The 60,948-nt window shown below is 33.9% G+C and overlaps 6 protein-coding genes across 7 annotated transcripts; 2 read left to right on the forward strand and 4 right to left on the reverse strand.

Moving 5' to 3' along the window:
• Positions 1-8,898: 8,898 nt before the first annotated feature.
• Positions 8,899-17,292, forward strand: LOC131854061 (protein ARV1). The gene is made up of 7 exons (XM_059205183.1): positions 8,899-9,319; positions 9,692-9,811; positions 11,245-11,381; positions 12,925-13,052; positions 14,964-15,035; positions 15,247-15,402; positions 16,768-17,292. Exons 1-7 carry the CDS (start codon positions 9,221-9,223, stop codon positions 16,878-16,880), a joined length of 825 nt encoding a protein of 274 aa, XP_059061166.1. The 5' UTR covers positions 8,899-9,220; the 3' UTR covers positions 16,881-17,292.
• A 7,053-nt stretch (positions 17,293-24,345) lies between these two features.
• Positions 24,346-25,059, reverse strand: LOC131854089 (uncharacterized). Its single transcript, XM_059205213.1, has 2 exons — positions 24,856-25,059; positions 24,346-24,782 (listed from the first exon to the last, which is right to left on the reverse strand). Exons 1-2 carry the CDS (start codon positions 24,917-24,919, stop codon positions 24,445-24,447), a joined length of 402 nt encoding a protein of 133 aa, XP_059061196.1. The 5' UTR covers positions 24,920-25,059; the 3' UTR covers positions 24,346-24,444.
• A 561-nt stretch (positions 25,060-25,620) lies between these two features.
• On the reverse strand, positions 25,621-28,453 carry LOC131854090 (uncharacterized). Its single transcript, XM_059205214.1, has 5 exons — positions 28,368-28,453; positions 27,581-27,732; positions 26,857-27,067; positions 26,364-26,463; positions 25,621-25,732 (listed from the first exon to the last, which is right to left on the reverse strand). Exons 1-5 carry the CDS (start codon positions 28,369-28,371, stop codon positions 25,621-25,623), a joined length of 579 nt encoding a protein of 192 aa, XP_059061197.1. The 5' UTR covers positions 28,372-28,453.
• Positions 28,454-30,075: 1,622 nt separating this feature from the next.
• Positions 30,076-35,450, reverse strand: LOC131854064 (uncharacterized). The gene is made up of 5 exons (XM_059205188.1): positions 35,167-35,450; positions 34,003-34,180; positions 32,593-32,813; positions 31,984-32,114; positions 30,076-31,023 (listed from the first exon to the last, which is right to left on the reverse strand). The coding sequence occupies exons 1-5, from the start codon at positions 35,299-35,301 to the stop codon at positions 30,774-30,776; spliced, it is 915 nt and encodes a 304-aa protein (XP_059061171.1). The 5' UTR covers positions 35,302-35,450; the 3' UTR covers positions 30,076-30,773.
• Positions 35,451-36,813: 1,363 nt separating this feature from the next.
• LOC131854065 (uncharacterized) lies at positions 36,814-41,630 on the forward strand. The gene is made up of 5 exons (XM_059205189.1): positions 36,814-37,062; positions 38,300-38,471; positions 39,245-39,465; positions 40,273-40,403; positions 41,358-41,630. Exons 1-5 carry the CDS (start codon positions 36,928-36,930, stop codon positions 41,536-41,538), a joined length of 840 nt encoding a protein of 279 aa, XP_059061172.1. The 5' UTR covers positions 36,814-36,927; the 3' UTR covers positions 41,539-41,630.
• A 2,990-nt stretch (positions 41,631-44,620) lies between these two features.
• Positions 44,621-55,503, reverse strand: LOC131854063 (histidine-rich glycoprotein-like). Of its 2 annotated transcripts, none has more exons than XM_059205187.1 (4): positions 54,711-55,503; positions 50,552-50,771; positions 47,319-47,511; positions 44,621-44,926 (listed from the first exon to the last, which is right to left on the reverse strand). In XM_059205187.1, the coding sequence occupies exons 1-4, from the start codon at positions 55,107-55,109 to the stop codon at positions 44,785-44,787; spliced, it is 954 nt and encodes a 317-aa protein (XP_059061170.1). In that variant the 5' UTR covers positions 55,110-55,503; the 3' UTR covers positions 44,621-44,784. The 2 variants fall into 2 exon arrangements, with proteins under 2 accessions (XP_059061170.1, XP_059061169.1); XM_059205186.1 differs by having other exon boundaries at positions 54,354-55,503.
• Positions 55,504-60,948: the final 5,445 nt, after the last annotated feature.

Below are 60,948 nucleotides of genomic sequence, written 5' to 3' on the forward strand. Positions count from 1 at the left end.
CCGCCACAAGTTTGAACTTTATAGCGAGCATGACTGTTTCAAGTTACTCCACTACGTCATTTATATTATTTACAGCATAAACTGCACCAATCACAGTTTTCACCCATTACAATATTTAATTTACATTATTTAAATTACAATATGTCATTACTAAATTTAGAATAAATTTCTTTAGTATTTATTACATTATCTATGTCAATGAGAAAGTTATATACCTCATATAATATTTATATACAGTGGTTGGCAATGAATGGCTGACATTCAGCATTTGCCATGACAGCTAACTGTCATGGCGCTGGTATTCTGTGCCCGCCATTTGTGATTGTGACAGTTTATTGTTATTTTACTGTAAGAATATTTGGGGTTATTACTCCTGTCGGCCCCAATATAAAATAGACACGTGTATGTAACCAATATGGTGAAATATAGGATTTTCGAGCGTCACCTGTGGCACTCGAAAGAAATTGCTTTTTAATACAATAAGTGGGATCTTCTTCAACAAGTTTCTATATTCAAAGTTCATATTTTATGGAGCAACTTCGGGTTTTATTAAAATTTCTGGGTACTCGAATCCTGTACATAAAAGTGCCATTTTATGTAAGGTACCCGCTCAAGTCTTTCACTGCTTCACAAAATTTACATTTATATTGGGTATGGTTTTTTTATATTTTCATGTCAACATGAATTAAGGCCATATTACACTATCATTATATAGGACAGGCGTAATAACTTTTTAAAAATCAAAATCAAATGTAAAAAAGTATTCTTGAGTATGGTTTGTGTGTTCGTTTGTTTTGTACTCCTTAACGACTTAATCACTTTAAAATTTGACAGATAGAAATATATATATAGTAGAAATAGAAATAATCTTTATTCCAAGTAAAATAAATATTACTTCTGTTAGATATACGAACTCTATGTACTAGTAAAAGTATGTATTATAATAAAATAACGACTATATAACATTAATTTAACTATGTCTCTAACACAATTCACTTTAGCAATTCAAATACAACCAGCACATCCTGTGCTCAAAGACCGAATGCCGCGGCTTACAAAAACCCTCCCTTTTATACAGAGAAGATATGAGTGGGGGTTATATGCAACTAGTTTAACGATACCGAGTAATAATGAAACTACCTTTTTTTAATATAAAATATCAGATTTTTCGAAATTATCCATGCGAACCCTAACAATCGACCATCCTGACAATGTGTGCGTCCTCGCACACGATGCCTGGTGCAACCCTAACAATCGGAGTTTTGTGAGCCACGACATTCTTACAACAAAATAAACAATAGAGATAGAAGAAAAGAAAAAAAAATTGCCTTAATATATAAGTACAAAACACTTAAATACATAATTCATAAACCAATTAAGTAACACTTTATATATAAACGAATCAGAACTAATAGACTAAATTATATAACTATAAGTAGTAAAATATGTTAACACATCTAATGCAATGCGACAATAATCTTATGAATATAATGAGATGTATATAATCGTAATACATAAGAACGAAGATAGAGTACTAGATAAACTTCAATACTATTAAATATTCACAAATCGAAAATTTCTTCAAATAACGCATTAAACAATTGATTACAAAAATAATAATATTCATAATCCGAACGATCGATTAATCGGAAAATTAACACTGGCAGGCATAACTGGACCGATCGATTATCCAGCGTAACCTATAACTGGACCGATCGAATATCCAGCGCAGCTATTACTGGACCGATCGATTATCCAGGCAAGCTGTCCCATAAACCGATCGATTTGTTTATGAGATTTCATTAGACATCGACTAATATAGAATACTCTATTCTATATCTTCTTATACCATTCGAAGCAAATATGGTCAACAGCTTCAACGCTCGATGCTCTCGTAAAAACGGAACACCAATCAGACAATCCAATAATTACAGACAGTCGATCTGAAACAAAATACATAAGAACGAAGATAGAGTACTAGATAAACTTCAATACTATTAAATATTCATAAATCGAAAATTTCTTCAAACAACGCATTAAACAATTGATTACAAAAATAATATTCATAATCCGAACGATCGATTAATCGGAAAATTAACACTGGCAGGCATAACTGGACCGATCGATTATCCAGCGTAACCTATAACTGGACCGATCGAATATCCAGCGCAGCTATTACTGGACCGATCGATTATCCAGGCAAGCTGTCCCATAAACCGATCGATTTGTTTATGAGATTTCATCAAAACATCGGCTAATATAGAATACTCTATTCTATATCTTCTTATACCATTCGAAGCAAATATGGTCAACAGCTTCAACGCTCGATTCTCTCGTAAAAACGGAACACCAATCAGACAATCCAATAATTACAGACAGTCAATCTGAAACAATAATTACAGGTGTAGTTAATATCAGTATTACTAAATTTCAAGAACATTCTCGGCGATCATAAAAACTATGTATCCTAATTCATCACTCCCACTAGTAGTATCATTGTTCACTTTTAGAGCAATATTGTGAATACACGTCAGCATCTGATCTGCGGCAACAGTCGGCTCTTACTTTTGGGCTTGCTAAAACAACTTAGAACATGTGGTACTACTTATTTACATTCTATATGCTATTATAAAGTAGTTTATTATCCATGCTTATAAACCAGCTCGTCCACACTGACTACGAATATCTACTATCGTCAAAACTGGATACCATAGATTACATCCGCAAAAGAATCCTTGATAGTTTTAACTTCACAACTCAACACGTTCTAAGTGCAATAATAGCTACCATGTCACATGTTCGTATTAAGGGAATGTTGTGCCCTTCCTTATCATATAAGTAACAATTGTATACATATATCTATCATTCTTTTACTATCACTGGGTTCTTGGCTTATTCATTTTTCTTTTCATTGTGTGACGTCATACACTCCCATCGGTCACAATTATACCATTTATATGTTAAATAGGTCCTTCCATGTATTATTTACACCCGTAAATATGAATCTTCAATTCGACAATCTTTTCAATCATTGCTATTTATATAAATTTCCTTTTCTTCCTATATATTAAACATTGCGCTTGTGAATCACTGTTCACCCCAGGACATACGGACATGTCATTTTCAATCCTAGTTACATGTGCAATGATTAACTGGCATTAATAACATTACATAGGTATTCCTGACACATCTATACGAAGTCGCCATGCATCTTTACAGTACAGTAGATTCATAGAATATAATCGGAAGCTCCGCAAAAGCAAAGAAGTGCTATCTTCATAATACCAACTTACTCCGGCCTTATCCCAGCTATTTAGCGGTTGTATTTGGTGGGAAACAATTTCTATACACCGGAAAACTGATGTAGCCTATTAATAGTCACATTGCCAAGGTCATCATAAAATTTTCCAGAATATTCAAATCTCTTTCATAATAATCATTTTTGTCTGTGTATCATAATTGTGCCTCAATAACAATTTCAAAGCTTATGTACTTTGTCTTCCACAGAATCTATTTAATAATAAACTAATTTATATACCGAAACTTTATTAGTAAAATCATAAAATATATTACATTCCTGAAACAAACTGTTGCGTACGAATATATAAATAGTAAGCTACATCAACCTGTTAACAATAGGTACCATCCGATTTATCTTTTCTCCTCTAATTTCACGATATCACAGTTTACATGTCTTCGCTTAATTCTCTCCCGGCTGTCCGTACCTACATACATCAAAAAGCACTAAGCACTCGTTTCTTTCCAATATCCCATAATAATATCTGAAATATAAATTCTACTATCCAAATACGAGTATCACAATTCTCGACCGCACTGTTTGATATAAGTCAAGACGAGTTCATTATTCACTCATGAGCACTTTAAATCAGTAATCGTCATCTTGTATATATTTATGTATTGTATAATTGTAAATTTATTGTAATTCGATAATATATTTCTCCCTTATTTTTTTTTTAATTATTTTTGCACACCTAATTGCAGAAGACAGTGAAACATGTTATTCTTCAAAGATTTTTGTTACCTGTACTTCACAAGTAAATAATTGAATTTGAATATTTTGTTAAAATAGGGTAGATGTAATAATAGTGTTATACTTTTTGTATTAAGATCGAATGTTGTTGGCTAATAAATTCTAATTTAATAAGTACTGTCGACTACAAAATATAAAACAACAACCTTTACCTATAATAAACTACTGGCAATTTTCTTTTTATTACATTATATTACAATGTTAAAAATTGGATTGATTACTGTTTAATAACTGACAGCTGTTTTAAATGCATTTAAAGAGTTAACTGTAGGAAATCAGACGTTCAGAATTTTTAAACGTGTTTAGCGAAATTTGTAGTGGTGAAATGCAAAATGAAGCTTTGAACAAGTTTAAATGTTTTAATGGCGTTCAGTTCGAACTAAACGTGATCAGTTTCTTTGGTGAAATCCGACCTTAATTACTACACAATTATAACGAGGTAAATAGTGCGTTACTGCATCTCTTGCACTAGTTTACGACTAACAAACATGGGTCAAACTTTGAGAAAACAAAACGTGTTCTCCTTGGTTCTCATTTCCATACCAATACAAATTTACCAACGAATCTCTAGACTTTATAGAGTCTACTGTTATTCCAGAAACGATATGGGACAAAGTTATCTAGATACATCAAAATAATAATTGCATTTAACAATGTCTAGTAAGACAAATTCAATATTGTGTACTAAGCACTGCTGTGTCTAAACTGTGTCACCCCACCTTACATTTTCCTATTGTCATTTAGTATATAAGATCAATATTTTTATGTACACATTGTCAGTCTATTATCATCTGTAGTATACATCATCTCCATAGACAACACCGTATTATTACCCCGCAACACAAGTCATTAGCTTATACAGTACACAAGGTTAGATAATATATCAATTCTAAGATATAGTCTATATTCGTTACTACCACAATCGATTGTCTTACGGAATATTATTATTGGAGAAAAGCAGCCGATTTCACTGTTACTTCTCAATATAATATATACCCACACATTCTGTGTATACGTAAAAGTATTAACTTATTTTGAAAAACTTTCATAAAGCGACTCAATAATTCTCTACATAATCTTATATATGTATTACGATCGAAAAGGTCTGCAGTCAATGGATCTGTCAACATTAGACTACTGCCTCACTTCAACAATGGATCTGTCAACATTGTTGCTGCAATAGTAATACATACTTCGCTACATAATCTAATACATTACGATTGCAAAGGTCTGTAGTCAATGGATCTGTCAACATTAGACTACTGCCTCACTTCAACAATGGATCTGTCAACATTGTTGCTGCAATAGTAATACATACTTCGCTACATAATCTAATACATTACGATTGCAAAGGTCTGTAGTCAATGGATCTGTCAACATTAGACTACTGCCTCACTTCAACAATGGATCTGTCAACATTGTTGCTGCAATAGTAATACATACTTCGCTACATAATCTAATACATTACGATTGCAAAGGTCTGTAGTCAATGGATCTGTCAACATTAGACTACTGCCTCACTTCAACAATGGATCTGTCAACATTGTTGCTGCAATAGTAATACATACTTCGCTACATAATCTAATACATTACGATTGCAAAGGTCTGTAGTCAATGGATCTGTCAACATTAGACTACTGCCTCACTTCAACAATGGATCTGTCAACATTGTTGCTGCAATAGTAATACATACTTCGCTACATAATCTAATACATTACGATTGCAAAGGTCTGTAGTCAATGGATCTGTCAACATTAGACTACTGCCTCACTTCAACAATGGATCTGTCAACATTGTTGCTGCAATAGTAATACATACTTCGCTACATAATCTAATACATTACGATTGCAAAGGTCTGTAGTCAATGGATCTGTCAACATTAGACTACTGCCTCACTTCAACAATGGATCTGTCAACATTGTTGCTGCAATAGTAATACATACTTCGCTACATAATCTAATACATTACGATTGCAAAGGTCTGTAGTCAATGGATCTGTCAACATTAGACTACTGCCTCACTTCAACAATGGATCTGTCAACATTGTTGCTGCAATAGTAATACATACTTCGCTACATAATCTAATACATTACGATTGCAAAGGTCTGTAGTCAATGGATCTGTCAACATTAGACTACTGCCTCACTTCAACAATGGATCTGTCAACATTGTTGCTGCAATAGTAATACATACTTCGCTACATAATCTAATACATTACGATTGCAAAGGTCTGTAGTCAATGGATCTGTCAACATTAGACTACTGCCTCACTTCAACAATGGATCTGTCAACATTGTTGCTGCAATAGTAATACATACTTCGCTACATAATCTAATACATTACGATTGCAAAGGTCTGTAGTCAATGGATCTGTCAACATTAGACTACTGCCTCACTTCAACAATGGATCTGTCAACATTGTTGCTGCAATAGTAATACATACTTCGCTACATAATCTAATACATTACGATTGCAAAGGTCTGTAGTCAATGGATCTGTCAACATTAGACTACTGCCTCACTTCTCTTCAGTATTACACTGATTAAGGTTAATTTTTCATAATAATATAAATCGATGGGGTTAAAACTGCTTTTCCTTTTAAACATATCTTCCACTTATTATTTTTTTTTTTTTTTACTGATTGATAGAAGGTACTAAATTTATGCAACTTTTGTGTATTTTGAGAATACGTTTGTGATGTAAAACCACATTCGAAGGACTTCTAATTACTACCAACTGTTTTAATCTTATTGTGTATATAATATTTTGACTAACAATTTAGAGCTGGCTGGTAATTTGCATTCACACATTTAAACTTAAAAATGCAAAGTCACAACGATTATTTAAAAGAGCAAGTCTCTTGCTCGTTCTTTCCACGATAAGGCAACCGAAAGAGCGGTAAAAAAAATAGACATAACTATTCAAAAGTACATACCAAACCAAGCCCATTTAAACAAAGGGTTTTCTATTCTATTCTTCACAAATTCTAATAGTATTTATATAGATAAAGAAAGACTACGTGACCTTAAGTATGCTCCCGCGTTGTCCCGTCGCTCAGCATGTCGTTCTGGCACCGATTTGCACCACTTCTGCACCTACAGCTTCGATTACGGCATCTTCGGTGACACGTGATCTGGACGTGCGATGACTCATTCGATGTTTCGAAATTATAAGTTTTTTAGGTTCTTCACACTTCTGATATGTTAGATATACGAACTCTATGTACTAGTAAAAGTATGTATTATAATAAAATAATGACTATATAACATTAATTTAACTATGTCTCTAACACAATTCACTTTAGCAATTCAAATACAACCAGCACATCCTGTGCTCAAAGACCGAATGCCGCGGCTTACAAAAACCCTCCCTTTTATACAGAGAAGATATGAGTGGGGGTTATATGCAACTAGTTTAACGATACCGAGTAATAATGAAACTACCTTTTTTTAATATAAAATATCAGATTTTTCGAAATTATCCATGCGAACCCTAACACTTCTAAAAAAAAAAAGTAGTCGAAGTCACTCCTTACAACATTAGCAAACTCCTAGTGCAGGTCCTTCAAAATCGGTCCAATCGTTTGAATGATTAGCTAGAACAAACATGCAGACAGACATTTTTTTGTAAGTACCTACCGTTTATATACACTTTCATATGCATTTAGTTAAAACCTGTTAATTTTAAATTACAAATACGACGAAGACAAAGTCGCGTGCATCAGCTAGTCTATGATAAAGTAATGTAGTAATTATAAATTAAAGCAGCAGTGCTGACGTTGGTCTAGTTGAGATTTGAAGGTATGACCTCAATTGTACGAAGTCTAATACTGGCACTGTATAATTTCTATATAAATGTAACTGGCAGCCTACAAATATGTGCGTTGCCATATTTGTAAAAACATAATAAAAAAAGAATAAAATTCAAAATTAACAGAGATATTAACGCAACATTGCATTTTTATTTCATAAAATAATTAAATATAACCAACCCTCAAATCCTCGATCAGGTTTAAACAGGCACTTCATGTGAAGACAGATATGATATTACTCCGGGGTATGGGATTGTTAGTAACGTGGACTAATAACTCCATTGTCAGTAATACCATGTCAGGTTGACCTAAACTCGGTTCCCACTGGAAGCAGCTTGATAATATTCGTGGTGAAATTGCCATGATGAACTACCTAATCTGACCTCGTGTGATAGACAAATATTTTTAGAGTATGCAACAGCAGTCTTCAAAACCATAAGTAATAAGAATAAGTAAGTGTAAATATTTATGTTTAATTAGGTTATTACGCGTACATACAATAAGTAGTATAAGGATATTAATAAAAAAAACAACAATGGAATGTACGTGTACCGGATAATTAAAAAAAAAAAAATTAGGCCAAAACGATATCGCCACAAAGGAAGCGGCAGATATTACTATAAATAATAAAAAAAATCTCGTGCCCACCTTAATATTCCCTACTGGTGTGCCGCCAGCGTAAACGGACCATTCCATTATCATGTATTAAAAAAATTACAAATATTAACGATGACGCTGACACACTGGTCATCTGCAAGTATCGGTATCAACTCCTGAAGCAATAACCCTCGGGTAGCTTGTTTTAAGTCTCTTAGGACTGGGGCGGGTTACTTAAAAAACTAAAAGAAATACAATTAAAGTAGACTTAACGTAACTTGAGAAGCAGTACAATGTTATTTTTTTAACGTATAAAAGCCACACGAAGAAACTAAACGTTTCAAACATCATGCACCAGTCTTAAAAATTAGACATGAGAATGACACACAACTTGACGTTTAGGAAACTGACATGAAGTTGACAGTTTATTTACCTGCATCGAAATTTAGGTTATCTTATTATTATTAAGTAATAATTTTGAATTTCTGACAAAAGTACTCAAGGAGGAAAACGGAAAAGAAAACTATAATTTCTCTATTACATTGAATGTATTTTAAATATTATGAATAATAAGCATAAGTCTATGCACTGATCTAACAGTGACTCATGCAAGTGTTAAAATTTTGTCAATTGTTTATATTCGAATTTTACCGAAATGCAAGTAAATATACTCTGAAAATGCACTAGACTGAACTGAAATGTTATTATATTATATTAATTTAATGTTTAAATGTTAGGTAGTACAATTTATTACTATATTAATGTGTGACATTAAGAAATATAGGTGTGTGAACTGTGGGAAGGGCCATAGCGCTCTATACAAAACTTATGGACCCTCGGTCCTCAAACTTACTAAATGTGTGAGTATCCATTCTGTGTATACTTCTACTAGTATAATAAAAGATGCATGTAGATAAATAATGTTGAAAACATATATGTACATTTTGTTATCTGTAAGCAAATTCTTATTCCATGTATTTTTTTTTTATTTAAAAATAGAAGCAAAGGTAACACATGAGAAAAGCCGCTTAAGTATGTACTTTTAATATGCTATGTATTAGCATATTTATATTTAATTAGTGATATAAAAATATGGATCAAATAGAATATAGTTATAAACTGAGAATTATATCATCCATTTTATGTTCACATACTTAATTTAAGCTGTATACCTTAAGAATGTATTTTTTTTATACTTTGTTTTTAAATTTGATGCATTTAAACATTTTCAGGATAAATGCAAGGGTATTGTGGACAAATATATCGAGTATGACCCAGTTATTGTGATGATTGATCTTGTACTGATGTCAAAAGAGGCCCAAAGGCATGTTTTATATAATACAGAGTTTGAGGTGAGTTTATTTATTTATTTATCTATTTATTTCAGATTACATCCATATTATGTTAGTCAACAACATATAAATGTTGTTAGTAAATCATAATAAATAGAGAAGGGGGCATAGGAATTGTTAGTAATGTGAACTCCACAACTAATGGTAAAATACATAAGTCAGGTTGACATCCACACGTTTCCCCCTGGAATCGTGAATTTGTCACGATGGACCAACTGACCTGACCACATGTTCATCTCATCAGCCTCCATTGATGCTCCGCCAGCATAAACTGTTAGTGTAGGCGGGTGCACCATTTCATTATCTAAAAAATTTGTATATAGAGATATTCTCTAAGTTCATATATCTATGTCCACATCCAGATGTACTGGGTATGCGATGGTGCAATGATATCCAGTGCCTCTGGAGTATTTGCTATAGCAGTTAGGGGGTTGTTTGTTCCCTTAAATTCTATACATCAGTGATGCAGTTAGCCTGACAATCTATCAACTTATTATTAGCAATATACTATCATCCCTGAAAAAAAATCATAGTTGGTAAACAAGTGTATGACTAATCTATGGAAGGTTCCAACATTGTTGTGGTGAGGTTCGAAATACACTCACAAAAACTGCAACAGCACTGCAAAGTCACAATAAATCAAGATGGTTGAATATTTTTAAGTTCTTATAATTCATAGAGCCTTTTTCCCAAGGTTGGGGTACAATATGTGGTTCATATCCCAAAACTTCGTGTTTCTTTTGACATAGGCCTTTTTCACACCTCTCCATTGAGCTCGGTCTTCCGTCTCTATTCTAGAGAGATCCCAGAGTCAGGTTTTAACTTCTTTAGTGTATTATAAAATATTATTCGTATTACCCCAATGCCCACCATTTCAATCAGTAATGATTAACTAAATGAACAGCACATTTAACATAATTGTATTGCTATTTACATGACTAAGATTCTGGTCAAGATATTTGATTTAGGCGATGGATGTGAGAAGCGCAGGACCGATTGTATTGGAGTTCTTTGGAGGAGGCTTTTGTCCAGCAGTGGACGTCTTTCAGGCTGAGATAATGATGATGATGACAAAGATGTTATGCTCCTTATACATATAATTAGTAAATTCTTAATCTTATCCTGTAATTTTACTGCCTAATCACACTAAAACACAGTTTACATAAGGGCTTCTAAAATAGGTTAAACTTAGTAGAAATTGGTAAAACGTATTTAAAAATAGGTCAAACTTAGTTAAGAATAGTTGAAACATAGTTTAAAATAGATGAAACATAGTTTAAAATAGATGAAACATAGTTAAAAATAAGTGAAACTTAGTTAACACCTGAGATGCCTCGGACAATATCATAAATCTCTTGTTAATTGCCTGGGGCCATGTGACATTAATTTAACTCCAGAAATAGTTATTATTTGTCTTATTCTAACTTTTCCAGTCATATTGGAAACTGTTTATAATCCTGGTGATGCTGGAGACGTATGGCGTGTGGCACAGTGATAGCTTATTCAACCTGGCAGTGGACACAGTCTGTGATATATCTAACAATACAGATTATAAAACAAATACAAATTTGTAAGTATATGTACTAAGTTAGCTATTAGTTACTTCATAAACACTCTTTTTCATTTAATTCATGAAATCATAAAAAAATGTGACTATTGTAATGTGCTTATATTAAGTTTTTTATATGAAGATTATTTATTTCTTGTTAGAATGGCAAACAAGTTTATTTAAGCTTTATTTTCCATATAATTACAATTTTAGTTAATATTTTAAGTTAGACTAATTTGATTTCTTTATATATATGGTCCCATGTAGGCAAAAATGTTAGTGAGACATTATTTATATTGTTAACCTTCTCAGCACGAACAATTTTATAGCAAACTAGCTTTTGCCCGCGGCTTCGCTCGCGTTAATTTATCCCCTTAGGGGTGGAATTTATCAAAATCCTTTCTATGGGGATGCCTATGTCATATTAGTATTTTGCATGCATAACATGCAAAATCTCAGCCCAATCCGTTTAAAATTGACAAAGTTTCATACAAATTTTCATCCCCTATTCTATCTCCTTGGGAGTAGAATTAATCAAAATCCTTTCTTAGCGGATGCCTACGTCATAACATCTACCTGCATGCCAAATTTCAGCCCGATCCGTCAAGTGGTTTGGGCTGTGCGTTGATAGATCACTATGTCAGTCACCTTTGAGTTATATATATATTTAGATAAAAGTATTTACCTCTCTTGACGTTTCGACTAGGTTATACTACCCGTGGTCACGAGCTGACTGAAAGTTTAATACGAAGCGTATGTACATGAACAGTGCTACGTACATAATGTTATCATGTAACACCTGTGATACCACTCATGCGTTACTATTCTAGAGGACTAAAATGTCATGCCTCTTATACTGTAATTTTACGTCCTAATCACACCCCAGATGGATATGAAGTAAGATAAGGATGGTTTATAAAGTAAGAGGCTTAGCAGCTGAAATGTACCTATTTCAGATTACTATAAGACTGAGGTACGTTTGCAAACATCTTGTTGCAGTTTACCTCTGGTTGTTTTATAGACTTTGACTTTTCACTTGAAGAGTTACACTCTTGTCGGTGGAGCTCTTGCCACTTTCCGCGATCTTCCATCATGCTCTTTAATTCTTGATACGTCACGACTCCCATTTTCTACTTAATTTCTTTGACGTAGCTGTGCCCTGGTCTTCCCCTGCCCCTCTTTCCTTATATTTTTCCCTCAATAATAATTTTCATGAACTCATCGTGCCGTATCAAGTATGCCAGCATTTTTCCTCGTCTATTTTCTATTGTGTTCAATATTTGCCTTTTTTCTTTTACCCTGTGTAGTACTTCGTTTCTTACTTTATCCTTCAAGCTAATTGTTTCCATCCTTCTCCAACACCACATATCAGAAGCCTCCAGTTTGTCCCTTTCTTTTTGATTTAATTCCACGTCTCACACGTTTACTTTATGTTTAATTTATTTTTACAGTACAGTTAGCCTATTACTTTAAGACTGAGGTACCTTTGCATACATCTTTTTGCAGTCTACCTCTGGTTGTTCTATATTAGACTTATTTAATGTGTTTACATATATTTTTCCAGTACAATAAGAATAGCAGAGTATTGGAAATCCAAATGTTGGGAGTACAAGCAGGATCATAGAGGGGATAATAACGATCTGTTTATATGGGAGAAAGATTTTTATATCCAGTTCTTAGCTACATTTAGTGGTATGTTTTACACTCCTTTTATAATTTAAACTATTTTTTAAACTAGTATGGCACATAACCTAACAGGCCATCTGATCAAATTTAAAAATGTTATGTCACACTAGGGGCTCACTAATTGTGACTAACTGTGACGGACATGGCCAAGGGGGCCCATGTCCCTGTCATAGTTAGTCACATTAGTAGTTACATAAATGTTGTTATATTTTACTTTACCCATCGTTGAAGCCCATCTGTATATTGTCACAAGTTATAGATTGATCAACAAAGTGTATTTTTTATTGTATTACATTATTAGTAAAGCCAATAATAGATACCTCATGAATTTATCGAGATATGTGAGCAGGGTGACATTGTCAGTTACATTAAACTTTACAATATAAAATATAACAATGTTATGTGCAACAAAAATGTTAAAAACAAGTTTATAATTTCATCACACAGTCAATGCAGTTACAAAGCTAGAGACAGGAGAACATAATATTGTGTGACAAGGGGGTGGAAGTTGCTCCTAAATTAATAATAATAATAAAGTGACGTCACAATTTAAAATCTAATATATCTAAGTATTAAAGCACGAAGTTTCGATTATTGAAGAAAATAATTTAAATACTACATATGTCACACTAGGGGTCTCACAAATGTGACTCAAATGTGTCGGAGAGGTCATCATCATCATCATCATCATCATCGCAGCCCGGAAGACGTCCACTGCTGGACATAGGCCTCCCCCAAAGATCTCCACGACGATCGGTCCTGCGCTGCTCGCATCCAATGCCTTCCCGCGATCTTGACCAGATCGTCGGTCCACCTTGCTGGAGGCCTTCCCACGCTGCGTCTTCCGGTCCGTGGTCGCCACTCGAGGACTTTACTGCCCCAACGGCCATCTGTCCTACGAGCTATGTGCCCTGCCCATTGCCACTTCAAAGTCGCAATTCTTCGAGCTATGTCGGTCACTCTGGTTCTTCTGCGGATCTCCTCATTTCTGATTCGATCACGCAGAGAAACTCCGAGCATAGCCCTCGGAGAGGTCAACTCACGATATTTATTTGACTTAAATTACGGTTTGATCTTTAATTATAAAGATTACTACCATCATCCATCATAGTGCCCGGCCAGCAGTAAGCACGTGAACTGTCCCATTGTTAAAAATGACACCGACAGTCATGAATTGATTTATGCGTATATAATAAGACTAGCTAATCGCCCCGGCTTCGCCCGGGTGTACATGTATTATACATATAAACCTTCTTCTAGAATCACTATATCTATTAAAAGTAACCGCTTCAAAATCCGTTACGTAGTTTCAAAGATTTAAGCATATATAGGGACGGACAGAGAGCGACAGCGACTTTGTTTTATACTATGTAATAATGTTAATGATAGTATAGTCATTATTAGTATCTGTATCAATTCGGTAGAACCAATGACACTTTGGGAGACCCATCTTATTTAAGACGATCACACACGTCAGTCTTTGTGGAAAGATATAGACCAAGCACTACTTACATATAGCCGGATCGTCGTATATTCCCCTGAAAGAGCCGGGGATCGATTCTCCTTGTTGCGTTTTGCTCTTCGGGTTTCCACTTCGGATCTGCTGTCCACTTCAGGTCTCACAACTTGAGGAATGATGATGGTTCATAGGGTTATTTGGCTTAAATTTGTATTTTATAACACTTAGCTACGTTGCAACCGCCGTTCGCATCGAAACGAGAGACAAGACTTCTGATCACGAAAATTGTCACGTGATTAGACGACTGCTGTTACGATTGGCTATAGTACGACCAATCAAGACACTGGTCAGTGATTGGTCATTTCAATTCACTTAGACTGCGTGTGCGAAACGTATATATAAATTAATAAAAATGATGACGTACCAATATCTAAATGAACGATTTTTTTTAATTTCAGGTTTATTAGTTTTCCTAGTTTTGCTGCATTCTATTATGAGTATTGTTAAGTTAAGATTGATGCGTAAAGAAGGTGAGTGTATAAAATTCGTGACTTGAATATTTAAAAAAATAAAATTTTGGGTATTTAGACAATATATACAGCTTAACCTATTTTTTTTATCAAGGGTTTTGGACTATTTTTAGGTGTACTACTTAGACCTGTCGCTCAGCTTAACCTAAGTTTTTTTCTTTTTTTTACTGATACTGTAATGTATTGATACTTCATTTGTCGATACCCGCAGTGTCTTTGAGGCTTGTGCTGAAGTCGTTCTCCCTGGCCAACATGAGCGTAGTTTTCACTCTGCCGACGCTGGTGTGGAGTGCGGACGCGTTCCGGCCACTACACTACGCACTCGTCTTCGTCTACAGTTTCAATGTGTTCACCAATGTCTTTACAGGTAGGCATATCGTCAAGTATTTTTTCATCACCGTTTTGGATATGTTTACGCTAACAATCTACCAGTCAAACTCATGGTTGACTAGTAGATTTTAGACGCCGCAAGATGTTAAGTCCGCTACATTATTAATGTGCAATTAAAAAGTTAAATAAAAAAATAAAAAAATGTTTTAGAATAGAATAGAAAATTCTTTATTCAAATACACTTAAATTTAAGCACTTTAGTAAAAAAAAAGGATTATAATTATATCTACCGTTTAATAATAGCAATTTTTATGTGACTACAATACGGGACTTTTTTTATGTAATCCGAATTGCAAACAAGCTGTGGTCCCTATATATATGAACAGCACTACCGACATCACGTTATCACCCATGCTTTGCCATTCCAGAGGACTCATCGTGCCTCTTATCCTGTAATTTCTGCTGAATCTACACCCTACAATCGTAACACATCTTATGCTACGTTTACATTCAGCCGCTTCCCCTGCCACTCGCGCTGCCGGAAATATTGCCGGGCGACAACTAAGCAACAGTGCTGAATGTAAAAACACGCTGCCAGTCCTTTGACTCGCGCACGAAAAACACACAAACAAGACAGGCAGCGCCAATGGCATGGGAAGTGTTTCCACTCGCGCTGCTCACTTCCCTGCCCACTCGAGCTGAGTGTAAATTGGGCATTACAAAGCTAGCTGCTTGGCGGTTGAAATAAGTGACGCTGATGTAACCATGCAGACGACTCTCCTCTGATCAGAGGAGAAGGGGATTGTTAGTAATGTGACTGTTTATCCCATTACTAGCAATGTATCATGGCAAGGTGACCTCCACGTGGTTCCCCCTGGAAACCATCACGATAAATTCCTGGTTAAAATTAGTCATAATGGGGGCTAACTGACCTGACCTCACGTTAATGTCATCTTATCATCTTCCACTGGTACCCGTCAGCGTACCCTTAGCGCAGGGGGTGCACCATTCCATTATTATTAATTAAAATATCTTCATAAGTACTTTGTAAAAAAATTTAGCTATAAATGTTACTGTTTTTGTTGAAAAAATCTTTAGGTTAGATTTTTCATAGCGCTGACAATATTATCTGTTTGCACTAATATTAAATGCGTAGTTTCCAAGTTAATTGTCGCATGCCTAATCCTTGTTAACGTGTGTTCACTAATGATATATGTACAAAAAGTAATGAAAATTTTGTTGAACATTTATTTAAAAGAGCAACACACAAGTTTTTTGCTCATTCATCTTGTGATGAGTCTGCGTTCCAAATGAGTGGTAGAATAAAAAATATGCTTATATTAATTTTATTCGGATACACATTATTTCTATTTCTAATACCTACATTTCCTTTTAATTTCAGTAATATACGAGTGCCCTCTTCTGGTGACAGTTATCACACTGCTACTATGCAACTGTGCCAAATATGTGACCAGTTTCCACGCGATGCTTCTCTTCAGGGGACAAATATTATGAAAGAAACACAAGTTTATATATCACAGAGTATTTATTTGAAAATATAATTATATAATCTTACTAATTTACATCTTTTATTTTACAGTCTATGAATACAGATATCAAAAAGGTAAAATCATAGAGACTGCAATGTGAACACAATTTTGTCGTTGAAAATGTTTATTGTCAATATCTCACTCCTGCCGAGTGTAGTGGAAAATAAATATAAGCTTTATTCAAACAAACTTAATATTAGTACTTCTGTATAGTTGTTTTCACGATAGTGCTACCTCAATCTGAATGCAAATTCAGCTAAGAATAGACAAGAATCTCAACTCATTCTCAAAGAAAAACATAAAAGTTATCAAATATATATTTTACAAGCTTAAATTTTCAGATTTTCTCTAAATAATACAAGTTGCCAGACACATTGATAATATTAATTTTAAAAAAAATTAATACTAATTAAACAGAAAATTATTGGTGAGTGAAAGAGATAGAAGACGCGGGAATCATTAGAAAAACTCATTTACTTTTGTGTTTACGCAATCTCTATGGTTTCAAACTCCTTGGTTACTCTAATAACATGAACAATTAAAGATACAATAAAAATTAAAAATCAATTGAAAATGGGATGCTATTAACACATTATGAGCGGGGCAGGTGTTTGTACCTATTAATAAATATATACATTACTAGCTGTTCCCGCGACTTGGTCCGCGTGGAATTTAACTTTATTTTCTAAAATAAAGGTAGCCTAAGTTACTTTCTATTACATCAGCTACCTGCCAATAAAAGTCTCGTTAAAATCGGTGCTGGACTATTTATTTGAAAAATAAAAAGTTAAATTTCACGCGGAGATCATTTCAGAGATTACAGATAGACAAAAATTGTAAAAAAATTTGGTGTATGTACCGTTATATTCATATGCATGTCGTAAAAAACTGTTAAAACGGTTATTTCAACATTACAAACAGACTCCAATTTTATTTATATGTATAGATATGTATACATATAAAAAAACATCTATTAAAAAGAGCAACACACAAGTTTCTTGCTAGTTCTTCTTGTGATGAATCTGCATTCCGAATCAGTGGTAGAATCAAAATATGACTATTCAAAAGTGCTTGTAATGAGTTTATTTGAATAAAGATTATTTCTATTTCTATTTCTATATATATTTTCAATTTTAAACGGGTAGTAATACCTTTCCCGCTTTTAAACGACAATGTGCGAAACGAGTTCTAGTATTTACCCCAATTGTAAGTGGCAATCCTAGGAACGGATACATATACCTGCCCCCTCATAATGTGTTAATAATACACTGATTACAATAACAGTTCAATTATAAAGTGATAACAAAAGTGTTGTACTCATTTTAAAATTACATTTGATTAAAATAGACATTAATAATGCTACACTGTTTTAAATTTGATGCGGTCATTATTTATATGTATAATTAGGAAAAATCAGGGGATCTTACCACGTTTTATATTTATTGAGTTCCCGATATTTCGACAGTTTCAATCGCCATGATCACGGGTAAACTGAAGAGAATCTTTTATAAATAATATTTTAATTATCAGAAACTCAAAGTAAATAAGTCGTGGTAAGTACTCGTGATTTTTCCTAATTCATAATTCTGTTATTTATTGCAATTACCTACTATTATAATTTGTGGTCAAGAACACCCTATCTATAACGTAATAACATAATTTATAGTTTCAAAAAAAATCTTTAATAAAATATTCTAGAAAGATCACGAAACTTCCATAGATGATTCATTGGCACCTCAATAATAATATTAAAAGTTACTTGCAATTACAGAAGATAAATTTCAAAATCTTTTCAATATCATATAGAAATATTTAGTTACTTTTAAAAGCAAGTTGCAAATTCTCTATTTAAATAAAATGACAATATGTAATAACTTCATGAAGTATGATGCTAATTTTCTAAGCTATAAGGGTTGAATACAGTAATTCCTGGTCTATCAATCATACTCGTGAACGCGTGCTACTTATACGAATAAGTAATGATCTGCTCATTTTAACTAGGACTGAATTATTACATAAAATATTGCACTGTAATTTAAAGGAACAAATTATTACAGTGCAAGACAATAAAAAACTTGAGTCTATGCCAAACCAATTGGCCAGCATTGTAATAATAAGACTGATATTTTATTTTTTTAATTTATGTTCATTGTTACATTTATTTTTATGTTATTTAATCAATTCCCTGCAATTAACGATATATAACTACATGTACAATTCCTAAACAGTAACAGAGTTAGTAAACAAAATAATTTAATGTTAGATTCTTTTATTTTAGAATTACAATTCTATTTTAGAATTAATTTAGTACTATTTTAATTTTTTTTACATTCACAAAAAAGCACGGCTAATATACAAAAATGTGCTAAATTTAAACAAAATCAGATAAAACATTCAGTCTTTGGCTAAATTGAGCTCAAGCTAAATATTTACTATACTAATCATAAAATCGAATAATTATATTTTAAGCTGCAATTTAATTTTTAGTCATGAACAAATAAGGTATGAATTCCACTAACCACATGTGATAGTAAATGTTGAATAATTAGTTGGGCCAATCTGTCAGCTCTACAAATAAACCAACAATACGTCCAAATATCCAATTACAGTTTACAAATCTGACTTAATAGGTTTAAGAATAAGGTATAATAGGATTTTAGTAATGTGGACTAATAACCCCATGCTGGGAATGTACCATGTCACATTGACCTCCACGCGGTCCCCCCTGGAAACTGATGTGATAAATTTCTGGTGAATTTGCCATGATTTGCTATATGACCTGACCTCATGATCATCCTCTACTGGTGACTCGCTAGCGTAAACCAGGCGCACAAACGGGGGCTCCATTGCATTATCATCCATTAAAAATACTCTTAAACCTTTTCAAGTAGAAAAAAATACGAAAAATAGGTCTAGGTAGCTAACTTTGAATAAGAGCGAGCACAACAGATCTATACAGGTACCTGACCTTAGCCCAAACCCCCAATAAAAAAAGAATAATCCAGCAGATATGAGAAGCTCCTCCTTTTTTGAAGTCGGTTCCATAAATACAATTTTAGCAGTTAGTATTGAAATTATTTTATACCGTTCTCGTGGGGCCTATACTTGTCCTACAAGACGAATGACATCCAATTCAATAAATCCATTAAACCATTTGGTCACTTCCGCCAAGTCCGGGCGTACCTAACTATACAGTATTCCCTTAGTTTGGATGATAAATACGTACATTTTTTAACTACAACCATTATATTTTATCCCCAACGATATAGACCACTTTCTTTGAAGCTTCCAATATACAACACACTATACTTCACTTGTGTGCAAGAATAGGGTTACACTATTATTATAAAGATGTAAAATTTCCCCTCCGATCAATCCCCCGTCCCATTCAAACGGTGATCGAAATTACGACGGCCTGAACCGAGGTTCGAATCCCTAGCGGTGTCCTCAGACTAAAGTCATATCCGTCAGGCGGGAGTTAGTCATCAGCTATATAAATGATTCCCCGGGTTTAAAGTGCCATTTGCACTCGCCCTCTATGATGCGGTGAAGCTGTAAAGGCCAGCTGCGGCCAACAGTATTAGAGTTGTCCGAATAAAAAGGTAATCTTAATCTTGTAGGTGTTAATTTCTGGATCTACTGAACCGATTTCAAAAAATATTCTAGTGTTAAATAGCCCATTTATCGAGTCTTTAAGCTGTATAACTTCACGCTACGTCCAATAGGAGCTGAGCTGCAATGAAAACTTGCAAAAACAGGGAAAACGTGACGCAAACGAAGTTGTGCGAGTCACCTTGTTATAAAATTAATCATATCTCTTTACGTAATTTCCTCGAGTAAAATAGATTATGGATAATTATCTACAGATCATAATGAACCAACCACCCACTTCAACCTAATGGTGAGGCCAAACCACGGAATCCAAGTATGGTGCTGTAGTATGAATACCATTGTGTCTATATTACTTTTCATACCTTAGATGAAAGAACTAACAAGTGGCAAAACGCAAATGAATGGGTACAAGAAAAGGTATCCTTAAAATAAAACATTACACCAAGACCTGACCAGCACTAACTGGTGTGTTAAGTTAGTAATTATAAGACCTTATGAAAAAGGATGCAAACAATAGAATAGAAGTTCTATAATAATAACATCTCAAGATAACTCGAACAGCGCCATCTAGTCCCAACCTAATCAGCTATTATAAAATCATAGGTTTCATTTTTAGAGTGAGAGTTTAAACAACGCTATTTCAGAATTAACCTAATCCTAATTTCTTTTATTTGTAATATATCATCTCATGAGCCAAGAGTCAATAAATATTTTTGTTAATTTACTTATTTAACTACTATTAGACAAATTATACGGTTAAAATAAAAAAAAACTATTATGTAACAGATGCTTAGATTAAAAAACACATATATAGTGTGTCTATACCTGCATCTTTCAAATCAAATAAAAAAATCATTTATACATTTAGCATTTTAGCCGCTTATAAACTTCAAAATTTTGTATTAATATTTTTTTCTTACTATACAGTTCAGTATACAGATTCAATTAAGAACAACTGGTAAGTAACTGAACTGAATCCCTTTTTATTAAAGCCTATTTGTTTGCATGGTTTCCATAAAAATGGCAAACACTGTTATATTGAATCACACAGTACTCTAATATTGAAACCGGCAAAATTACTTGTAATTCCAATTTTCCTTGATATACAAATTGCTGATGACTTCATTCACCATGAATTACCTGCTCGAATACAGGAAATTCACAGAATGGAGTAATTACCTACTTGCATATGAATTTACATTTATATATTGCATGGACAGTGGAGTAATAAAAAAGATAAGTGTTAAAAACAAGCTAAGTATTTGAAATGTTAAATATGTAATAAACACACTTTACCTAGTTTTGTTTTTGTAACAAAAATAATTACAATATAAGTGCGTTATGTTGATAACACACGAAGCGAAATTTCAGCCCGAGTCAAGGTGAGGACGTAATAGCTCCTAGTGCGTTAAACAGACACGTATATCGTACGAGGTTTTTCAATACACTTGCAAGAGAATAAAAATCATGATATTATATTTTGTTCATCTTGGCACTTTCCCGCCATTTTACTTACTTTTTTAAATGAGCGCGCTGCCCAGTGTCTGGCGCCGTGCAACAGACTGTTCGAAATTTGAAAATTAGCAAATATTGTGGTTATGGAACTTCATTATTTGCGTTTATAAAGCACGCGTTTTATGAATTGCTTTATATATCGAAAACTAGTGAAATGAGAAACATTCCACGTGTATTAAAAAAAAAAATTAAATAATAGGTTGCTTCTATGCTACAATAAATATAATAATAACCTATTAATACCAAGAACAACAATATAACATTCTCAAATAAAGTAAATTACTTGGCTCATGTAATATTCCACACTAATATTAACTACTTAAATAAATATAAATTACTATAGACTACTAAATCACCTATTTTCAAGTTGTCAGACAAAAAATATTGGACACATTTTGTTCAATGACAAATAAATTGTTTATCATAAATCAACATACATTTTAATCACATGACACAAATAAATATATATGATAATAGATAATTAAATACATGAATTTAGCAAATCAACTAGAAATCTATTGTATGTTTTCATTTAATTCTATCATTATCTATAAAGTTGCCCACATGCATAACTCTCTTTTTTTATACTATGATGGTGACAATCAAGTATACGGCCCATCTGATGGAAAATTTTAGCCTATGGATGGCCTGAGACACTTAGAATGTCACATGAGTGTTACCGTTTTTACAGTATTTGTCTATGATACTTGTTGACAATGTAGCTAGTACTCTTTGTTTGTTCATTACAAACAAACAAAAAATCAAATGTTGTCTTTATATTGTTAGTTATATCTACAGGTCAAAACTGTCAGTAATGTTCGACACATAATCCAATAACAGATTAGTTATGGATGATATTTGTAGTAATACTATAGATAATATAATATCCTTGTACAATTCCATAACACAGCTTTAGATAGCTTAACTTGGGACTAGATGGCGCTGTGTGAATTGTCCTGAGATTATTATATAATTATATATTCACAAAGCGCCATCTAGTCCCAAGTTAAGCAAACCTTGTGTTATGGGTACTAGGCAAATGATATAAATAGATACATATTACTCTTCGTAAATAGCAAAGTCAAAGCAGATATAGCAATGCAGTTTTTAAATATATATAGAAAACACTCAGACTGATACAAACAATCATACTCATGAATACAAATGTTTGTACCAATACAAATGTACCATGCAAAACATTGAACCTATAACCAATGGAAATAAATTGGTGTTAAGCAACTGGTCCACAGAGTCCGTCTATAAAAAGTAATTCAAAGTGTCAATGTAAATACCAGTTCAAATAAGATGGACAGTTCAAACTCCAAAAGACAAAACACACATATATTATATATAGATGTCATAACGCCACATATATTTTGTTTGTCAATATTTACACAAACTTATCACCTTATTGACTCCCAATTAAATAGTTGAATTTGTACATAAAACTTATTTATGTTGAAATACATTTAGCACAATACAATAGATTTTGGATTCTAACTATTTTACCTAATCTATCACTTACCTGAGTAATAAATTAGGTAAAATAGCTAGATTTGCTGTCAATAAATAACTTCTCTACCATAAAAGCTTGTGATAACACATTTAATTTAATAATAACTGTTGACAACAGACCTTCTTTTATATTTATTTTCTAATTTTGAACTATGTTTTTCATATACAATATTTGTCTTTTATATTTTGTCTTTAGTTCTATAGTCGAGTCAACTATACTGTAAGGGATTGGTGAGTTAATGATTTATTTTACCTTAAAAAATACATTACCGTTGCTAGCCGTATTACTGTCATTTAGCTTTGTTTATATATTCAACAAAATGAAGAGACAACTTAGACGTAGAATGACTGATTTATACAAATTGTGATACATGTTTTTGTATCTGTGGTGTAATAATTAACCCCAAGAGCAATAATGTATATATCTACCATATATATTTAAATATACTATGTTCTTCGTGTTACGAGTTATAATTACTTTCCATCAACTTCTCTGTCATTTCCTGTAGTATAAATCATAATATTCAGCTTTAGTTACGTAACAGAAATAGCATAGGAGTTGATGGTCCATGTGCTGGTAAGTGGCAAATTTAGTCTGTATATGAGAACAGCACCACAGACTTCATATTGTCATGTGCAGACACAATAGTGATGTCCACATTCTGGCCAAAGGTCTGTCTCTGTACCCTGTAATACCATTGCTATAACATATCCTTCAACGGACCGAAACAGAGGTGCCTATGCAACTGACTTTGAAGAAAGTGTCTCTTGGTAGACTTATCAGCATGTTAAGGCAAGATGGGCATGCAATTTACAATATAGTCCTATAACTAAAGAACACAGAATTCTAACAACTTTAAAAACGGTTTTTAGCTACCAAGGCCACTTCAAGGACTGAGGGGCGGGTCATCCTGGCCTATCATCACGTCCTCGTACATAACATCATTGTTTCTTCTCAAATTGATCTTCTGACGTATATATTCGATTAAATTATACCTTCTTACGACTAAAACTAGGCCGCATATGACGAGAGCCAGTGTAAATATGGTAACTATAGCCGCCGTGGCGGTGTGGCGAGTCGTCAAGGCAGACTCGGAAGGTTCACAATGTTTTTCCACTAACGTAAAGCCCTGTAAACATTCGCACTGTCCCGTTTTCTCATTACAAAACTTATGCTCTTCGGGGCATTGGTGGATAGCAGACACGTTACAGGACAGGATGTGGTCTGTTAAAAAGAATAAAGTCTCGTAACCAGTTCAGAATAAATTGATTCAATTAAATAATTGTCGGTTACTTACCAGAGTAAACGCAATGTATCAAGTTCAATATTAGAGCGGCGATATCGAACGCCTTCAAGCCCATGTTGGTTAGGGAAAGTTTATCTTTCAAATATTCACATCACAAAATTGTAAAGACATACAATATTCTGTGTTATTATTGAAGCAAAAATGATTATTCACTGCCAAGAAAACAACTCGTAACGAAATCACGTCAAAAATCGACGTCAGTGACCTGCCTAATGACATTACACTACATGGGAGTTGACATTTGACAATGACAATACTGGCGTCAATTTAAGCCGATTGTCAAAAGCGTTTTGTTGCATTAAATAAACGTAATCTGAACAAAAAAAACAATATGTTTTTTTGATTAATAATAATATTACAATGAAATCCGAAATTATGTCTATGTATTTGTATGCTGATAATCACAAAATTGTCTTAACCGATTTGGATGCGGTTTTGAACTATATAAATAAGAAAAATTATACAAATAAATTTTTATTTTGGTCTCTTTAATTTTTTGTAAGTATAGGCACAGATAAAATAATATTACATAGGTTAGGTAAAAAATATAACATTTGTAAATTAGATATTTTTACAATGAAAATTTTTAAGTGGACAGTATTACTTTAATTCTATTATGTATACAATATTTTATGTAATAAATAACCAAATTATAAAACTGTAAGTTTATTAAAATAACAACATTTGAAATTCAGACTAATAACTATTCAGTCTAAAAATTATAAATTGAAATATACCTAGTGATTTTTATTTAATCTAAAAATTATATTCTTCACCGGAACCATAGGAATATTTTTCAGGCAGTGTGTAATCACTGGCATCATGCCCGTGGGCCTCTGTACCTCCATTACCGTCAGGTGCACCTTCCCTAAAAAGAAAAAATCTTGTACAGCTTTCAGTTACTAAAAATTTAATAGTTATTATATTATTTTTGTAATATCAGCAGTCCAAGTGCATTATGTAACAAATTTGCTACGAAATTCCGAATATCACTCATTGAAATAGAAAATTATAATTATATATTTTTTTGTTCTATTTATTTTTCATTATTCAGGAAAGGCAAAGAGAATTGTTTGTGCCTTTAAAGCCATGTGTGTTATTTTTCATGTTCTTAAATTGTGACTAATGGCAACACAAATAGCCGGAGCCAAAAGAAAAGAAAAAAAATGTTCGAAGTTTTTTACTTCATTGTATGTCTTTTATCAAATTGTGTTAGTTGCAAATGACACTTAGCTTGTAGCTACAACTGTCAAATGGTTCACGCGTAATCGTAAACTACTCAATTTCAAAATGTTTCAAATGTGAATTCTTCGCAACTATTAACCAGCCAGCAATGATCTTCATAGTTTTAAGATGATTTATATTTTAGAATTTTAATCTTTAAAATTGTTTGTATATAGATGAATTCATTTCGCTATATACATATATATATATATCACATACATCACAGTAAAAATGCATAGATTAACTACACGATAACTATGTTGGAAGTAACTTACTTCAGTTCTTCATGTTCTACTTCTGGTTGAGCTTCATCATTGTCATACTGTTCTATTTCTTCAGCATCATCAGGGCGTCTGCGTGGCTTCCTGTTTTTAGCTGCAAAAACATACAAATATATAAAATTATATAGTCATTTGATACAAGTGTATTTGTTAATTACAGAATAAATTGACGTAGCTTACGTATATGATTAAAAAAAAAAACGATGAAAATGTCATAAATTAATTTTTGTCTTTTGCCCTATTATTTGTAAATAAAAAAAGTAAGTGAATTTTAATGCCCTAGTCTATTACTACAAGGTTTCCCGCCATAAGATCTTCAATAAAATCAACTAATATAACACAATCAAATTTATTAATTCCATACTGGCCGTACATACGTATTAGTATCAATAAAAAATAAAATATCAACCAAACGTCCATTTTAAGAACCGCCTAATGAACTTTATAGGTCTCCTAATAAGTTTTGCTGATCGATTCTCTTGGTCACCTTTCTGTTCGTTCCTATGGCTGTAGGCGCCATCTTGTTCCTTTTGATCCAATCCGAACGAATCTTGTTTCTCAAATTCGTAATTGTCACCGTTTTTCTTGTGGTAGGAGTCGAAATGCTGATATCCCTTCTTTCCACCACCGGACTTCTTCCTGGAGTACCCGATCTCACCGTCGCCTTCGTTCTCATACGATCTGTGATAATCCTGAGGCTGTTAAAAGTATACATTTTATTTATTTGCTTTATTGACCAATAAAACGTGGTACAAAAGATGGTCTTAATGAAATGAAATGAAATGTATTTATTTGCATGAAATATGTTATAAATATTAAAAGAATGTCAGTATTAATAAAATTGTCCACATATTTCGCCATTGTTTGGGCATGCAAAAATTTAAGTAATATACAAATTATACAATAGAATTAATTAATTTACGTTTAAAAATTGTATTATATGTCAAATATAGATAGATACGTGTAATGCAACTTATATTGACCTAGCGGTTTATTCCTCGCACGTATATGTATATGTATATATTTTTTGTAAATACACATTGAAAATATACATAGGAAACACCTAGATAGATACAAACAATTATAGTCATAAATACAAATGTACCGTGCGAGGAATCGAACCTGCGAAGTGAAGCGGCGTAAACCGCTACACCACCGAGGCCGATTTCTCATTACTAATCAGATTTTTAAGCCAGTATATTTAGTCTCACCGCTGCAGCCCTCGTTTCTCTGATATATGAACCAACTGACATCGTATCATCAGCCATTTCTAAATCTTGCAATGTAGTCGCTGTCTTCCCCGCGACCACGTGTAAAACAGCCAGTGCCATCGGCACAAATCTGGCGGCCATGATGAAATTCTCTGAAAAGTAAAAAAGTAATTAGAAATTTTGGAGAGCACAATAAGAAACGTGGAATCGGACCGACGTGGTTCTTTTGGTTTTACCTTGTGGCAGCCGAGCAAAAGCCGTTGTCTGGTGACGTTCTGTTGGAACTCTACACAATAATTCAAGGCTTGTAGTTTATATAACTCGTATTGCAGCCGGCTGGTTCTTTCACAATGTTAGCGACCAACTGACAATTGATAATACTTCTTCGCTCAATTGCCCAGCGATTTGGTTTCAGCGATTAAGTTCATTTTTTGTCTTATTGCGCCAGTTATATCCGATATAAATAATTTGCACTGTATTTCCATTGGCGCATTTCGCTAAACTGTTGTAAATGGAAAAATGTCAAATTGTTTGTCCATCTGTCTGTTAATTTGTATGGATCTTAGACACGTAAGACGGTGATAGGCTATCGTCTATCTCAAAAAGAACAGACTGACAGACAGATATCTTAGGACAATTCACATAGCGTCATCTATTTCCAAGCTAAGCAAACCTTGTGTTATGAGCACTAGACAACTGATACAAATATATATGTACATTTTTTTTGTAAATACATAAATATATATAATACATAGAAAACACTCAGACCGATACAAACTATACATACTCATAAATACAAATATTTGTGCCGTGCGAGGAATAGAACCCGCGACTAACGAATGTAAGCCGGTGTACTAAACTACCGTTATTAAGTTCATCATAAATAAAATATATTAAAATTAGGAATATAATACAACGTTTTATTTATTTTTACTGAGTTCCCGATATCTCGGATGTTACACCCGCCATGGTTACGGATAAACTCACAGTTTACTAAAAAAAAATAGATAAAACGTGGTAAGATCCCGTGATTGATACTTTTACGTATAGATATTGACCCCATAAAAATTTTAAAAGCATATCTACATCTATTATATTAGACTCGCTTTGTATTCTCACTTTGCACTTTGTATTAGATTTTAAATTTAAAAAAAAAATAGTTACGTGAATAGCTACTTACTCACAGTTGCCTTAAATGAAGACTGCTTAATTAACTGTTAATAGTTTATCTGAATTGTTCTAGACTTTTACAAATAATTAATAGCTTTAGAAATCTTGTCTGAGGGTTTTTTCAATGCGAAAATGTATTGCGGCAAACGACCAGAAAATTTTGTTTAGTAACGATTGCTAAGAAGTAAGTCTTGGAGGTCATAATGAAATGTCGCTGCGTAGGATTCAGGTAAGTACCATTAACAGCTGTGTTTCTGTATACATCTGGCATGTTCGGTGTTCAGTCTTGCATGAACAGATGACTTTTCTGCTATGATTATAAAAGAAACTGCATGCATATGTAGTCATCACTGTAGCAAAAAAGTTCTGAAAGATATTTTGTTATAGTACTTCTTAGTTAATACTCTCCGATCGATTCCCCGTCCAATTCAAGCCTGGCCTGAGCCAAGATTCAAACCGCTAACGGTGACCTCAGACCAGTCCTATCCGTCAGGCGAAAGTTGGCCATCCGCACTAGCCCTCAATGGTCCGGTAAAGCTGTAAAGACTTTTTTTTTCTATGGACGATAATGAAATGGTGCACCCGCCTGCGCTAACGGTTTACGCTGGCGGAGCACCAGTGGAGGATGATAAGATGAGCATGAGGTCAGGTCAGTAATGGAATGGTGCACCCGCCTGCGCTAACGGTTTACGCTGTCGGAGCACCAGTGGAGGTTGATAAGATGAGCATGAGGTCAGGTCAGTTATGGAATGGCGCACCCGCCTGCGCTAACGATTTACGCCGGCGTGGCACCAGTGGAGGATGATAAGATGAGCATGAGGTCAGGTCAGTAATGGAATGGTGCACCCGCCTGGGCACTTTAGGATAATGGGGCCCCTATGACCACAGTATTAAAGCACTATTTTGTTAGAACAGACGAATTCATTTTTGAACATGACTCTTTAGATGTATATGGGATGCCCTACCTTCAAAACAGACTAGGCAAAAAAATAAAAATAGTCGTTATGTGATGAGGGGTTCAAATTCTGGCAACACAAGTTGACTATAGTCAGTAAGCATTTGTTAAGACTGATTTTCAGGCGAGAGTAGAGTTATCGATTATCATTTGGTAATCGAGTAGAGACTAAACTAGACTAGGGGACCCCAATCCATCGCCGGGCCCTGAGCACGTGCCCGGTGTGCCCAGTGGCGAAGAGGGCCCTGCATACATATGTACCCTTATATATACCCTTTCATACTAATGACATTTTTAGCAATAAAACAAAAACCTATTTTATGTATGTTTATTAGCAGCCGTCACTAAGCCATTTATTACAGAGTTGAGTTAGTACATACAATGTTAGAATGTCAGCTCTTATCAACTTGCGTGAAAGCAGTGTAGACCGTAATGCATTGTGATGGAGTCTTTTTCAGTTTGCTTTCGTTTTCCTCAATGTGTGCTTGTTTATTTACCGTAGAAGCAGTTGCTTTGTCTTTATTAGTTGCAGAAGTACAGGTATCGACCATCTCTTTTATTTCGTTGACTGACTCTGGAAATGTTTCTTATGATAGTTGCTATTCCTTTTTTAGTTGCAATTCTTCTAATGAATTCACTCTGAAATTAACGTTGCCATTAATTCCGTCACTAAGCCATTTATTACAGGTAATAATTGAGCCCTTGAGTTAGTACATACAATGTTAGAATGTCAGCTCTTATCAACTTGCGTGAAAGCAGTGTAGACCGTAATGCATTGTGATGGAGTCTTTTTCAGTTTGCTTTCGTTTTCCTCAATGTGTGCTTGTTTATTTACCGTAGAAACAGTTGCTTTGTCTTTATTAGTTGCAGAAGTACAGGTATCGACCATCTCTTTTATTTCGTTGACTGACTCTGGAAATGTTTCTTATGATAGTTGCTATTCCTTTTTTAGTTGCAATTCTTCTAATGAATTCACTCTGAAATTAATGTTGCCATTAATTCCGTCACTAAGCCATTTATTACAGGTAATAATTGAGCCCTTGATTTAGTACATAAAATTTTAGAATGTCAACTCTTATCAACTTGCGTGAAGGCAGTGTAGACCGTAATGGATTGTAATGGAGTCTTTTTCAGTTTGCTTTCGTTTTCCTCAGTCAGTGCTTGTTTATTGTCCGTAGAAGCAGTTGCTTGGTCTTTATTAGTTTCAGAAGTACAGGTATCGACTTTCTTCTCTTTTATTTCGTTGACCGACTCTGGAAATGCTTCGTACAATAGTTGCCATTCTTTTTTCAGTTGCAATTCTTCTAATGAATTCGCTCTGAAATTAATGTTGTCATTAATTCTGATTGAAAAATGATTGATGATTGAAATGCACAATTATATAACTTATTTGTTGGTGACCTTTTTTGTCTGGTTTATGTTACGAGTGTATACTTCTATGACGTTAATAATTATAGGTTTTTTTGGTGTCAAATAGAAAAGAACATTGACATAATTGTAAAATTAAAGAAAATTTATTTCTATTCTGATGTGCATTATTTCTTTGTCTCAGCCCAAAAGAACCCAACGGCAACACTTTTTATAGATATTTTTGGTTATACAAATGAGTCTGTCTATATATTCCATACAAATATTATAAAGACAAAAATGAGTCTTTTTCATGACTAAACATTTGCGTGCATCTTAATTAAATTTGTCGTGAAGATATTACGTGGAAGAAAAGATTTTTTAATACGAAACTTAAAGAAATTATAAATAAAACAGTTCACGTCTAAGACTGTGAATATTATTTATTTTATTTATTTAACTTCAATGTACATAATACAATATATAGTACAGTACGAATATATTTGGCGGACTTAACACCATGCGGCATTTTCTACCAGGCAACCATAGGTGGTGCAGAGACAACACAAAACATAAACAGAACAAATAATATAATATGTACCTAAGAGATACAAGAATGTACTACATCATCATTACATAGTATAAAATAAAGTCGCTGTCGCTGTCTGTCCCTATGTATGCTTAAATTTTTAAAACTACGTTATTTTTAAATAGATAGAGTTATTCAAAAGGAAGGTTGATATATAATACATGTACACCCGTGCAAAACCGGGGCTTGTAGCTAGTAAATATATAAAGTTAAATATATTTCTTGGACCAATATGTCAAAAAAAACCTGCACAAGTATACAATATTTTTTTCAAGTATACCTAAATAAAATATAAATGTGAATTTAATATGAATTTTTTGAAACTTTGTACATGTTACTTACACATCATTGGCAGTCACATCAAACCGTATGAGGGGGATGCCCATATCTTTGCCTCTTTGTATAGCGTTCTGCGCAAGAACATGAACGATCTCGGCACTCTTGGGACTATCTGGTGGAACGACCAGGACCACCTGAGGAATAAAACAATGCAATCATTAGTATGAAAATACATTATCACTATATCACGGATATAGTATTGTCGAATTAGAGTTTTTTATGTTTCATAACAATACACTGCTAAGTTTCTGTTCCAAATGCAATTTGAATAAACCGTATGATACCCTATGATACAAGAGATATGGATTCTATTTTCTTGATAATATATATAGACTAGACTAGACTAATACAAACAATCATACTCATCAATACAAAATGTTTGTAAAGTGCGAAGACTCGAACTCGCGACCACCGCAAATGAAACACTATGGCCGTTTGGCCGCGTTCAACTATATTATTGTACAGTTTCATTAACATCTATTCAGTAATTTTGCGTGAAAGTGTAACAAACTTCCATCCTCCAAACTCACAAACTTTCGAGGTTATAATATTACTAATATAATATTTTTGATTAAATAAATTAAATTATTTATCATAAACTGTTAAAGATACCTGTAGAATGTTATGCACGCTGTATTTATCGTGCAGGGCTGGTGCTCGCAGACAGTGCGCCGTGAAATGCATGAGGCGACGGGAGCGCGAGCATTGTATGCACCGCGCCCACTGTTCAATCACTGCGGCGTCCCACGGGCATACTGCGGTACCCAATGCCAGTCCACGGATCATCGACCAGCTCCGGCGAGCCTCTTGTTGTTCAGCTACCATGGAGTGGCCTATAATCGACAGAGATGTAAATAGAATTCTTACTAATATTAAAAAAGCGAAAGTTTGTGAGATCACGGATGCGTAATGTATAGATGGATGGATTCGTTATTCTTTATGAAACCTGACACTAATAAACTGCATAAAATATATCCGGCTCGAGGGACCATTTTGGTCCTTTTCCATTTGGTCCTTTGATTGCTTAGTTTCGGAAATTAGTGATAATTAAAACACTGGTTTAAATTTAACGTATGTATCTGTAAAAGACGGCCATTACAAGATTTAGATGTGACGTATCTGTAAAAGAAAGGCACTAAAAAAATGATATATAAAAAAGGTATCATGGAATGGCCTATAATCGATAGAGATGTCTCACAATCTTACTAATATTATAAATACGAAACTTTGTGAGATCATGGATGAGTACTGGATGGATGGATGTTAATCTATCAAGCAAAAACGGATTTTAATAATACATAATACTGATAAATTGCACATGACATATCCGGCTCGAAGGACCAAAAAGATTGTTTAACATCCGAAATTAGTGATAAAACACCGGTTTTAGATTTGATGTATCTGTATTAAAGACAGCCATTATAAAAATCATAAGTAATAAAGTAAATGCCCTTCTCACATTCTACCACTAGAGCGCCATCTATAGTGAAACATTATTATTCAAATTCAAAAATCATTTATTCATGTTGGACATTTTAGCCACTTATGAACGTAATTTTTTTTATATTATAATTTTTTCCCTACCGTCCAGTTCAGTATATAGATCCAATTGAGAAGAACTAGCAAGAAACTCAATACATTCTTTTTTAAAAGCCAATTTATTTCCAATATAATATATTTATATAGGTGTCTATGTCTAACATTAAATGAAAATCCAGTGCATGAACATCTATTGCCATGCACGCTCGTCATTCAAGTAATCGTTTAGTGAGTGACTTTGCTCAGTAAATATGATTTAACAGATGTTTTGAATTAATTTATGGGTAATTCCTGTATATCCTTTGGTATCTTATTGTAAATTTTTATATCTATTCTCAAAATAGGCCTATTGACTTTTACAAACGATTCTAGGGGACAAGGCAAGTTTTTTTTTAAATCTAGTATTAATATTATGAAAATTGTTATTAATTAGCCAGTAGCTTATATATCAGAATAACTATAAGAGACACTATATCAGAATACCTTGTGACAGAGTTCTAGCAACGTAGTCGCAGAGCATGAGGTGGGGAGCACTAGGCGGCGCGACCAGACCTGGCCATGTGACACGTGCGTGCTCTTTCACAAACCGCAGCACGCGCGGTAGGTCTGATGCGCGTGCACGACGCACGCGAAGCCGTTCTTCATTCTCGGTGCCCTGTACCTGGTGTAATAAGTAATAATATAATAATAATATTTCAGGACAATTCACACAGCGCCATCTAGTCCCAAGCTAAGCAGAGCTTGTGTTATGGGTACTAGACAACTGATATAATTACATGGATACATTTTTTTTTGTAAATAAATACATATTATACATAGAAAACACCCAGACCGATACAAACAATCATACTCATGAATACAAAATGTTTGTACCGTGCGAGGAATCGAACCCACGACCATCGGATAGTAAAGCGGTGTGCTAAACCACTAGACCACCGAGGCTGTCAGTATTTCTATGTAACTTGAATAGAATAGAAATAACAGAAAATAATTTATTCAAATAAACTTACATTGAAGCACTTTTGAATAGTCATCACTTTTTTTATTCTACCGCTCATTCGGAAAGCTGTCGCATCACAAGAAGAATGAGCAAGAAACTTGCTTGTTCCTCTTTTAAATAATTTTATTATTACTTTAAATTTTTAAGTTTAAGTGTGTGAATACAAACTACCAATTATCACTAATACAATTAAATACTCAAATAGAAAACATATTAAATATACAAACAATTGTTTAAATAACTAAATAAGGGGAAATCAGTCGTAGTGCTTAGAGCAGACCAGCCCCTACAAGCAGCACCCGTTCACGAGTATGACGGATGAGCCAGCCATCACTGCGCTCGACCATATTTTAGGGAGCCCAATGACCCAGCCCAATACCTAACAAGAAACATCGTCTATATACTTCAAACCCTGGACAATTCACACAGCGCCATCTAGTTCCAAGCTAAGTGTTAAAATTTTATGTTATTGGTACTAAAGAATACATTTTTTTTGTAATTACGTACATAATATGTATAGAATACACCCAGACCGATACATATAATAATCATACTCATGAATAGAAATATTTGTACCGTACGAGGAACTGAACCCGCGATTACCGAAAACATTTACACTTTAAGACACAAAATTATTTATTACTTACAACTATCTGTTTGGTGGTGGTATCTGGTCTTGGTGTATCAGCAAAATCTCTTATCAGTGGGTTCCTTAAGAAACCGAAGCTGGTGATCCTCGAGTTCCCAGTGAGGCATTTGAAGAAATTAACGAGAGAGCACATAGTGGGGCACCGGAGAAGTATTCAAGTTTTATGATTATCACATCCGTTTGATTCTCCGGTGTGTCATGGTTATTTGGTTGAGTTGCTATTTCAATTTTATAAATATAATCAAAATATATATGTTGACATAATGACGACTGTTTTGACGAATAGATATTTAGTTCACTATGTTTTTTTACAATTTTGAAAGTTATGCTACTGGCCATTTTTCGCGTGAAGTTTCCTATGAAGAATTTAATTTATTAAAACACTAGCTTTTCACGCGACTTCGTCCGCGTGGAATTTAACTTTACTTTTCTAAAGTAAAAGTAGTAAAGTTCCTCCTTATTACATCAGCTACCTGCTAATAAAAGTCTCGTCAAAATCGGTCTAGCCATTTTAGATATTAGCCGGAGCAAACAAACAGATAGAAGCCAAAAATTGTAAAAAATGTTATCTTGGTGTATGTACCGTATTCATATTCATATGCATGTAGTAAAAAACGGTTATTTCAATATTACAAACAGACACTCCAATTTTGTTTATATGTATAGATATAGATTAACGATTTCATAAAGTTTTCTTTTAATATCTTTTAGTGGTGATGTATTAGAATATTTGCGTTTACTAATTACATAAATAAAATAAATAATAAAGCCTTTTATTTCCTAAAATGACAAGAATATTACATGCACTTACTAACTATTTATAAACATATCATGTTATTGATCTTTTTACATATCCTATTTGTTATTTATTATATTATTATTTTTATTATATTATTTTATCTACATTCAATATATTATTATTAGCATTTAATAACAATAAACATTTTATTTCTTTTATATTATATTTTTTTATTTAGGTATCCATTTAAGGATATAGGCTTCTTCCAACCTACTTTACTAATTATATATGTATCATTAAAAAAACAAAAAGTTTTCGTTAGCTGTGTCCTGTCCTTCATGTTATTCTGATGTATAAGCTATATTACTGTAAAGTTTCACCAAAATCAGTTAAGTAGTTTTTGCGTGAAAGAGTAATAAACATTCATCAATTCATTCATACTCACAAACTTTCGCATTTACAATTTTATAATAATATCTCATGGCAATTCACACAGCGCCATCTAGTTCCAAGCTAAGCATAGTTTGTGTTATTGGCAATAGACAACTGAGACAACTGATATATTTGGATACATTTTGTGTCTACAGTACATAAACATCATCATCATCATCATCATCTGCTTCATCCTTATCCCATTTATTTGTGGTCGGCGTAATATGTTTTTCTCTTCCATTCATCTCTGTTCGCAGTCATCTCGTTATTTACTCCCTTTCTTACCATATCATCTTTCACACAGTGCATGCATAATATACATAGAAAACACTCAGACCAATACAAAAAAGTAGCGCACGAGGATAGAACCTGCAACTATCGATAGGCCGTTGATATATATAGCTATATATAACCTATCAAAATCCTAGACGCTGTGGAAAAAATTAAACAAAATTTTTTGACATTTGTCTTAGCGTCAAAAATTGACATGTAATAAAATTAAACAAAACAAAAATTCTAGTAAAAGCAGCTAAAAATATTCTAAATTTCCGAGTAAGCATGACGTAATCTTTTGTATAGTACCACATTATGAATTACCTGAAAGTGACGAAGTGTTGGGCCCTTTTATCCAACGTTACCCACTTAAATGCCAAGAGTCAATTAAGGTTCTACAGAAGACACTCGCTTTGTGACCTCTGCCTTTATCCACAAGATAAAAAACCTGTATGTATACCTTACGACTGTCATCATCATCATCATCTGCTTCTTCCTTATCAAATTTATTTGCGGTCGGCGTAATATGTTTTTCGCTTCCATTCATCCCTGTTCGCAGTCATCGCGTTATTTACTTCCTTTCTTACCATATCATCTTTCACACAGTCCATCCATCTCTTTTTCGGCCTTCCTCTGCCCTTATAACCATATACCTTACGACTGTAATATAATAAAACCACTTCCTATACGGCCTCGGTTGTTTAGAGGTTTAGCTTACCGCCTTAATTTCCGATGGTCATTGATTCGATTCGTCGTACGGTACAAACATTTATATTCATGAGTAGGTCTTAGTATAAATGTTAGACTAACACCCATTACTCAAACTCTGCTTAGCTTGGGACTAGATGGAGTTATGTAAATTGTCCAAAGTTATTATCTTATATATAAAATTCTCGTGTCACAGTTTTCGTTCCCATACTCCTCCGAAACGCTTTGACCGATTCTCATGAAATTTTGTGAGCGTATTGAGTAGGTCTGAGAATCGGCCAATATCTATTTTTCATCCCCCTAAATGTTAGGGGTAGTCCATCCCTAATTTTTTTTTTTTATTTTAAGGCAAAACAACGTTTGTCGGGACAGGTAGTTATTATATAGATAGTTATACATTGTCTTTCTACTTAGCAGAGAATCAATGAAAAATGCAAAATCGGGGATTATTGTTGACAGATGAAGTTACGTCGATCAATTAGTGTCTAATAAATATAAGGACTAAGGACAAAAAGATTACCCTGAGGAGTTACGAGGAACTTCTATCATCCACACATTCTGTGAATAGAAAGACAGAACACATCTATATTCTGTGCATAGATATTGGTCTAGGCATAGGATCTTAGAAGAACATAGTTGCTAGCATTGGCTAGCGAGTATATCCTGCTAAAGATTCCTCTCTTACTTCCATACTTATTATAATATATTTTAAATGTTTATAATTTATTAAATCTATGACGTCGGCAAACACGTCTATGGCTCATCTGATAGTAAACAGTTACCTATGGACGCCTGAAACACCAGGGATCCTTAGGTAACCTATACTCTTCTTAAATATATACTCCCGAGAAACCTTGGCAGGTAATTCATTCCACAATCTAACTGTAGGAAAGCAACTTCAAAACCACTTAGGTTCCAGGATGTGTAGAAATTGTCTGTCGATATCAGTAATTTGTGGAACAAATTCTTCATTTTCCAGTGCTTTGATATCCGCAATATCACAATAGAACGGGGCAACAAATGCCACATCAAGCAAATCCGATCATTCCTGTACCAGCACTACTGGACTCGAGAGCCCAGCATCGTTGGACTATGGATGTGCCTGAACTGTCCTTACTTGGAAGTACTCACTGATAAATATTCTAGTTCAGGTATACTATGTATTACCACAGATAAGATAATATTTGAAATTGGAATGGTTGAAAACGTTAGAGCATTAGCATGTTATTTCTCATTAGGTGGACCTAATGGAAAATGCTAATGGTGAACTACTTATATACATTAGCATCATAATAGAGTATTACAGAATATTTCTCATGCCTTATTGCCATTCATTTAGTTAAACTTTGTCGAAATTTTAAATGATAGGCGATCGAACCCGTCCAATTCAAACGGTGATCGAAATTACGACCGCATGAGCCGAGGTTTGAATTCTTAGCGGTGTCCTCAGACTAAAACCGTATCTGCCAGGCAAGAGTTGGCCTTCACCCGCTCCATAAGTGCTTTCGAGAATATATTATTGATTTGGAGTCACCCCCTATGCAATGTCATTTAAGCAGAGCTTGTGTCATGGGCACTAGACAACTGATATAAATACTTAAATTCTTATATACATGAATTATAAACAGACATACTTTAGAAGAAGAAAAATATACATATAAATTGGTAATAATCTGAATAATAATAATACTTGAGGATTATGTTGTTTGGCCTCTCTGTTTTTACAAAAGCTTTAATATATAACTTTAATTGTACCGAGATGTGAGGAAGAAGCAAGAGTAGTACCAGAAACTTATGATGCCATATCCGCGGTTATTGTATATAGGTGACAATTGCCACTTACCATCAGGTGGACCGTCAGCTGGTTCACCATTCCTGTTATATAAAAGATCTTTCTTGCCTAAAAATAAAAGATAACAATTAGGTGATCGCTTGCTGGCCTTCGAGTGTTTAGCAAGAACGAACGAGAAGAAGCTAGTAGGAGTTAGTGTCGCTAACCAGGTATTCCCGTGGGCTGCTGACGAGCTCGAGGAGTGGGCACATTACACCGCCTCCAGACCTGAAAGACACCGCATGTACTTCTGTGCACACTGCTACAGGAGTCCTAACTTATTCAAGAAGTACGATGTCAACTATATATACGATGTAAGATTATTCTACATTCCATATTAGAATAGAATAGAACAAAAGATTCATTATTTAATTAAAAACACATTTAAATACTCATGTTTATTTCTTAAATTAAATTGACTTCAACGAATCATTTTGTCAATTCCATCGCATATTTTGAATTGTCAGTATTGTGGACCCATTTTTATTTTATATATGAATCAAAAATAATGCTTTTTTTAAAAAAGTAATCAACATTCTCCCTTGAAGTTGGTTGGTTCTATTTCATCATGATAATTAATTATGTTATTTTGCGGAAGTCCAATTCATTACGTAATAAGTTTATATTATTTTGTTTAATTTCGCTAGTGAAAGTACCGGACGCAGTTTAGTCGCCGAACAGTCAACACTAGGCTTCCAACCTATATCTAAGTTATATTCAATACCTAATTATGGATCTGGATGATTTGTCTGAATTTGTTCACAAATAGAAAAAGTAATAAGTTATTAATAACTTACTTTTTTACTCTATTAGTGACTAAACCTGACCAAACGCTAATGGAACCAGGTTTCACACTTGCTAATGGAAGAATTTTGAATATTTGTGGTCTCACACTTGCTAATGGTTGCGGAATTAAACAAAACAATATAAATCCATTAAGTATAAACACATTAATAATTGTTCAACTTACAAAACATGTTTGTTGTTGTTGAGAAGAAATGGAGAGATTTGTATTCATAATCCCTGATGTAGCAAACATTCATACCGTTACAGCATTCCATGCTCATTCACATAAAAACATACCTAAATACAAAAACAATGAAGTATTTATTGTACATCAGATCGAAGTTCTTGGCACAGCTGCTGAGGTGACTGGCCAGGGTGTGGGGACATTGCTGCTGAGAACTGCTCTCGAACACGCCAACGAGCTGCGCCATCCACTTGTTCAAGTTGTATCTTTAAGTCGTTACACGTAAGATCTAGAATTACTTATATGGATTAATCAACAAACTAGTCTATCTAATATAGAGGAACTTCTTAGCAATCTATGGATTCACTGTGCGGGAGTCAAGTCCATCGTGTGGTATGAGAGAGAAATTCCAAGTTCCTGGGACTTGTGACCCAGGTGTAGGTTTAAGGTGTCACTTTGACGACGAACGTCATCATTCACTTGCACCGCTCGTGTTTCTCCCTGTTCAGCCATCTGATAGAAGTCAGCTAGTGCAGCTTTAGATACACGATCTAGTATAGAAGTTATTGCAGTTCTAAACAGGCCAAATTCTTTTAGATTATCATCTTTTAGAGTATCGTAAATTATATATAGCCATTTTTCGTTACTTCGTTTATTAATTCGTAATAATTATTTATTTTTATTGCATAGTAACTGGTAACTATAGCCTCTGTAACCCTGAACTTATTGTGGGCATCAGAAAATAATTACAATAGAACATCTAATGTAACATAGTCAGTGTTTGTTTATTGATTTATCTGATCTTTCTATTATTTGTACTTACGCTGCCTTATTAATCTCATTTAGATAAAACTACTAACTCATTGCTGGCACTTACGCAATTGTTATAAGCCTGGTCTTATATTGTTTATAAGTCTATTGTAATAATTATATTCGTTATAAATCTATAAATTACTTACCGGCCAGTACGCGTGTTATGAAATATATTTAAAAAAATAACAACTAGCTAGGCATCGTGAGTTCTGCTGTTGAGGGTTTCATTGGAAAAAAAATATGGTAAATATACCAAATATTATTATTACATTATTTATCTCTCTCGATGCTCGACTAGGTTGCAGCAGTCGTTTAACAAAGTCTAAACGCAATAGTTTAAAAACAAGTAAATAATGTCAATTCGTTTCAGTCACAATTTAAGCAAATAAAATTGCAATAAAAGAGTTCTAAAAACTTTTCCAGATCGAAAATCTGCGAGAAGTGCGGCATGAAACGTGAATGGTCTATGGACTATACAGAGTTCGTGGATGATGCTGGTCAGCGGGTGTTCTTCCCTCGCCGTCCGCACCACACTGTGTCCGTCTATGTCAAACACTTCGACCCCAAGATTGGTGGTGTGCTGCCTTGCAAGCCACCATTTTAGATTACCTAATAAGTTCTTTTGTTTCTATATTTGATTGTGTAATGATTCTGAAGCTCAATAATAAAAATATCTTTATTCATGTAGGTCTATTACAGACTGTTATGATATGTCAAATCTACCGTCAGTTCGGAATGATGTCGATATGAGAAGAACTGACAAGAAACTCAGCTCTTATTCTTATCAAATGAGCCTGTACATGTTTGTAAAAAGACAGATTCATTTTTAAATTAAAATTAAGGAGAATAGAGTGACCACCAGCATATGTTATTGCAATTCTGTCAACAGAAAATAGCTCAATTAGTGTCTATAATCCAAACAGCAATTGTGGGAATTATTTATACCTCTGTATAGAATTAAAATTTTTATCTTATTGTTAAAGATTGTATAGCATTATATATCATAGACGGCCTCGGTGGTCTAGCCGTTTAGCATACCGCTTTACTTCCAATGGTCGCGGGTTCGATTCCTCGCACTGTGAATATTTGTATTATTGAGTGTGATTGTCTGTATTGGTATCTTTGATGTTTTCTATATATTATGTATTTACAAAAAAGCAAATAAGCTCTGAACTTCGAATCTGCATTAGATTATCAAGGCTGTTAAAATAAATGGTTGAAAATTTTGGGTAATCGTGCTCTTAAGATCAATATATATGAAAATCATTGCCTGTTATTAATTTTATCAATATTCCTACTCTGATTTACATATGATGAGGGTTCATTTACACATGAAATTGTTTAAAACTATATGCATTTTATTTCTCCAATATTAACATAACTTTATTCAATAATATCAACATATTTACAACTTGATAGCAACATAAAATATAACAATACAACCAATCAATTCATTAAATACATTAACAAGAACTTATTTAAAATTTATATAGATATAAATCCGGGGCTATTCCGGAAATTAAAGATACAAAATCCAAAATATGCCGTTTATAATATTTGTATGTTGTTTGAAGTGAACTGCAGAACTTTATAAACTCATTGCAAATAAACTACGGTAGAATACATAAGATGCAACTTTGTGATAAATTTACTCCATTTTTGCCATAAATATGCTCTTGTATTGAATCTTTTGTATTTCGATTATAAATAATATTTATGGAAGCTATACAATACACATTTTCAAATAAACAAAACAATCATACACATTACAGCAACATCAATTAAACACCTTAAAATTTTAAATAGCATTGCTGAAAATTTAACTACTTTTATAATTGTTTAGTTTGATATAGTTGCCATAATAAAAACACAGTTTACGCAATAGATGTTTGGAAATTAATGCATATATAGAATACCTACGCAATAATTTCCAATCTATTGCTTTAGTAAAAGAACTTCGGAGTGAATAATATAAAAGATAATAAACAGCAACAATTTAATTTACAATATCACTTCGAATATTTCGTAGAACGGACGACAAAAATTGACAATCGTGTACAATTTAATTTAAAAATGTAAATCGACAGAATTCTCCAGTCTTTATTTAGATGAGAACGTCTAAAAACCCAACAAAAAACATCTTATGTTTGCTTAACATCGAGCAATGAGGCATACGCCGGTCAATTTGCTACAGACTCTTGCACAAGCAAAAAGAAAATCCACACTTTTTTGCTATTTGATTAATTTATTACGGTGAACTCGGCGGATATAATTTTATTGTAAAATATAGGACGAAGCATGATTGTTCATGTATACAATTTGAATACACGAACTGGTTCATTTGAAGGTATGATTGACGTAATAGTGGAAAGAAAAAGTTTACCACAATGGATAATGCGGCAAATTGAAAGGTATATCATGTTTGCGTGAAATGAAATTGGTTACCGATTCAATAGTATACATTATGGAAGTAGAGTAAACATATTACTTAATAGTACATTACCATTATTACGCTTTCAATTTCATTCTATTCGTTTGTGATTAAAAATATCTAATTTGATAGTAACAGATAGAGATTTGTTTGCTGTAAATTGCTTCTATGCTTTAATCCATTTTTTAAATTAAAAAATAAAAATTTATTTTATCAAAGTCTTAAAATATCTAAATGCGATATTAATTTATATTTGAAACTAATTATTGAGGGAAAGATAGAAAGAAAGAGGGGGAGAGGAAAACCAAGGGATAGTTACATCAAACAAATTAAAGACAGAATTGGAGTCGTGTCGTATCAAGGCGTAAAGAGTATGATGGAAGATCGTAGAAAGTGGCAAGAGCTCCACCGACGAGAGCATTGCTCTTCAGTTTATGAATGAATGAATGAATGAAACAATAAAACAAAGATGCCGATTTATGTTGTCTAGATTCTAAAGACTGTTTTGAAATCTTTAGATACAATTAATTCGATTCCGCTGTCTGTTCACTTAGATCTTTTAAACTACTTAACGGATTTTAATACGGTCTTCAGCAATCGACGGAGTGATTGACGAGGAACGTTTATATGTATAATGTGTGTTATAGTATAGAGCAAGCCGAGAAATTCAAAGATTTGTAAAGTATCCGTGCGAAGCCAGGATGAGTCGCTAGTTGAACAATAAAAGGTTTGTCCATCAATAAATCCACTAATAACTATTATAAAATATTTATGAGAATGCATGTATGAATGGTTGTTACTCTTTCATGTAAGAATTACTAGTCGGATTTGTATGAAATTTGGTAGAGATATAGACAATATCCTAATTATCTCATAAGATACTTTATATATGAATACACGGTACGGAGCCGTTTTAGAATATACTAGCTGCTACCCGGAATTTGTCTGAACAATCTGTCATCCCTTTTTCATCCTCTTCTAAATAGCCTACGTCTATCTTCGTAATACCATCTGTCTTTATATAAAATTAGCTGACCCGACAAACGTTGTTCTGTCTTAACTATTGCTATCACTCTAGTTTTTTTGAGACAAGATGGCGGCCTATGAACATTGTCTCGGACAAAAATGGCATTATACGAGCAGCCGGCAAACGGAACGGACGTGTTGTGCGAATTCGCAATAAATATTGAAATATTGAATCGCAATATTTTTTTCTAACGTTCAGCGCGATTAACTTTTTTTTTTCATGACAACCTTCTGACAATAACAAACATAGCCAAAAAAAGAATTAGCGAAATCACATCTATAATACTGGTATGGATTAGTGGCAATATGTGATGCTGATTAGCATCGTTGTCCACACAAATTGCTTATATTTATAGCTAATTAGTATACAAGTCTTTTAGTTCTTGAGTAGGTCTACTGTTTCTTCTGATAGCCCCACTGTGAGCCGCCTTCCTTGCCACCTTTCTTGCCGTGCTCAGAGTGTGACGCATGATGCTCCTTGTGTCCATCTTTGCCTTTATAACCTTTGTGATCTTCATCAAGATGACCTTTGTTACTGTAATAAGAAAAAGTACATAAATGTCTTTTAATTTTAGTAATTATGACGGTAGGACAAAAATGTTACTGTAATAAGAAAAAGTACATAAATATCTTTTAATTTTAGTAATAATGACGGTAGGACAAAAATTTTAAATTAAATCAAATTAATTCATGTAGGATATTTTAGCCGCTTAAGAAAGTAACATTTTTTGTATTTACTATTTTCATATATCTATGCATATAAATAAAATTGGAGTGTCTGTTTGTAATATTGAAATAATTTACTACATACATATGAATACAAATACGGTACATACACTAAAATAACATTTTTTACAAATTTTGTCTGTCCGTCTGTCTGTTTGTTCTGGCTAATCTCTGAAATGGCTGGACCGATTTCGACGGAACTTTTTTTGGCAGGTAGCTAATGTAATAAGGAGTAACTATTTTTATTTCAGATAAATTAAGTTAAATTCCACTCGGGTGAAGTCGCGTGTACAGCTAGTAAACTATAAAAAAAATGTGTCCTTAAGCGGCTAAAATGTCCTGCGAGAATAAATATTTTTTGATTTGAATAAAGACCTGAAGAAGGCGACCGATTGCCATTGTAGTTTCCAATTTCTGGACTAAACATATCTAGGTTTACCTTTGACGAGAAAGAAGAAGAATTATAGCAATTTATACCTAATACCGTGCGAGGAATGAACCCGCAACCATCGGAATTGACGTGGTGTGCTAAACCACTTGATCACCGAGGTCGCCAAATTGAGATTGGATATATTACAGTTTTCTAAAATGAATTTGTACACAATTTTGTCACAGTTATTTCTGAACCTTGACTAAACTATAAATAACACAGTAGTTAGACAAGGGCGAGGTACCGAAATAGTTTTCTCTATTGGAAGACTAAACATAATATATTTAATTCACAAATTTTATTCAAAAATATGATTTTTAAGTAACAGCAATTCAAATTAAAAATAAGAAGAGAGAGAGAAGAACTAAAAAGAAATTCAGCTCGTATTCTTTTCAAATAAATTTTGTACATGTGTACAATATACTTCTTTTTTTTTATATACGACGTTGGCAAACAAGCATACGGCCGATCTGATGGTAAACAGTTCCTGTAGTCTATATTACATTAATATAAACAATAACATACAGTCATAACTCTTTTAGAGGTCAATTGTCCCTTCCGATCGATCCCCCGTCCAATTAACGGGGATCGAAATTATGACAGCCTGAGCCGAGGTTCGAACCCCTAGCCCTCAGACTAAAGTCGTACTCGTCAGGCGGGAGTTGATACATACATATTATACATAGATAACAGCCAGACCGATACAAACAATCATACTCATCAATACAAATGTTTGTGCCGTGCGAGGAATCGAACCTGCGACCATCGGACGTAAAGCGGTATGCTACACCACTAGACCACCGAAACTGTCAAATGTAGAAACTGAGAATGTATAGTATAGTTCAGGGTAGGCGAACCTTTATACATCAACGTGCCATTTTTTCCAAAAAATGTTTAATGGGGTCATTGATGTGCCATCATATAATTTTGACTTTCTGATTATTTGGAAAATAATAATAATAAATACTATCAAAACTCTCTATGAAATAAAGTAAACAAGGTACATTTTGGATTGTTTTCATTACACGCATAAATTAAATTACTTTAAAATTAGTGTAACTTCTATTGCTGCAGGTTAGATGACAAATAATTTATGTCAGGCTTGTACGATGTTACTTTTAGCAAAATGCATGCTGAACTGGATTCATCTGTCAAACGGTTTCTAAGAGAGTTTTTAATGTTATTCATATCTGAAAATAATGACTCGCAGGCATAGTTAGGTGAAAATATTGTTAAAATATCATGAGCCAGCTTCTTCAAACAGTTTTATGATCGACGACGTGCCCAAAATATTGTGTCGCGTGCTGTCAATGGCACGCGTGCCATTGGTTCACCTACCCTGGTATCTATATATATATATAACTCAAAGGTGACTGACATAGTGATCTATCAACGCACAGCCCAAACCACTGAACGGGTCTGGCTGAAAATTGGCATGCATGTAGATGTTATGACGTAGGCATCCGCTAAAAAAAGTATTTTGATTAATTCTACCCCCAAGGGCATAAAATAGGGGATGAAAGTTTGTATGAAACTTTGTCAATTTTAAATCGATTGGGCTGTGACTTTGCATGCATAAAGCTACTATGACGTAGGCATCCCCTAAGAAAGGATTTTGATAAATTCCACCCCTAAGGGGATAAAGCCCCTATGCCCCGGCAACGACTCCTGGTGCAATGTAGGGGCTTTGTGGCGAGTCCACATCGACTCTGGAGGTAACTACCCTGGTAAGTGGGTTGACAGCCTCATGGGGCGGATTTCTAAAACTAACCTGTATCCCTTCTTCCCGCGCTCCATGAAGTCATGGCCAGCGTTGACATGGTGCGCCTTCTTTTTGCCACTCTCGTTGCTGGCGTGCTTGGCGTGGAACTTGCCGAACCGATGGTGTTCTCCACTCTTATGGAAGTCGTCGTAGAACTTGTGCTCTTTGTGGAACTCATCTTTGTGGTATTTGTTGTGGTATCCTTGAGAATAAGCAATTATTAATAAATGCATTAATAAGTAATAACTCCAATTCCAAAATGGAACCGTCAAATACTAACGCCAAATTTAAAACTAAGTGTTGTCAAAGAATGCTCATTATTATGTTCTGTGCTAATGGTTAACATTTCTAATCACATTTATTTACTTAATTTTAATTAATAAATATTATTTTTCAGGTTCAGGTTGTGAACACTGATTAAATTTTTTGTTCTTTGCGATAGCATATGCTGGTAGTCACTCTATTCTCCCAAATTTGAATTTTAAAAACTATATTTATTATAAAAATGTTCCACTATTATTTGAAAAAAATACGAGCTGAGTTTCTTGTCAGTTCTTCTCATCTCGATATCATTCCGAACTGACGGTAGATTTGACATATCATAAGAGTCTGTAATAGACCTACATGAATAAAGATATTTTGAATTTGAAAAAAGATATTTTATATGTATTATTTGTATGTAATACTAGCTGTACTCGCGACTTCATCCGATTGGAATTTAACTTTATTCTTCTAAAATAAAGATAGCCTATGTTACTCCTTATTACATCAGCTACCTGCCAATAAAAGTCCTGTCAAAATCGCTCCAGCCATTTCAGAAATTGGCCTGAACTGACAGAGAAAAATTGTAAAAAAAATTGTTTTGATATATGTACCGTACTAATATTCTTATGCCCGTAGTAAAAAACGGTTATTTCAATATTACTAACAGACGCTCCAATTTTATTTATATGTATAGACTAGATTTACCCGCGATTACGTCCGCGTGGAATTATACTTTATTTTTCTAAAATAAAATAATGTCTCTAAAATAAAAGTTGCCTAAGTTACTACTTTTATTTATATGTATAGGTTATAACTAACAACTTTACTAATTGTAAACAAATAGAATACGCTCCAATTTCCAAACATCTCAATTATTACCATACAATACTTAACTGTAACAAGCAAAAAAAATTGCGAGGTCATGCTGTGAATGCAAACAAATAACTTTATGTAACCGATCAAGTGATCGCTTTCACTGCAGACCGCAGAATATTATATTTTCTTGTATAATATCAGATACCGTAGCACAATTACTTGCTTGCTGGAAATTGTGTTCTCTGTGAATATTTACTGTAAATGCAAATGTAATATTTACTGATTTACACTGTGCTTGCTCTTGTGACTTTAGTTTCAATTGCTGCACAGTACAACCTCTGCTTCGCCCGGGTGTACATGTATTATATGTAACCTTCCTCTTGAATCACTCTATCTATTAAAAAAACCGCTTCGAAATCTGTTGCGTGGTTTTAAAGATTTAAGCATACATAGTGACAGACAGCTACAACGACTTTGTTTTATACTATATCATGATGGTACTCTTTATTGCACCAGACACAGAAAAACAATCTTATATATAAAATTCTCGTGTCACAGTTTTCGTTCCCATACTCCTCCGAAACGGCTTGACTGATTCTCATGAAATTTTGTGAACGTATTGAGTAGGTCTGAGAATAGGCCAACATTAATTTTTCATCCCCCTAAATGTTAGGGGTAGTTCAACCTTATTTTTTTTTTATTTTAAGGCAAAACAACGTTTTCCGGCACAGCTAGTTAAAATTAGAAGATTATTTAAACTGATACATAAGGGACTGCCATAAGGCAGTCTTATCGCTAAGCAATATCATCCAGACTACATGCCTTTTAGTAGATTCTAGACCAAACTGATTGCACCTACCCTAGGTGCAATGTACGAGTCAGTTTGGTCAAGAATTCAGTGATCCTAATACAGCCCCGCAACGCACTCTCAAATCTAAATATATATAACTCAAAGGTGACTGACATAGTGATCTATCAACGCACAGCCCAAACCACTGGACGGATCGGACCGAAATTTGGCATGCAGGTAGATGTTATGACGTAGGCATCCGCTAAGAAAGGATTTTGATTAATTCTACCCCCAAGGAGATAAAATAGGGGATGAAAGTTTGTATGTAACTTTGTCATATTTTGAACCGATCGGGCTGAGACTTCGCATGCATAAAGCTACTATGCCGTATTAAGAAAAGAGCGACCGTATTAACACGAGCGAAGCCGCGGGCAAAAGCTAGTGTGTTTATAAAAAAGAATTAAAAGTGAATCATTGAAACTCATATCCAATACAATCCATAGCTAATGAGGAGAGCGGTAGCAAATAACTTGACAAAACGCCGATCCGTAGGAAATGGCACCGTCTGCTCGTATTCCCACAACGAACTATAGTGCGGAATGTCTGCTCTATGCTGATTTGTTTTAATTATATGAAACTGTGAGTGGTATATTCCTACACCAACACTTCCCGTATGTTTCGATGCGCCACAATAAATTTGATGACTGCCTCCTCATTTAGAGTTTAGTACTTGATTCAATTACATTTACATTAGAATGGTCTTTTTTTTTATTATAATAATAATAATCTCAGGACAAATCACACAGCGCCATCTAGACCCAAATTAAGCTATCTAAAGCTTGTGTTATGGGTACTAGACAACTGATACATATACAAAGATATGTTTTTTTTCGTAAATATTATACATAGAAATCACTGAGACCGATACAAACAATCATACTCTTATGAGTATGTATCGGTCTTCCTCTCACGGTGCAAACATTTGTATTTATATACAAATGTTTGCACCGTGAGAGGAATCGAACCCGCGACCATCGGAAGTGAAAGCGGTGTGCTAAACCGCTAGACCACCGAGGCCGTTAATGTCATATCAATCATATAATTTATCTCCTTTACCTTTTTTAACAATAATATGAACATTTTTCGTGTAAGTCTGAGTAAATATTTTTTTGTATAGCGTCACAATCTCATTAATCTTTTAAAATATATACTGTTTTAAATTTGCCGAGGTCATTATTTATATTAAACGTATAGGTAATTAATAGTTAATTTACATATATTTCGGCAATGTTTCAACACTGCCAAAATATCGGGAGCTCAATAAATATAAAACGTGGTAAGGTCCCGTGATTTCTAAAATGTAGTTTCTTACCTTTAGTCTTGTGTCCTTTTTTGTGACCTTTCTTCTCATCAAACTTGGAACCTCTGTGCCCATGGGCTTCTTCCTCATGGCTGCCTTTATGATCAGCGTGGTCGTGGTGCTTATGCTTCTTTCCTGCAGCTTCCTCATACTCCTTGCGATGGTTCTCATCAAGTTTTGAACCTTTAGCTCCTTTGTCTAGGTGATGATTGGATTTGTAACCCTTAGTACTCTGAAAGGATTAACAGAAAGTAATTTCATAAAAGTATAATCTTATTTTTTTGTAATAATGATCCTATCATAAGTTTATATAAATAAAAAATATATTTTTATATTACTAATATCAGATCTTATTAAAAATGCCTGTAATTTTCTTATATGAAGCATATAATTATTAATATATGTAAATAAAAACTATATAATAAAATAAATTTATTTTATTCATGATTAATTGATGAAGTTTATAAATAAGCGATTATTAATTATAATTCATTGGAACTCAATAAAAAAGGGTAGCCAAATATATAAATAACATATAATATTGCAATAACAAACAAATATACAAACAAAAATGGTTTTTTTATATAAGTACCATATATACTTTCATATACATTAATTGAAAAACTGTTAATTTGATATTGCAAATAGACATTTTAATTTTATTTATTTGTAAAGATCTCACAATAAAATATCAAATTTTAAAACCGTTTTCCTTTAAAAAGTTGGGTAAAAAAACATACTTACGTACACATATATTATTCTAAAAAATCAAGCATGCGTAAGAAAAAAATAAAGCATGAAAATTCACATATAATGAGAGCAATAGTCACGTACACATAACATGAAAAAAAATACGTCAAAATGTATCTTCGATTTTATGCCTTTCTGGTATAATTCTTACCTGTTTCTATCATACCTTTTATCCTGTCCTCAAATTTTGACTTTGATAATCCCTAAACTCAATCTCAAAATTATGCATTCATATAGGAACTATTGTACAAAATTTAATAAAGTGTTAATCATTACATAGTATAAAATAAAGTCGCTGTCGCTGTCTGTCCGTTCCTATGTATGCTAAATCTTTAAAACTACGCAACGGATTTTGAAGCGGTTTTATTTAATAGATAGAGTGATTCAAGAGGAAGGTTTATATTTATAAAACATGTACACCCGTGCCAAGCCGGGGCGAGTAGCTAGTTAAATAAATAAAATTATAGGCCTCTCGTGCACGTCATATTTTTTATCACTATCCCTACCATCCAATTCAGTTAGCTACTTGTTTTTTTTTTTATCGTACTATGGTGGCAATCAAGCATACGGCCCATCCGATGGTAAATGGTTACCGTAGCCTATGAACGCCTGAAACACCAGGGGTATCACTTGCGCGTTGCCGACCCTTAAGAAACCTTAATATACCCTTCTTGAAAAACCCCATGCTGTAGTCTCGTGGGAAAACCTCGGCAGGAAGTTCATTCCACAATCTAAGTGTACGCGGGAGGAAACTCCTCTGAAACCGCACTGTTCGGAACTTGTGTTGTGAAGAACTGGTAAGAAACTCAACTGATACATTTCTTTATGTTATTAATATTTTTTTAGACAGTTTCAATCTTTAAATATCAAATTGTGTACAGGTCTAACATAATTAAAATATCAAAAATACGAGAGGGATTTAATATTTTAATTATGTTAGACTTAGAAAATATATAATTAATATTTTTGATTGTAGTCTGCAGTAAATCACAGAAGCCAAAATATAATTTTGACTCTAATGTATTAGTGTTTTTTGTGTTCACATTAGGTAATTTGTATTCACACATTTCAACTTCAAAATATAAAATTACAAGAATTATTTAAAAGAGCAACACGCAAGTTTCTTACTCGTTCTTGTGATGAGACAGCTTTCCGAATGAGCGGTAGATTAAAAAAAAATTGGTGACGACTATTCAAAAGTGCTTCAATGCAAGTTTATTTGAAAAATATATGAATTTTTTTTTGTATTCGAAAAGTATCTTAATTTTTTATAATGCTTTTGTGTTAAAACTACATATTTGTATACTGAACATCAATTTGGATTGTCTGTTATGTTATTGTAATATTGAAATAAATATAAATAAATAAAATGTATAAACAACTTACACCATAAACAATCGTCTCTAAATCTATTATTAACTGTAATATAGAATACTAAATTCAACTAAAACTTATTAAGGTCCTTATTAGAAGAAGTCATTTCAACAAACCAATTTTATGTATGAATTCATTGAAATTGTATGAAACCATTTAAAATCATTACTAATTAAGTAATTACTATTGCGAAAGAAACATTACATACTGCCTTGATGTAAAAAAAATAAACAAGAAGTTCTTACACTTAATATCGTACACAGTTTATTTATTTTCCATACATTCAAAATGATTAAAACTTATTTTGTTTAAAACTAGTTCTCCATTTTATTCATACATATTTTTATTGAAGTGGCTAACTTTTATTTGTTCAAGTATTAACAAATTTTTTGACTGTGCTCTTGATTGTTTATTACCAAGAAATAAGTAATACCTCTCAGTTAGAACAATTGATACATATATTCGTTGTAGATTTTTGATAAATAAACTGTTGATGTTATTAAATTCAGACTTTTCAATTCGTATAAGTAATTACTAGCCCATATTTATAGCAAATGTTTAAATAGCTTTAGTAGCTTAAGATAATAAATCTAAACGTATACCTAAACACAAAAATGATTTTTTTCCTCCTTTATAATTAGTCGATGAAATTATTGATCAACAATTATTTTTTTAATAATCATCTAAATATATATAACTCAAAGGTGACTGACACATAGCGATCTATCAACGCACAGACCAAACCACTGGACGGATCGGGCTGAAATTTGGCATGCAGGTAGATGTTATGACGTAGGCATCCGCTAAGAAAGGATTTTGATTAATTCTACCCCCGAGGGGATAAAATAGGGGTTGAAAGTTTGTATGAAACTTTGTCAATTTTAAACCTATCGGGCTGAGACTTTGCATGCATAAAGCTACTATGACGTAGGTATCCCCAAAGAAAGGGTTTTGATAAATCCCATCCCTAAGGGGATAAATTAACGCGAGCGAAGCCGCGGGCAAAAGTTAGTTAATAATAATTAATAAAGTTAATACTATAACTTCTTGTAGTGGTGGTATAGTTAACATATAATACATTCTCGGACTAAACAAATAAGAATAGTTTTAACATAATTTGAAATCAATGGTAAAATTTTATAATGAAATTTCACATATTAAAAGAGAAATTACTATAGGAAGTAGATTTTAGAACCTATTCCGAATGTAGATATTTAAGATGTAACGAAATTCGCAAATCCTGATAAGATTTATTATATATCTAAATAGGATAATCTAAGTTTTATATTTTAGAGCATCTAAGTTTAAGTTAGTTATTATATATCTAACTAGCTGACCCCGGCATACGTTGTTTTGACATGTAATTAAAATTGCTATTAAAAATAGGGGCTGATGGTATAAGGCTGAGTTTGTATGTATTTTTTAATGTCACATTTTAAAAAAAAGTCCAATAAATAAAAAAAATGTTGGGGGTGGTCCACCTTTATCACTTAGGGGTATGAAAAATAGATAGTAGCCGATTCTCAGACCTACTGAATATGCATATAAAATTTCATAAAAATCGGTTAAACCGTTTCTGAGGAGTATGGTAACTAACATTGTGATACGAGAAATTTATATATAAGATATAGGATACTCCAAGATACAATATTAGTTTAGTAGACATTGAACATAAAACAGATAAATTTACCTTACCACCACGATTAGAGTGGTGATCTGCATGCTTGCCGTGACCACCGCCATGCGAATGTCCCGAGGAATGTTTATGATGATGTCCAGCCGCCGCGTACTGATCACCATCCAACTTCACATGCTGCGGCACACTCACAGATGGAACAGGCACCGGTCCATGCACAGGTGCTTCGGCATTTGCTGCCGAAGCAAACGGGGCGGAAGCAACATTAACCAGGTTAGGCGGAGCGACAAACTGAACAGGGTCATGGTTCACATTAGGCTGGTCATTCAACGGGGCGTTTGGTAACGAAGCAACATATTGATTGGCAGGTTGGGACACCACAGGTTGGAATGAGAACTGAACTGGACTCACTTCAGGGTTACGGTAACGAGCATATGCCGACGGTGGGGCGGCATATACTCTGTGGTAATGATCAGCGCTGGCTGCCAACATTTCCTCGTAAGGCGGCGACGATGGAGACGCATCATCCGTGAACTCATGGACTTCGTACTGATGAACTTGGCGAGGAACCCTTGAATAATCAGCTGAGCGCCTCACTCTGTACACCGGCTCGTCGTAGCACCTTTTCACTCTAATATGTTCCTCATAAGGTTCTTCCACGTACGCCTCTCTTCTGTATCTCTCGATTGTTTCTTCCCTCTCCTCATTGTAAGGCTCTTCGAGATCTTCCTCTTCGACCCAGGGTTCCTCCGCGATTTCTGCGGCTGCGAGCGCCACAACCGTCAGTAGCCAGATCGCTACTGGCCGCATCTCGTCCGAACTGCACTGAAAAATCGCTGTTTTTTTGTTATATACTTTTATACCTTTCACCGCGTTGTCTAATCTGACTTGGATGCAAGGGGTTGCTAAACAGATGGGCGCGCGTCAGTCTGACGGTCTGATGTTTTTAGCGTGTGCCACTTGTCTTATACGATGAAGTATGTAAATATTGTGTTTACATAGAAGCGCGTTAGTCCGCAGCGGGTCGGTGGGACACTGCGCGGGCGCAGCGCTGCACCGGGCTAGAAAGCGTACGTAACGGGCCGACGCGAATCGTTTTTCCGATGATTATTTTCGCGATTTTCGACCAGTGAAAACGGCGGCCGTGAATTATTGAATTGACGCTTTTACTAATGGTCTGCGACCGTGAGATCCGGTTGCACAATATCACGCAACCGTGCCCGGTCCGGTAATGAATCGCCGATTTGGCGCCGGTACTCGAATATTATGACGTTTGTCTGCCTACCTACCTACGTGGGAGAAATAAAAGTGTCTACTTACGACAGAGTTGGTTCCGTAATAGATACGCGTCATCGTTGATGTTTTGCACACTAGTTGTTCAGCGCGGTAATACTTGCACGAGAACTGTTATTTTCAGTCAGAATATTTTTTATCTTTAGTAGTATTATTAATTATTAAATCTAGTAATATAAGAAATTACTGTACAATTATCTATTTCTAATATTTACCGCAATTTTATAATCTATATAGCAGTCGTTTACTATCAAGATCTTTCTTCTTCTTTATTATATTAAATTATTTTTCACAATGAATATTTTACTGTAAGTTAGGCATTGCTCGGACCTCAGGATAGCAGCCTCGATTGTGTAGTTGTTCACTTACGATTGTCGCAGGTTCGGTTCCTCGCACGGTATAATCATTTGTATATTTAAATATGATTGTTTATATCGGTCTAGGTTTTTATATGTATACTAGCTGTTGCCCGCGACTTCGTATGCGTTTCCGTCGTTTTTCGTAAAATAAGTATCCTACGTCCTTCCTCACGGTTCAGTGGTTTTGATGTGTTTTCCTAACATTTCCCTTCACTGCTCTGCTCCTATTGATCGTAGCGTGATGAAAGTATACTATAACCTGCCCAAAAGTATGAAGAATAATTTTACCAAGTTTCGCTAAAATCCGTCGTGTAGTTTTTGTTTCTATAACAAACATACAGACAGACAGACAAAAATTTTACTGATTTTATTTTTGGCATCAGTGTCGATCGCTAATCACATCCTGATAGTTTTTTTGGAAATATATTTCATGTACAGAATTGACCTCTCTACAGATTTATTATAAGTATAGAAGATTATACATGTATTTACAAAAGAAATTCCATACTTATTAATTTACCATTTAGTTAGACTACAGACAAATATATAATATTAAAGCCATGTTTGTCTTTAGTCTATGGTCGAATTAAGAATAGATTGTTATCTATTCTTAATTCGACCATAGACTAACAATAAACAAAATAGTATTTACATATGCGTGTGTGTGTCAAATACATGTGTAGTATGTGTAATGTTTTTTTTATTAATTTAATGTGTTTTTTATATCTAATAAATATTATCATTCTGTACTCTTTCTCTAGATATATAAGCTAGAAGTGTAAGTGAAATTTCATACTCGATCCGCGGAATTTTATTTGCAATTTTCGCAAAAAGGGGTATAAAGTTTCTACATCACGTATTAAAATAATGATAAAAAAACTGCATGTATTAAAAAAAAATATCTTTACTAGTACATAGAAACATCTTTACATCATCATCATCTGCTTCTTCCTTATCCCATTTATTTGTGGTCGGCGTAATATGTTTCTCTCTTCCATTCATCCCTGTTCGCAGTCATCGCGTTATTTACTTCCTTTCTTACCATATCATCTTTCACACAGTCCATCCATCTCTTTTTCGGCCTTCCTCTGCCCTTATAACCATCCACATTCATATGTAACACCTTCCTTAAAATATTATCCTCATTCCTACGCATTACATGTCCATACCATGATAGGCGATTACTCTTCAACCTCTCTGACACCGGCGCCACTTTCATACTTCCTCTAATGTATTCATTCTTTATCTTATCCATTCTTCTCACACCATACATCTACCTCAACATTCGCATTTCAGTTGCATGCAGTCATCTTTCATCCGTCGCCTTTAAGAAACATCTTTATTATAGTAACATATTTACATCTTTAGTATATATTTTTAGTATATTGACGACCTCGGTGGTATAGCGGTCTAGCACACCGCTTTACGTCCGATGGTCGCGGGTTCGATTCCTCGCACGGCACAAACATTTGTATTCATGAGTATGATTGTTTGTATCGGTCTGGGTGTTTTCCATGTATAATATGTATGTATTTACGAAAAAAAAATATCTATGTACTTGTATCAGTTATCTAGTACCCATAACACAAGCTTTAGGTAGCTTAACGTGGGTCTAGATGGCGCTGTGTGAATTGTCCTCAGATTATTATTATTATTATTATTATTATATTGAAACCTTTAAGAAATCCGACGACGTACTTGCAATTCTCCTGGTGTTGCGGATGCTCATGGGCGGCGGTAATCACTTACCATCAAGTAAGCCGCATATTCGTTTGTCCTCTGTGTTAAAAAAAAATAGTATGGAAAAATAAAGCTCTCATTGTTTGTTTTGTTTTGCATTGCGTAATCTCCGGAACTACTGAATCATTTTGAAAAATTCCTTTACCGTTAGAATATTATATTATCCCTGAAGACCGTAGTCGATAAAATATTTTCCAAAACGTTAGGAAAAACATGTTATTCTTTGATTATATTCTTAAATGATTTTTATTTATTAACTTTTAAATTCCACGACTTATTAATCGACGGAATGAAACTTTTTTTTATTAAATAAAATAAAATTTCTCAAATAAATGACTGATTATGCTTTTAACTGATTTACCATTGTCTATATTTGACGACCTCGGTGGTCTAGCGGTCTAGCACACTGCTTTACGTCCTATGGTCGCGGGTTCGATTCCTCGCTCACAAACGTTTGTATTCATGAGTATGATTGTTTGTATCGGTCTGGCTGTTTTCTACGTATAATATGTATATATAATATTTAGGAAAAAAAATCTGTATGTACTTGTATCAGTTATCTAGTGCCCGTAACACAAGCTTTGTCTAGCTTAACATGGGACTAGATGGCGCTGAGTCGTGAGATTATTATTATTATTATATTTATTAATTTAGAAATCACATGACTAACAGCTGATGTGAGTGTAAGGGTCATTAACCTGTTCGCCGCTAGAAATAACCCCCACGTCATCAACCGTCTCAATAAGATTACGCGAGCTCGCAACTGTTTGTTTGTTTGTCATGTACAACTGTTTGTTATCTAATATGTATTTTCTCTCATTGTTTTAACGGGGTTAAATTCATAAAACGCCTTTACAGCATTATGTCATATATATTATTACATAGTACAAAGTCGCTGTCGCTGTCTGTTCGTATTCGTCCCTATGTTTTTTTTTTATAACACAGGGGACAAACGAGCATGCGGCTCACCTGATGGTAAGTGATAACCGCCTCCCATGAGCACCCGCAACACCAGGGGAATTGCAAGTACGTTGTCGGCCTTTTAAAAATGAATAAGCTCTTTTCTTGAAGGTTTCAATATCGTATCGGTTCGGAAATACCATTGCTGTAAGGTGATTCGACAATGTGGTTGTGCGAGGCAAAAAGTTTGTAGAAAACCGCACTGTGGAAGAACGCCATTCATCCAGATGATCAGGATGGTATTTCGTATGCTTAAATCTTTAAAACTGCGCAACGGATTTTGAAGCGGTTTTTTTAATAGATAGAGTGATTCACGAGGAAGGTTTATATATATATATATAATACATATACAGGCGTGCGAAGCCGGGGTAAGTAGCTAGTTGTTTATAAAGTACAGAAGAGTAGAAAGTAAAAAACAAATTGTTATTTGCAGGATTTCACCACCTCGTGTCAAGGAAATATGTTTTTTTTTATCTAATAGTGATATTAATTAGAGTTTCACTTTATATGACCTTTGTTTTAAAATAATTTAGGGTTCCGTAATGTTTCCTTGACCAACATTATTAATAAGTGTTTTCTATGTGATTTATAATAATAGAAAATCTTTTATTCGAATAAACTTGCACTGAAGCGCTTTTGAATAATAATAATAATAACTTTATTGTGCAAAAAAACAAATACAAAAGGGACTTAACTAAGGTTATATATAGATATATAACCTTAATTAAGTCCCTATATTAATTCATGTTATATATATAGATATATAACATGAATTAATATAGATTAATTCATATATATACAATAGTTCTTAACTATTTAATATCAAGTCCAGTGCAGTAGTGTCTAAACTAGGCCTAGCCTGTATCTCAGACACCATTGAATATACCGTTGAATTTCTTACTAGCTGCACCCGCGACTTCGTCCGCGTGGAATTGAAGTTCATTTTTCTAAAATAAAAGTAGCGTAAGTTACTCCTGATGTAACACTGTGGAATTGGTATGTGAAACAAGATCACGGCTCGCCTTATGGGAAGTATTTATTTACGTTTGTCTTGTTTTATATATATACTAGCTGTTCAGGCGACTACGTCCGCGTAGAATTTAACTTTATTTTTCTAAAGCAAAAGTAGCCTAAGTTACTCCTTGTTACATTAGCTACCTGCCAAAAATAGTATCGTCAAAATCGGCCCAGCCATTTCAGAGATTAGCCGGAACAAACAGACAGACTGACAAAAATTGTAAAAAATGTTATTTTGGTGTTATATTCATATGCATGTAGTAAAAAAAGTTATTTCAATATTACAAACAGACACTCTAATTTTATTTATATGTATAGATTGTTTTATTTATAGGAGTTTCTGGTAAAGTTGCAGTCCTGATTTTAAATAAAACCGACATAAAAAAACTTCGGGTTTACTTATATTTTTGACAGCGCCATCTTGTCCGAAGCTAAGCAGAGCTTGTGTTATGTGTACTAGACAACTGATAGAACTGCATAAATACAGTTTCTGTTTGTAAATACATACATAATATGCAACACCCATATTCAAACACCCACTCATACTCATGAATACCATATTTACATACTCGTAGTGAGAGGAATCGAACCCGCGATATATTTGTTTGCAGCGATCATGTTGCTTGTAGTTTTACTACAAAAAAAAACTCAAATTATAATTTTGTCAGCGCCATCTAGTTACAAGCTAAACAAATCTTACGGTTAACTACTAGACAACTGATAAAAATACTTAAACACTTTTTTGTAAATACATTCATAATATACATAGAAAAACAATCTTGGATACAATAGTTTCTATCTATATAGTAATTTTTGTAGCTGTGGCGTGGTCGAGTGGAATGAGTAGTCATGCTTGCTAAAATGTCCAGACATGTGGCGGCGTGGTGGGCCGGGTCATTAGGCTCCCTAAAATATGGTCGAGCGCAGTGATGGCTGGCTCATCCGTCATACTCGTGAACGAGTGCTGCTTGTAGGGACTGGTCTGCTCTTATCACTACGACTGATTTAATCTTATTGTGTTTTTATATTTGAGCCTAAATAAATTAGTGCTGGTTGGTAGTTTGTATTCACACGTTTCGACGTGTAAAATGTGAACTTACAAGGATTGTTTAAAAGAGCAACACACAAGTTTCTTGCTTATTCTGCTTGTGATGAGACAGCTTTCCGAATAAGCGGTAGATTAAAAAAAATGTTGACTATTCAAAAGTGCTTAAATTAAGTTTAATTGAATAAATGATTTTCTATTCTATCGAACCCGCGACCATCGAAAATAACGGTGT

The sequence above is a fragment of the Achroia grisella genome, unplaced genomic scaffold (assembly GCF_030625045.1).
Source record: "Achroia grisella isolate CSIRO2021 unplaced genomic scaffold, CSIRO_AGI_Agris_v1 utg947, whole genome shotgun sequence".
NCBI lineage: Eukaryota > Metazoa > Arthropoda > Insecta > Lepidoptera > Pyralidae > Achroia > Achroia grisella.

Coding starts and splice junctions, on each gene's coding strand:
- LOC131854063 (XM_059205186.1), bottom strand. CDS start 55,109: ATGCGGCCAGTAGCGATCTGGCTACTGACGGTTGTGGCGCTCGCAGCC. Junction 47,512..50,551: donor AAAAGGACACAAGACTAAAG/GTAAGAAACTAC, acceptor CTTATTCTCAAG/GATACCACAACAAATACCAC. Junction 44,927..47,318: donor CGCGGGAAGAAGGGATACAG/GTTAGTTTTAGA, acceptor TTCTTATTACAG/TAACAAAGGTCATCTTGATG.
- LOC131854089 (XM_059205213.1), bottom strand. CDS start 24,919: ATGGGCTTGAAGGCGTTCGATATCGCCGCTCTAATATTGAACTTGATA. Junction 24,783..24,855: donor GATACATTGCGTTTACTCTG/GTAAGTAACCGA, acceptor TCTTTTTAACAG/ACCACATCCTGTCCTGTAAC.
- LOC131854061 (XM_059205183.1), top strand. CDS start 9,221: ATGTGTGACATTAAGAAATATAGGTGTGTGAACTGTGGGAAGGGCCAT. Junction 9,812..11,244: donor TATATAATACAGAGTTTGAG/GTGAGTTTATTT, acceptor TAACTTTTCCAG/TCATATTGGAAACTGTTTAT. Junction 11,382..12,924: donor TATAAAACAAATACAAATTT/GTAAGTATATGT, acceptor ATATTTTTCCAG/TACAATAAGAATAGCAGAGT.
- LOC131854065 (XM_059205189.1), top strand. CDS start 36,928: ATGAATTACCTGAAAGTGACGAAGTGTTGGGCCCTTTTATCCAACGTT. Junction 39,466..40,272: donor ATGTCAACTATATATACGAT/GTAAGATTATTC, acceptor ATTGTACATCAG/ATCGAAGTTCTTGGCACAGC. Junction 40,404..41,357: donor GTATCTTTAAGTCGTTACAC/GTAAGATCTAGA, acceptor AAACTTTTCCAG/ATCGAAAATCTGCGAGAAGT.
- LOC131854064 (XM_059205188.1), bottom strand. CDS start 35,301: ATGTGCTCTCTCGTTAATTTCTTCAAATGCCTCACTGGGAACTCGAGG. Junction 32,814..34,002: donor TGCTAGAACTCTGTCACAAG/GTATTCTGATAT, acceptor TGTCGATTATAG/GCCACTCCATGGTAGCTGAA. Junction 31,024..31,983: donor GATGTGACTGCCAATGATGT/GTAAGTAACATG, acceptor CATTAATTTCAG/AGCGAATTCATTAGAAGAAT.
- LOC131854090 (XM_059205214.1), bottom strand. Junction 26,464..26,856: donor CCATAGGAACGAACAGAAAG/GTGACCAAGAGA, acceptor ATGTTTTTGCAG/CTAAAAACAGGAAGCCACGC. Junction 25,733..26,363: donor GTAGAACATGAAGAACTGAA/GTAAGTTACTTC, acceptor TTTTCTTTTTAG/GGAAGGTGCACCTGACGGTA.